This window comes from Malurus melanocephalus, unplaced genomic scaffold (assembly GCF_030028575.1).
Source record: "Malurus melanocephalus ecotype Western Australia unplaced genomic scaffold, MMel_1.1 scaffold_36, whole genome shotgun sequence".
NCBI lineage: Eukaryota > Metazoa > Chordata > Aves > Passeriformes > Maluridae > Malurus > Malurus melanocephalus.
The window spans coordinates 935,773-1,005,943 of NW_026623268.1; the positions used below are offsets into that span (position 1 = coordinate 935,773).

The 70,171-nt window shown below is 41.1% G+C and overlaps 8 protein-coding genes across 16 annotated transcripts in view; 3 read left to right on the forward strand and 5 right to left on the reverse strand.

Moving 5' to 3' along the window:
- Window positions 1-433, reverse strand: part of NXPE3 (neurexophilin and PC-esterase domain family member 3) — a 19,575-nt gene extending 19,142 nt beyond the window's left edge. For all 3 annotated transcript variants that reach the window (XM_057364136.1, XM_057364137.1, XM_057364135.1), the window contains exon 1: window positions 352-433. The gene's annotated coding sequence lies outside the window, so the exon portion shown is untranslated. The remainder of the gene's footprint in view (window positions 1-351) is intronic.
- A 9,208-nt stretch (window positions 434-9,641) lies between these two features.
- On the reverse strand, window positions 9,642-22,720 carry CEP97 (centrosomal protein 97). Its single transcript, XM_057364139.1, has 11 exons — window positions 22,495-22,720; window positions 20,221-20,363; window positions 19,145-19,303; window positions 18,605-18,706; window positions 17,999-18,112; window positions 16,715-16,881; window positions 15,660-15,824; window positions 13,794-13,927; window positions 12,524-13,280; window positions 11,454-11,529; window positions 9,642-10,712 (listed from the first exon to the last, which is right to left on the reverse strand). Exons 1-11 carry the CDS (start codon window positions 22,565-22,567, stop codon window positions 9,996-9,998), a joined length of 2,607 nt encoding a protein of 868 aa, XP_057220122.1. The 5' UTR covers window positions 22,568-22,720; the 3' UTR covers window positions 9,642-9,995.
- Window positions 22,686-26,619, forward strand: RPL24 (ribosomal protein L24). The gene is made up of 6 exons (XM_057364140.1): window positions 22,686-22,906; window positions 23,022-23,097; window positions 24,161-24,271; window positions 25,360-25,496; window positions 25,892-25,955; window positions 26,494-26,619. Exons 1-6 carry the CDS (start codon window positions 22,902-22,904, stop codon window positions 26,572-26,574), a joined length of 474 nt encoding a protein of 157 aa, XP_057220123.1. The 5' UTR covers window positions 22,686-22,901; the 3' UTR covers window positions 26,575-26,619.
- A 2,598-nt stretch (window positions 26,620-29,217) lies between these two features.
- ZBTB11 (zinc finger and BTB domain containing 11) lies at window positions 29,218-47,414 on the forward strand. The gene is made up of 11 exons (XM_057364141.1): window positions 29,218-29,739; window positions 32,766-33,001; window positions 33,637-33,868; window positions 35,016-35,818; window positions 36,939-37,118; window positions 37,613-37,849; window positions 38,257-38,401; window positions 39,453-39,570; window positions 42,129-42,287; window positions 42,751-42,926; window positions 44,213-47,414. The coding sequence occupies exons 1-11, from the start codon at window positions 29,430-29,432 to the stop codon at window positions 44,743-44,745; spliced, it is 3,129 nt and encodes a 1,042-aa protein (XP_057220124.1). The 5' UTR covers window positions 29,218-29,429; the 3' UTR covers window positions 44,746-47,414.
- Window positions 47,415-51,650: 4,236 nt separating this feature from the next.
- Window positions 51,651-60,583, reverse strand: PCNP (PEST proteolytic signal containing nuclear protein). 4 transcript variants are annotated; one of them, XM_057364146.1, is made up of 5 exons: window positions 60,462-60,583; window positions 56,811-57,031; window positions 54,945-55,019; window positions 54,402-54,457; window positions 51,651-53,424 (listed from the first exon to the last, which is right to left on the reverse strand). In XM_057364146.1, the coding sequence occupies exons 1-5, from the start codon at window positions 60,550-60,552 to the stop codon at window positions 53,295-53,297; spliced, it is 573 nt and encodes a 190-aa protein (XP_057220129.1). In that variant the 5' UTR covers window positions 60,553-60,583; the 3' UTR covers window positions 51,651-53,294. The 4 variants fall into 4 exon arrangements, with proteins under 4 accessions (XP_057220129.1, XP_057220130.1, XP_057220131.1 ...); XM_057364147.1 differs by having other exon boundaries at window positions 60,498-60,582; XM_057364148.1 differs by having other exon boundaries at window positions 56,811-56,979; window positions 60,462-60,481.
- A 1,394-nt stretch (window positions 60,584-61,977) lies between these two features.
- TRMT10C (tRNA methyltransferase 10C, mitochondrial RNase P subunit) lies at window positions 61,978-66,128 on the reverse strand. Of its 2 annotated transcripts, none has more exons than XM_057364144.1 (3): window positions 66,052-66,128; window positions 64,302-64,430; window positions 61,978-64,114 (listed from the first exon to the last, which is right to left on the reverse strand). In XM_057364144.1, the coding sequence occupies exon 3, from the start codon at window positions 64,081-64,083 to the stop codon at window positions 62,791-62,793; it is 1,293 nt and encodes a 430-aa protein (XP_057220127.1). In that variant the 5' UTR covers window positions 64,084-64,114; window positions 64,302-64,430; window positions 66,052-66,128; the 3' UTR covers window positions 61,978-62,790. The 2 variants fall into 2 exon arrangements, with proteins under 2 accessions (XP_057220127.1, XP_057220126.1); XM_057364143.1 differs by lacking the exon at window positions 66,052-66,128 and adding an exon at window positions 65,934-66,036.
- Window positions 66,072-67,962, forward strand: TXNL4B (thioredoxin like 4B). Of its 3 annotated transcripts, none has more exons than XM_057364151.1 (4): window positions 66,072-66,252; window positions 66,517-66,669; window positions 67,009-67,160; window positions 67,602-67,962. In XM_057364151.1, exons 2-4 carry the CDS (start codon window positions 66,538-66,540, stop codon window positions 67,765-67,767), a joined length of 450 nt encoding a protein of 149 aa, XP_057220134.1. In that variant the 5' UTR covers window positions 66,072-66,252; window positions 66,517-66,537; the 3' UTR covers window positions 67,768-67,962. The 3 variants fall into 3 exon arrangements, with proteins under 3 accessions (XP_057220134.1, XP_057220133.1, XP_057220135.1); XM_057364150.1 differs by having other exon boundaries at window positions 66,073-66,248; window positions 66,504-66,669; XM_057364152.1 differs by having other exon boundaries at window positions 66,073-66,248; window positions 66,508-66,669.
- Window positions 67,963-69,249: 1,287 nt separating this feature from the next.
- Window positions 69,250-70,171, reverse strand: part of LOC130572444 (putative protein FAM172B) — a 1,237-nt gene continuing 315 nt past the window's right edge. The window contains exon 1 of the mRNA XM_057364145.1: window positions 69,250-70,171. This exon is cut by the window's right edge and continues 315 nt beyond it. Coding sequence (XP_057220128.1) covers window positions 69,252-70,171 — 920 coding nt within the window. The 3' untranslated portion in view covers window positions 69,250-69,251.

Consider the following 70,171-nt stretch of genomic DNA (forward strand, 5'->3'; position numbering starts at 1 on the left):
AGCATCGCCGCCGGTAATGCAAACCGCACAGTTGGGTTTTATCACCGCAAAGGTAGTTTTTAGCGTGCCGCGAGGAAGCATCCCCGGGGAGCGGCACCAGCGGCAGGAAGCCCCCTCAGCCCCGCCGCGCTGAAACCCGAGCGGCGCGGCCCTGCGGGTGGGCGGGCCCTGCCCCGGGGACGGGGATCCGAGCAAGGGATCCGAGCAGCGCACCCGCCACCCCCGAGACCCCTCACCCGCCCCGGGCCTCCCTCAGCGGATCCAGCCCCCTTGCCGTCCCGGCTGCCCCGCCAGGCTCTCCCCGCGTTCCCCAGCCGAGTCGCGCAGGCCGCGCCGCCCGCGCCCCCTCACCGCAGCCCCCGGCGCTCCCCCGGGCCAGGCGGCGGCCTCGCCCCCGGCCCGGAGGCGCTCGCTGTAAATGCTCGGCTGCCGCCGCCCCTCCCTCCTCCCGCCCCCGGTACGGCGGCGGCCGCCGCGCCACCTCCCGCCCCGCCCCGGCACCGCCTCCGGCCCCGCCGCTGCTGCTGCCGCATCCTCTGTGCASAGAAGGGACAGCGACGAGAAAAACAGACGCAAAACCCAACACAACAGACACCACCGTCTCTCTAATTTCTGAGCCACCGCATGTGAAGCCAAAGAAAGGCGGATGTGGGGAGGGCGGCGCGGAGCCGGGGCCTGTGGCCTGGGTGGCATTGCCGTGGATCCGCGGCACGGCCCCGGTCAGGAGAGAAGGGTCTGACACGGGCATAGCACAAAACGCTGTGCAGCCTGAAGCGAGGCGGCGTTTTGGACAGCGAGAAGGTTGTGAAAGGAGAGCCTGGCCACAAGAGCAGCTGCAGGGGCTGAGCGGGGCGACAGGCACAGCCCAGCACGGCAGAACCGGCCAGACGCAGCTGCAGTGAAGGCAGCAGCCCGGGTTGAGCTTTCTGCCCGCACCAGAGCCGGGTGGCACTTTCAATCTGCAGGACAGCTGCAGCTCGCTTCGTAAACACTTGTAAACATTGCATGCATTTGGAAATGCCAAAACACTCACCAGTGCCACCACTTCTTTGTATGAGTACAGGCTGAGGGCTTGAGCTTATTTTTACTAAGGAATAGGTGGGTTGCTTAAAACCAGAAACAAGACAAAGCAGCTGAAATATTCCTGTGAACACAATATTTTGGACATTATAAATACTGATTGCCTACTCTTGTCTTGTGCTGCCACCCTCATAAGCCACAGCTGTATTGAAGAAGTGAGCTTACCTCTATTTTTCTCTTCCTTTCTGCATCTTACAAGAGTGGTTACCTGGTAGAGTTAGAAAGCAAAATGTCAACAGGCATCTGCTTTTATTTGTRCTACACACTGCAGGGCAAGAATTCAAAACCATCTGGCTGTATAAGCAGAACACTTTAAGAAGACAGTATTTATTTTGAAAGATAGTTGGTTTTCTTTCTTTCCTCTCAGTATACAAAGTCTATCAGTTCTATAGCAGTTTCATTTCTCTTCACCATTCATGAGCCATGTAGTGCATCAAATTCCCCTATAAACTCTCCAGCTCAAAGGCAAATGTAAGGCAAAACTATCTAATTACTGTGCCAAATGCCAAGCATTATCCCATCTCTTAATAKATCTGAAGTCATGTTGGGGGTGAAGGTGCAGAATGTGACAACAGTGAGAAAACCTGTCACTTCTAAGAAAATAGGTACTATTATGCTATCTTCTGCCACACTTTACATTTCACCACCTCTCAGAGATAGGAAGGGATCCCCACACTACTTTTCTCCATAAATTCTTCAGTTATCACTGTAGTYAGCCTTGATGAAGGCCTAATAATGAATCAGTATGCTTTTCTAATCTCTAACATAATAAGTCCTTTTTGCATAAAGAGGCCATAAACTGATTACTGATTTTTTGCCCCCATGCTGTATAGAAAGCACCATGTAAAAGGCTATTTGACTGTAAGTTGAGTGTCAATGGCATTGGTGAAGTCTGTTCCATATGCAACATCTAAATGTCATTAGTCCCAAAAAAACTACAGCTTCAGCAGCTGTTGCTCACTTTACATCCCTCCTTGTTTATCACACCCAAAGCACTTGGCAATTATTTTGAGATGAGTACAGCAAACTAGACAATGAAAAAGAATCAGTCCTTCCTTATTTCTTTTTCCAGAATTATATGCAGTAAGATGAAGTCATGCTGGGCCCTTGGCCCCATTGCCCTTCTCTCCCTTGTCTGCAAAGGATAATCAATAAAACACAGTATATTTGATAATACATATGGGACTACTGAACCCCTTCCTGATTATAGGCAAGTGTTGGGGAATGTTTTGGTTTGCTCCTTAGACAAACKAAAATATGCTTTTGTTGAGAGCATGTATGATGAGATTTAACAAATAATGCATTGCAGTCTGCAAAGAGGACAACCTGCACTGTTCTCTTTCTATAGACATCTTTGATCTGGCTCCTTTTGCTACATTACCCTCATATCACTTTCCCAGTCTTTTTTCACTTCACAAAATCATCTGGTTTTGTCCTTCTGCAGCCTTTAGAACACTGAGTTTCACTCTCATCTTGCACACAAGTTCAGCATATCCCCTGGTTTCAGGCATAGCAGCAATTAAGGTCTATTTAACTGTTGGGAAAAGTCTTTTGCTGACCTGGTGCCACCCAGATGGTTTTCCCATCATCTAATGCTTGTAAAGGAATAAAACCTTTGCAGAAGAATCTTCTTCCAACTTCCTCAAGCCCTTWTCCAAAAGGTTACAGAGAAGCTTACCTACAGGCACCAAGCAGCCTTTCCACAAACCTCCATCAAGCAGCTGTGCTGCACTCCCACTCCAGGGACAAACTCCAGGAACACAACTTCCATTGGAGGTTAGGATTTGTCCTTTGGTTTTCTTTCTCTTAGGGAACTTAAGACACCAAAGACACTAAGCTAAGGTGGAGGGCAGGGTGCAGCTGGCTCCTGTCTTACCTGAGAGATCTGCCCAGAGTAGATCCTGCCAGTTKAACACTGACACTGCAACACCAAAGGAAGGGACCCATCAGGCAGCGAGGAATATGAGAAAGCAGGTGAGAAAGGTAGCTTACCTGTCCTGCTAGTAAAATAATACCTATTTCATGTGCTTAAAAATTTCAGTATCTGTGAGCAAAGCCAAAGAATCRGGGACCAAAAGGAAAGTCACTCTGCTGTAAAAGTACTGAGTTTGGGAACGAGCAAGCTGCAATGAGGAGAGGACAAGTGGATGCACTCCATCCTGGAGAGCTGAGCAGTACACGACAGCTGGAGAGCCAGTGTTGAAAACATTGGYTCCAATACCCCATCCACTCACCCTAAACTTCAAGTTGAGGGGGCTGTAGGAGCTACTGATCGAAAGAAGAAAAGTCAGTTCTGATTCTAGAATTTCTCAGTGTCTCCTTTTTCTCCCCAGGTCCCACAGACTCTAAGACATAAGCAGTGGAAACCTGCTCAAGCACATCTTCCATTCACTCCCACATCAGAAAACACGCTGCAAACGCTCAAGGGACTGGATAACTTCAGCTGGTGTAACAATGGATGGGGAGAGATTTCCCAAAGGCTGCTGCTTGAGTGCAGTTTAGCACAAGGCTAAGCCCTGACTGTTAAACTGCTGCTTCTCACATTGTCTGAGAAGTGTGTAGGCTTTTCCAATGGCTTATTGCTTTCAGTCCAACACATGAATTTAAACACAATGCGTCAAATTTTACGCTTTCCAGAGCATCATTTATGAGCATGGGCTTCTCAGTTTTCACAATTTAAAGCATCTTAAAAGTCAAGAGGCCATGACTTKTTTGACTTGGGCATCCTATGAACAACTTTCTGATATTCCTTCCCTTGGTTAATATCATCCTGCACATATCAGAAAGAGCAGCTATACYGATTTTGGATGGAATAGAGATAATTTTTGTCACAGTGGCTATGGTGGGTCTGTGTTTGATTTGTGCTGGAAATAGTGTTGATAACACAGGGCTGTYTTAGCTAYTRCTGAGCAGTGCTTACACAGAACCTMGGGCTTKTCTGCTTCTAACACTACCCCACAAACAAGTGGGCTGGAGGTGCACCACAAGTCCCAGCACAAGCATGGATTTCAACCCTTAAAATTGAAAGTAACTATTTCCATTTGAACAAAATGGGCCAATCCACTAGCCATCCCTTTATATTCCAAATCTAGCCAAAGATTTTAATGTCTGGTCTTATTACAAATATGAAGGCAGGGACCTTCAACCTGAGCTCCTGAGGTTGCTATGGTTATYATCCTTACAACACAGAGCATTTAAACTAAGTAGTACAGCTTTAAGGTCTTTAACAGAAAAGGGCACTGCTCTCCTCTTTTCAGACCTGAAGTGGAATTACTTTAATTATGCCTATATCTGTCTTTTAAACAGTCCTAGAATAAGGTGAAAGGGAGCTTAAAGATCACCTAGTTCCAACCCCRTTGCCATGGGCAGGRGACATTCCTTCCTATGGCAGGAAACCAGACCAGATGGCTCAATGCCCCATCCAACCTGACYTTGAACACTTCCAGGGATGGGGTGTCCATTTCTCTGGGCAGCCTGTTCAGTGCCTCACCACCCTCACAGTTAATACCTTCACAGAAGAGAAAGGACAATCCCCCTTAGAAATATTTTCTTTGGTGTAATGAAGTAGAAACAGATAGCAAGGAGTTTAAAAATGTCCACTAATCTCCGTGTGCTACGAGTCACACAAAATGAAGTTAGCTTTGCTGTTTTGGTTTTTGTTATTGCTGGAGGTTTTTTACCTTTCAGAGAACTGTGTTACAGTAAAACATGACTTTCTTATATGTCTGAGCTCGTTGACTGCTTTTTTTTCATTAAAGCCTGAAAGATGTTTAATTAGTCTTCATTTGCTTAAGGRCAGAGCAGGTATCTGACCAAACCAAAATAGCAGGAGAGGCAACACCGCACGTGTCAATTGTGTTTCTCTCTATAAGTTCTTAGTCTTAATTCTCTGCCTACAAAAAAACTGTACAGAACACTACCACATCTTTTCATTCAAATATAACAGGTTATTAAGAACACAAAAGAGGGGGTCGGCAATAGAAACAAATGACTGCAAATCACAAAAACCAATTTTAGTGTCATTGGTGAACACATTTCAAGTACTCTACTGCACACTTACTGTTCTAGGCACTGAAACAGGGGCCATCAGATACCTCAGCTGTACCAGGTAAAGAAGGCTAATGTTTACCTTGTCATCACTTGCTTTCTACTCCTGAGCTTCCCAKCTCCAGAAGAGCCCTCCAATTTTAAGATTATGGCTATAGCCATAAGAGTCAATATAAAGTACACTTGAAAACTTTCAATAAATGTACAAATCATTTATTTAAAATTCAAAACTCAGAGATACAAACAAAATACTTAAGAAACAATAAATCCAAAATGGAAACACTTATAGAAAATATATGAACTGTACCAATTTAACCACCCACCATTCTTCACAGAAAAACAGCAAGAGATAGAAAGACAAATCAATACCCAATTGTTCTTTTTTTCTCAAATTCTAGTTTAGAGGTAGAGTACTCCTGTGAAAGTCTCAAAAAATTTAATTCAGCAGAATTATGCTACAAATGAATTTGGCCCATATACTTACAAACGTAATGAAGCCAGAAAAAAAGATACTTACTGAGAGTTTATACAATAAAATTTGGCATGGCACTTTCCAAGAGATAAAGCACCTTTGCTGATAAATACTGGCTTATGTTTTTGCAAGAAAGGGATCATGTGCATTTTCCATTACTGAYAAAGAAAACATTTAAAAATAGGCAGAGTCCCAACCTTTTGGTAGGCATACAGAAAGCAAGTGTTTATCAGTAACTTGTCCTATAAAGCCAATCTTGGGGAATGTGTAACTATTAAAGAAGGCATTTTGAAAGACTTTATGAATACTTGATGCATACTTATTTGGGTGGCACAGTCCTCAAGGGGGAAAAGAGGGGAATTAATTTAACAGTGGAGAAAAAAAGTGAATTTTCCTTTAGCAGGTGAACTGACCAGTTTTTACATTTTATTGTCATTCATTCAGTCTCCACTAACTGCTACAATTCTATCCTCTCAGGAAAAAGTGTATCTGTGTGAGACACACTAGAACATAAAGTTCAGTAAAGATTACCCAGGTAGCCTCAAAGGAACATATATTCCATTTTTGTTCATCAAATAACCTGCAACAAGCAGAAATTAAAATTGGAATTCTTCAGACAATATATACAAATTTATTTAAAAAACAGGAACTATTTGCAACCTCAAATATAAACATTATTCGTTAAAAAAAAAAAAAACAAACTTTTATACAGAGACTGGCTGCTAAGCGCATTATTTAAACTGCTGCATGCAAATAGTAGAACCTATGGTTATTTAAGAAAYGTAACTATCAACAACTGTTAGGCTTCTGCAATTTAGTTTAGAAAGGACTTTCTCAAATATTTGCTGAAGATTCAGAAGCAGCAAAATAAAATTTGCAATCTTAATGTCTTCTTGCTTTATGGGAAATAGAACCACTTGTCCCAGCCTTCAGAAAAAGACAAAAGAGTAATTTCTGTCACAGACTGGCTGAAAATAGACTTGCATGTGCCAACAATCTCATTTGGGGCAAAACTACTTGTGTGGTATAGTTTAAATAGTCTGAGCTATATTATCTGATTTTTCTGAAGCAAATTAAAGAAGCATTCAAACTGTATTCACAACAGAGCTGGCAACATTACCTGGCAAATAACCAAGTTATCTTTCCCACTAACACTGCAGGATCATTTCAGGACAAAATACAAGAGATAAGCTTTTCTTCTACAAAGTACATTCTTCTGCTGAATATGAAGCCTTGCAAAAGGAAAAGAATACAGTATTAACTCGTGAAAGTTTCAGACATATTTTAGGCCTTCTAATTCCTTCATGAAATTTCCATCATATCCAAAGGAAACTGTGCATCCCTATCCAGGTAAAAGAATATTACATACCTAGATTAAGGAAACTTATCTAAGATGAGTARATGCTAAGCCATATATTAAACTATGATACTTCCACATCATGATTCTTTGAGTGCTCAAAACAGACTGAAAGAAGACAATGTTAAGTATACATCCAGTTTTATTCCTTATTTTTCTACTGTATCCTTCATTATGTTTTTCCCTGTATGTATTTCAATGGTCAGGATGAAAATATTTTCTGTATATACAAACTAATTACATTTAACCCTGCAAAAACTAATCCAAAACTTCACCATTCTTTGATTTCTCTRTATTTAGGCAACTCATCTTCTACACATGCAAGATACTTTTCAGAACATCAGAAAAAAATTTTCTATATTTCAGTTTCCCCAAGAAAATAAGATAAAGYTGATTATTTGCTGGTACATGCTATGCTGTACCTGCATAAACCCACTTTTGGATATACACRTTACACATTAATAAGGACAACAGCTAACCAAGGCATTAGTCAAAATAAGTTGCCTTGCCTTTGTGCTTACAAGTCCTAACAAAGGAAATGTCAAGAAACATCTAGGGCTTCCATGAAAAATYTGCTTGCAGCAAGTTTTCCCTCTTTGACACCTCCAAAATTAAAGGCRTTTCACCTCTAACTGTGCAGGAAAAGTGAAAATACAAAACAGCAACAGCTATATGCTCCCTTAGTGTTTTCAGTAAGTGAAACATTGTTATCCAGGCAGTGSTCTAGTTTCTCCCAGGTCTTGCATTGAAGCACTCTGCCATGAAAGAGACCTTACTRCTTCATTATACCTAACCACTGCCTCCAGAATGTAAAATCCAACAACTGTTTCACAGATTGAAACAATTCCTCCYTCATAATCCAAAGAAAGTCTCTTTGAATTCTGGGGGTTTTTATATAACTTACTGGCATTCAAAGAGCTATGTCGTATGAACTGCAGATCCCCCAAGCATGGCAGATTTCAAACCAAGTTCAGAACCTTCAGAGGACAAGGATATGATCATGTGGACTACACACTGCTTTGCCCAGGTAAACTGCTGTTGTGAAACATTAATACACCTGTGCCATTTTAAATAAACAAGCACAAGTGTGCTCTAAGATCTAATTATTAATCTGGTCCTGCTACAAACGTGCTGTAACTACATGCAGTTTTAAAAAGACAGCACATTAAGAACCCACTACCTCAGTTGTTTGGGGTTTTCTTTAWTGTTCCCATATATGCAAGGCACAGTCAAAGGTCAGCCTGACTGCACTGACAGCTCTTTGGAGAAGTTGGTGCCCTAGAWCTTTATTGGGGTGGGAGAAAAAGAGATGATGGCTACTCTATACACAGAGGCAAGCTTTATTCTTCCAAGGTGAACTTCACCACGGGGAATGTGGCTGGTAAAAGTCCATTACACCATTCATGYTCTAAATAAAAGCTATTTTGAGRCCTCAAGCAGATACTGGCTTCATACCAAATTCCTGAGTAGTGGTAAATTTCAGCTTGGAACCTAAAGCAGACATGCAACCAAAGCTTTCACAAAAACTAAATTATTTTACAYGGTAACATGGCCTTAAGAGTCACATTAAAAGAGCTCTAGCTGGTTTTAGTGACACCATAGCACCAGAAGTTAACCTGTGGATYCAGAGAATTACAATAAGCATGTGTCTTTTTAACTGAGAAATAAACATTAGCAAACAATTCCCACACTGGCCTTCCAGGACACATTGCAAAATGCAGCATCARCAAATGCAACTGATCCCTGTAAATCACAACATCAACTTGTATTTCACTACTGTCCATTACAAATCACATAGCAAAACAGATTTCCCTTGTCACTGTTGAAATATACCAAGATACCTGATCCTTTTCCATTAAAAAACAGAGCACAGCAATGGCTGGGCAAGATACAACCCTGTTGCTTTCCCAGTGTTTAAGTGGAAAGCATAGCCTAGGTATCTCAGCACATTTGCTAACAGGGAAGAAATACAACCTTTTATCCACATCTAATTAAAATGTMAWWWAMYKGRMMWWMMRGGGRRAAAAMMAMCMAAAAAAACCCAAGAGAGATATCAGGAAATAGTTTTAAGTCATGGCTTTTTTTAGTATTTATACCTGTAGATAGAAGTAGTTGTGATCCACCAAGTTCACTAATGTCTTGAAAGCCATGCAAATCCAAATCCCACAAGGACATGAGTATCCTTGTAGAGCAAAACACATGCCACCAAGTCTGCTGCTGGAACCCAGCAGTGCAGTCTTGAAAATGATGTTCCCAAATCACATGCCCTTCTGAAACTCTTACTTAGTTCTGGCTGCTACTGGTTCATTTTGAGTCTTACCTGAGAAAGCAGGAAAATTCAACCCCAGGGYGAACAAAGGTCAAGGCTTGTTTAATGCTCCTTGAGGTCTCTTTCCTGTAAGTCCTTGTTTCAGTATGTAAATGACCTAATTCCTTGCCAGAAGCTTCAAGTTATTTACAAAAAAAGTCACTGACTTGGACACTGTTTTTCTGGAATGTATCTTTGATACACTGACCAAGCTACTCTTGTAAGTCAAAACAAATCAGAAAAGCAACTTTCCACCTTTCTCAGCAGGCTGTATCCTGCCTTTGACAGGATACACTGCCTGCATTGACTCAGTTTCTTCCAATATTGTTTGCTTCTCTTTGCAAAATAAGAACTTAATTATTCTTTGTAGGAAAAAAAGCAAACAGTTACTAACACATTCAGCAAAGTGAATTTACAGCAAACATTACCACCACCGCCATCCAYCCCCCCCAATCTTCAGCATTAATTTAATGGAGGCCAATTGTTAGGGTAAGAGTTTTATGTTTGAAAATAAAGTGCATAATGGTTGTCACTGAGAACTTTGCTGATTTCAGGTTAGCATAGTTAGTGTCAATTCTCAGCAACATYAATAAAATACTAATTACAACATAAATTTTTAACATGAGTCAAAATCTGAAACAGCACACATGAAAAATAAGATTGGTATAAATAGGAAAAAGAGAGAAAGGAAAGTAAAATGGAATCCCTAATCCTTTGTGGAACTGAACCTATTATACAGCTACCCCAACATGCCGCATCTGAAATGAAGAATCACAGTCTGTTTGCTTCCCTTCCACCATTCTTGAATTCAATGTGTAGCTTTCTGGTGGTATCTGACAGATTTCACCTCGAACAGGGGAAGATGTATCTTGAGGGAGCTCTACAGAGACAGAGTCAGAAGAAGAATCTTGGCTTTTTGGTGACACAGCGATTTGTAGACAGCTGCCCTCCATTTCCTCATTGCAATCTGTGTCWTCATCAGCCTCYTCCAGCTGCTGAACAGATTTCAAATACTGTTGTATCAGTCCGCTGTCCTGTTCATTACTAGAGCTCTCTTTACTTTGCTCACACTCCCCAGGGCCATCCTCTACATCTGAAGAACAKGCTGAAACACAATTGCCACACTCTTTGATGGTTTCCATTGAAAGGGAGCTCTCTGTTCCTTCAGCTAAACTTTTTTCAGAGTTACACAGGTCATTGGCATGAGTCTGATCAGCTGCAGAAGAATGAAAACCAGAATCTGGGAACTGCAACAAAGACTTTTCCTGAAGATCATCCTCACTAGCTGCAACTAACAAAGCAGAACTARTATCTGGTGGGGTTTCTTGTTCCACTGTGGATGACTGATTAGGTGGTTTGGATGAACAAAAAGCACTGGCTGAAGGGATCATCCCAGCACCACCTAAACTTTGTGTCACTGAAAGCTGCCATTGTTGAAGGGATTTAACCTGTAAAGTATAGAGAAAAATTCATTATGAAATGCAACTAAGAAAGTATTTTGATTTCTAGAGGATCTCTTGCACTCAGCAACCAAGCTCTAGTATGGAACCTAAGACCTAGTAACAAATAAGAGGTTTGCTATATCTTTAGAGAAATTTTATTCTTCCCACTGTGAAATCATGGCTTTTAAACTTCATGCCAAATACTGACAGAACACACAAGCTCCCAATTCAAGTAYCTGAAGAAAAAGAAATCTATTCTTAAAACCAGAAAGGATTCATCCATTTCAAAAAAACAAGCTTATTTTTGGAAGAACARCTTATTAAAAGATGCATTAATACAAGTTTCCTACTTCAAAAACGAGTTGCTCCCAAGCAACACAGCTTGACATAATTTGATTTGCTATGGGCAAATGGCAGTCACATCATTCTTCACACTTCTGTTTATGTTTATTAAGCTTTTCCTGGATTTTGTCCTCCTTCTCACACCAGCCCAAAATTTCGTCTATAGTAATAAAACCAGTGCTCTTGCACCAATGCTTTGAAGGTTATTTTCTCCCACAATACCAGTATAGCAAACAACACAGCAATTGGATTCTATTAAACCACTCAAATCATCATTGGAAAAACTGAACCATATTGAATGTCTCTTCAGGATCTATAGTATGAAATAATGCAAATTTACATATAAGCAGATTCAAATTCAAATTCACACATAAGCAGAATAACAAGAGGACTAAAATTATTTACCTGGTTCCAAAGAAATTTGACAGCTTCCTCCTGTACAAGYCTCTGCATTTTCTCTTCCTCTCTTTCTTTTCTTAGTCTGCAAGAACACGCATCCAACGCAAATTTATGCAGCTTAAATAAGCAACACTTGGGTAACAAGAGCAACAAGAATACATAAAAATGCCTACTTATATAACAGCACTCTTGAAGGACACAACAGAGCCTAACATTAAGAAATTACTGCAGTCTGGCTTGCCATAAATACCCAGCTGCTGACTTCAAGTTTCTCTTTCAGTTACATTTAGATTCTGCATCCTTTTACTGTAGCACATTTGTTRGCTTGCCAATAATGTGTCTTTTTGTAAATGAAACCTAAATTCTTATTTTTTTCCTGCACAACTATCACCCCACCCACACAAAATAGTGCTTCTTCATTTCAAATTATGCTGTCCTCACTGAAACATGGATGGAATATGACGTGTAAGAATTGGGAGTTTATAGAGGTTCACTGAGCACTCAGCTTGATTCACAGAACTTTTGTCACTTGTGACAGTGAAGAAAAAGAGCCTGTCAGCTCCAGGCTGATCCAGAAAGATATTCACTAAATTCAGAATTTTGTCTTACAAATTGAGGAATTTCGATCATGATCTTGTCCAAACATGGATTCACAGGATCAAAAATTAAAACAGAACCCAACACAGAGTCACATTTTAAAAATGTATTATACAAGGTAGAGGACATTCTTTTCACCAGCAAGAAGAAGAACAGCTTTCAGTATGGACACTTGATTTACAGACTCTATAATTGCATGAAGACAAGCAAAATAAATCCCACTCAGCAATTTCTATTTTGAAATATGCAAGTCCTGCTAACAGAGGAATAGAAAAATGTGTTCTAACCCAATCCACTTTGGCACTTTGAGAGTATGAACAGTATTTGAACAGTGCAAAACTGTGCTCACCTTACAGGAAGAGATCCTCTAATGTAATCACAGTTTTATATCAAGGCCCATTTATRTATGTTCTGAAATACTCTGGAACCATGGTTATATCCATACAGACTTGAAAATACACAGCATGACCTCAACTTACTTTTCTATTTCAGCAGTTAAGCAAATGATGTGCTCCTGCATTCTCTTCAATCGAATTTCATTCCGCACTTCCTTGGCTTGAGGATGGTAGTTCCTCGTGTAAAATCCTCTCCAAGAAGCTTGAAGCTTGGTAGCTGCTTCAGTCATCCTTTGCACCACAGCTGCACCTTGATCAGATGGTGCTGCACATTGCACAGCCAATGAACCAGAACTTTCTCCTGTCATCTGGTCAGGACAAAGAGCTTTTACTCCTGATTCAGCACTTAATGAGGCGCTGGAGTGATTGTGCAGAACKTGGCCTTCAGAGGTCCCCAGAGAGCTGCCAGTCTTAGCAGCCAGGCCAGCTGTCACTGATCCCAACTGCGGGATCTCTTTGATATTCTCTTGCGTTTCCACACTTCCTGCTGCACTGTTCAAGTGCTCCCCTGTAMCAGCCAAAGCTTCTTGCTTGTTAGTTTTTTCCCTACTATTAACATCTCTCACACATTCAATCACTTTATCATCATCATCTTCTAAGCCCAAACTGATTCYATGTAGCTTCAGGTCTGAAGCAGGAGACACTGGAGACAATCCTGAAGCAACTGGCATGAAAGTTGACTCTGAGGATAAAAGGCTGCTGTTTAGTTTGTCTTCATCTGTCTGAACATCTTCAAGGTATAGCTCCTTGGGAGAGCTTCTTTGAACAAGACAAGTGTTCTTTACTGCATAGGAATGATCACCATTTTGTCCAACCCAAGAATTCCTCTTGATGACAGGTTCTAGACAGGCAGAAAGCCACATTCTAGTGTTAGAATATTTCAATAATAATAATAAYAGCTTATTTAATCCATACAGATTCCCAATTTGGTTTTGACAGTTAGCACCTGGGTGGGTAAGATGATCTAGCATGCTAGCAACGACGAGCATTATTTCTGTGTCAGGACAACACTTACCACAGTAACATCCAAACTTGGCAAATATTAGGCACAGGAAACAACATGAAATGCACTTCCTCAGACAATAGACTCATATAAAATGGAAAAGTCAAAGTAGTAACTCTTTAGTTTATTGGATTGGGATTTTCACCTAACCAACCTACRCACATTTCAAGACTCAAATAAGCATGGACTGGATTTTTTCAGAAAATAAAGTATGACTTCAGTTKAGAAAACTAAAGAATAGAATAAAAWAATAGGGCCTTGTTCTGAAATTCTCTCCACAAAGTTACCTATGTTCAAAAGAAAAATATTTACTTCCACAGGTTAGATCACAGGTATAGATAATCTACTTACCCTTTTCAAGAACCATCTGTGATGGCTGGGCCAGACCACTGTGTTCATGAGCAACTGGCACTGTTTTACTGGGAGCAGAARGTGTAGGTGGTTCCTCATTTTGGTTTTCATGCATCAACTGCCTCTGATGGAGTCTAAGCACAGAGTGCCAACAACAGATTTTATGTTTCTTTTTAAACTTTCTTTTGTAAAAGAAAACACCTAAAAGAACTATTAACTACTTCTAAGGAAACAAGTGATCAAAACATTCTAAACAGGAGGCTAGTTAGGCAGTTATACAGACTCCTATACTTACAAGACACTAAAACAGGACTACTCACAAAGCAGGGGATTGCAGTCTTTTCCTGCTCCCCTTCCTCCTGCCCCTCTTTCTTCATTACATGTATGAAAAAAAAAGCCCAACATGCAATTCTGACTATAGACTGAAAGCCATGAGGTATTTCTATACACAAGGAAGGCATGCAGATATTTTAATGTCTAATGTGGAATACATTCTGTGTGTAGGTATAGAAGAGTTCAAGGAATGATGGGAGTATCTTTTTCATTTGAAAGTGAATGAATCAAGGACTAAGTGTCCCTGTTACTAAAGGCACAAAATCCTAGTACAAATTAACAAATCTTGCCACGAACAAATTCATCCTTCAAAACCCAGACAACACTGTTGTTTAAGCCCAGCTAAATTAGAAGATCATGGTACAGAGGTCAAACTGTCCTATAAATCATATATACATGTGCATGTATATGGGTGAGGATTTGGGGGATTGCTTTTTCTGGTAAGGTTTTTTTGGCTTGGCTATTGAGAATTTTTTAATTTTTGAAGAGTTATATTTAGCAGACCAATGTCCTGAATTTTGCCCAGAAACATTATGTGAATGCCAGAGCACTTAGTTAGAGATTCCAAGGTCAAGATGCTTTGACTGCACCTTTTCCTCAGAAACAGTTACAACATTTCCATAATTTCCTCCTGGAGACCAATCTACATTGACAAAGTGTGCAGTAATTCCTTCCAGTTGCTCCCAAATTTATGGCCCTTTTGATGGGAGATCCTTSTGCTAACCACAACACTTTTGTTGCTCAACTCTTTAACCACATTATGCCACTTAAGTAGTCTGCTCCTGGGAGCTGAATTTTCTGCTCTTTCTGGAAAAATAAATTTGTCCATAGGTCCTGGGGAATAGAACAACGTGTATTGTTATATTTTCTGGCTTCTACCAAAATTAGTTTGCCTTTACATGGATGAAAAATGCACCATGAAAAATCTACTCATCTACTTGCACAGACCTTAGTAATACAGCTACTGATGGCAGAACCAGCAGGCTCTCYAGAGGCCTCTGCTGACAGACCTCAGATGCCAAATAAAGAGATGGACAAATGCATCACTGGGAACAGTGTCCCTGAAAGGACAACCTTAACTTTCAAACCAAGAAATAACATGCCAGCAATAAAGACAGTGGATAATACACCAGCATACCATAAYAATTGTAACTTGTTTACAATCAGAAGTAAAGTTAAACTAAGCTTCTTTTTGAAGTTTTCATCATTTTTTCTGTGGCAAAAAGAATCCCAGCACATAGTTTGTTAATCATAGTTCTAACACAAATTACCTTCAGTGTCCTACAGAGCACAGATTCAAAAATACAGGAACTTTCTCCTAGATGGCCCAGAAAGCAGGAAAACAGTCCTGCTGCTGCTGCCTTGCCTCCCATTCCYATCTAGGACACATCCCATACCCCATTATGCTTGGCATCTCCAGCCCTCATTGTTGCTTTGAATTACTTACACGGAAATCTTACTAGATCAAACACATAAGATACATAATTATGTTCTCAATTACATTCACTAAGAAAAGAAACAAGAAATTCTCACCTTTGCTTACTTAGTATTTTTTCCAGTTTGGCATCCTCTTCAGTCTGGAGTCCATATGCAGATATGAGAGGACAAACAGTAGCCAAGTACTGAACTAGCTGAACATGCTGCCCAGGTCGATATGATCTTCCTTTCCCTTGACTATAGAGCCATTCTGCTTTCAAACTGTTAGGAAGGGGGAAACGGTCACCTTCAATGAATGGCAYAAAACCAGTAACTACTGTTCTGCTRGTGGGTACCCARGAGCTAACCTATAAACCTAATCAAAACTTAGAACATGTGCAGTGCCCAGAGGAACTGGGAATGTCATTACCAGAACAAAGAATACAGTATTCATTCACTTAAGTATCAATGAAATAAACAAACAAACAAAAAAAMCCCTCTTGTTTAAAACTGGGCAGTCTCTGCTTTGTGTGCAGTCTCTGCTTTTGTGGACTCTTTGAGCACTGAAAACACACTTGTGTCAATGAACTTCTCAGCAAAGCTTTCACAGAAACAGAGAAGTTCACACAAACATGCAAAAAGACACAAAGAACAAATCTTGCCAAAAGTATTCAACACCAGAAATCTGTTTTTGAACTAAATGCACTTCAGTCTGAGAATATTTAATATGATACATCTACGTGTACAGTATTAACAATACGGCTAATACAGAAAATCCCATTAGTCAGGAAAAAAGTCTAGAATTCTAACAGGCAACTTTTCAGGGAAGTCATGTTATGGTGAAACAAAAATAAAATTGGCTTACCTTTAACCAAAAAAAGGGGTACCTTTTTATTTTAGCAACAGGGAAAAAAAACTAAATAAACGTCCGAGAATATGTTCACGTCCTGGACTAAAATGTGCTTATACTGCATAATATTAATGCTTGGACTGTTCTGATGTCAAGAACTTTATCATGAAGATATCATAGTGATATAATGACCACAATGATACAGTAACAAGTGATTTGAGCAAAATAATATTTAACTAATAGATAACAAAAAATTTAGCTACAGCAATTTTAGCTTAACCAAACTTCATTTAATAGACATTTAATAATACTATTATGTCACCTTTCCTTCTGAGAAATTAAATATCCATCGAGAACTTTAAGGTTCAGACACCAGCTGACAACATAAGGCCTGTAGTCAAAGCCAGGGACAGAGGGTGTGGCCATCACACAAGGATTGTTCATAATGGACAGCTGCTCCAATTGGCGAAGAGAGGCCAGGAAAGAAACCTTGAGAGAACAAGGTACATTTGTTAACTGAACAGAACATACAACATTTCTGCTAGATACAGCTGGAAATCTCATGCAAAAAAACAGAATGACAAATACATCAAAAATTACATTTGATTTTTGAACATAAGGGACTACAAAGGACTTTCTGTCAACTACTGCGATTCGCCATTAATTCTTCTCTAAGTGCTATTAGTCCTTGGAAAGTATTAGCTTTTCTCAAAATTTGGGAGTGGTGCTTTATGTATAGAGAGGTATAGTACTACTATGATTCCAGTTTACTACAACAACTGTTGGATTTTGAAAAAAAAAAAAAAAAAAAAAAGCAAGCAAGCCAAAAAGCTGGAGAAACACAGTCCTGTTTTGAAGAGAAATTATTACCAAAATAATTTCCTCTGACATGAAATCCCAACCAAGAGTTTTGGCTGCTACTTATAATAAATCAAACAAAGACGAAAGTCACAGGCAGATTATTTGTTTCTCTTACACAGTATTTGANAAAAACTGTTGGATTTTGAAAACCAATTGAAAAAAAAAGAATAAAGCAAGCCAAAAAACTGGAGAAACGCAGTCCTGTTTTGAAGAGAAATTACCAAAATAATTTCTTCTGACATGAAATCCCAACCAAGAGTTTTGGCTGCTACTTATAATAAATMAAACAAAGACGAAAGTCACAGGCAGATTATTTGTTTCTCTTACACAGTATTTGAMAAATAGGTCAGTGGCAACAAGTGCAATTCAAACCTCTGTTCTAAACACAGCAGCTGCAGAAGCTCTCTGCAGCAGTTAATCAGCTCAGCTTTCAACTTTCAGACAACCACAAAAGGTATGAATTTAGGCCTAAAAGTAACATCCTTGAATAGTATAAAAAACATAACAGAAAAAAGGCAAAGTTTCTTTCCAGACTAAATTTTAAAATATATCATCTAGCTTGTGCAGCTAATGCAAACATGGTTATTACATATAAACAATTAACTTATTAGAAGTTGGGTTGTTTCAAAGAAGAGAGCCTATTTTCAGTTACAACCTCAAAAAATTTCTTCAACTTCCTTCTTTCAGTCTACTAAAAACTACCTAAGGTGTTCYACCTAAAGGTGATCTATGTTCTATATCTTACCTCATTTAAGTCTCTGATTTCATTTTCTGACAAAGAAAAAATAGTCAAACTCTGAGGTAGGCAAACAGGAGCAGTGCGAAGTGAAGTTATAATATTTCCATGTAGCAACAGAGTCTACAAAATAAAAACACGGTGATGAAATGAATGCTTGATCAAAACCCCAGMTTTCTTTTTCAGACAACACCTGAGAAAAATAAATGCAAAAGAACTATAATTAAGGCGTTCTGGTCACAGTTACCAAAAAAGGCATTTGGAAATATTTTTTGCTACCTTACACATGGCAGAAGAATTAATGGTAAGTTTTATCTTGATTCATGATAGGAAAGACGAGAACAAAGAGCTACGAAGAACATATCACCAGCATATCTTTATCAAAATCATTAGAGTGATTATAGAAAAGTCACTGACTCRGTTCTGCAACTTGAAAACAAGGAAGAGAGTTGATGCTTCCCTCTGGAAATTACAATTAATTAATTAAAATGTTCTAAGAGCTAGTGTTCAAATAGTGAATTTCTAAAGGCAGCAATTTKCAAAGCAAATTTCTTTGTTTCCTCAAGGTTTCTTTGTGTGAARAATGCAATAAAAACAGAGAGAGATAACACCTACCTTCAGCGAGGTAAGCTTGGAGAGATCGCCTAACTGAGCTATGTTATTGTCTGACAAATCAAGGTGCTGAAGAGACAGACAGGAATTGATTTGTTCAATGACCTACAAAAATAAAGAAGCCAATTACAGTAACTCTTTTTTAGCCACTACATAAAACCAGATATCAATAATTGTATATTATTTTGAAAGCTAAAAAAAAAAAAAAAAAAAAAATAAAATAAAAAAAAAAAAAAAAAAAAAAAAAAAAAAGCTAAGTAAACAAAAGTAAAAAACATGTTTTAATACAGTTTTATTTTAAAGATAATTCATTTTCCTATTTTGGAGAGTATTTCCTTATTTTCATTTCATTTTGAAACCAAACCTTTCACTTTTTTCCTAGAMAACTGTGCTCCAATAGCTGCATTCTTTTATTTCAAAAGCCAGTAGACATAAAACATTAAAACTGTTGTTCCAATCACAACATACTGAGATTTCTTTGCAGCATTTTCCAAATTTCTGTTACACAAGATTCTGGCAAATGCAACAGACTAAATAYTTTACCTTAAGGTTATTTCCTGCTAAATTCAGCCATTCCAGGTGTACCAAATCCTTCAGCCCTTCCACATACCCAATACTATTATGAGGCAAGTTGAGCACTCGAAGCTGGGTCAGTTTTGCTACACCCATCATTCGCACCAAACGATTGTTGGCTACAGAGAGCTGCAGATGGACACACAAAAGAAACAGTTTTAACTACACATAGAATAAGCTTTTACTTTTAGTAGTTAAAAATCTACCACCAGATACTTATTCAATCTATGTATTTACTTTTTGAGTAAATACCACAAACAAAAAATCTGAAAGAGACAGGAAATAAATTGCTGATCAAATAATATAAGTCTTCACAACTCACTCCACAAAACTAGGAGGAAATTATCCTAGCAATAGCTAAATAAAGGAAAAAGAATAAGAAATTGTGTCATATGAAAATAAGGTTTTAATATAAGAATTGCCAATTCATTTTGCAATTTGTTGCCCTGTCCCTGGTGTAAAATCGCACTTATGTCAATATGGTAAAGGACAAAATACATTTCACACAATTCTCAAACAGGTTCTGTGCTAACAGGACCAGAAATCACAAACTTTTTAAAGGGTAAATCCTTTARAAAGGATTAGACATACACTTCAGTAACAGGATCACCAAGCTGGCAGTTGGTGAAGGTTTGTTGTAGCAACAAACCCCACCTCTGCCAACTCAGTGTAGCTTGACTGTAGAAGTTATCAGGCAGAGTCTGTGGGATAATACAAAGTTATTTTGAAGGTCACAAAGCTCAAGCACTCAAAAGCTAATCAAAATTTGAACTATCACTGACTTTTCTAAGTATTCTGATGATGCTCCTCCTCCATTAGGATTTATTTAGTTTGTTTTTAGTTACCCGGGTAATTCTCAAAACAGCCTMCTCCACTTTCAGTTGTAGACCTCGACTGAAAACAAACTTTTCTRTTTCAGTTAGCCATCTTTTATTTTCCTCTGAAGAAAGGAACTTACTTCAATTACCTAATACAGCACTATGGCAGAAAATGCTAACATCATAGCACCATCATTTGATAGCAATTTCAAATCAAGTAACACTGACCTGCATGAGATTCTTGCATTTCTCCAAGTGTTCCAACTTAATTATCTGGTTTTTGTCCAGAATCAGAGTCTGAGTTTCAGCATCAAAGGGCAAGGTTGGAGTCAGTTTTTGCAATCCTTGACCTGAGCAGTTGACTACCAGGCCTTAGAATGAAAAGAAGAGAAAACAAAACAAAACAAAAAAAANAAAAAAAAAAAAAGCATCACAAGGCTTATATATGAAAACATGTACTCAAAAAGCAATGCAACGTAAACAGATTTGTTTTACAACACATGCAGATAATTTGGAAATACAAATTAACTTTCTTTTCCATGTAAAACTGAAGCAAATTACTTCAGCTTGAACACSTTAAGAGTAACTGATCCAGTTACTGGAAGATAGACATACCAGACCCTGTCCCAGTTAAGAACTCTGGCAGGATTCTGGAAAAGTCACAACATATCCTCTGAAGTGAGATGCAGAGCAAAATTCTGGTAACTAAATTTAAACGTGTGATCCTCAAAACCTCAAACGAGCCTAAATTTTRAAGTTCTTCAGAGATTTTGAGTTTTGAGCAGTTTGACAACTAATTACGTGTAAGTATTCTATCTAAACTAAGAAGCCATTCATGCAGCCATACTCCAGTACTGGGGTCATTGGAGGGAACAAACTGTAAATAGGCTAGCATACCATTTACCTAATGCAGCATACAAATTAAAATGCAAAATGGTTACTATATAAGGTTAAAAGGCAAACATTTGCCATCTTCAGGGAGCTTGAATCACTGGGTACCCATAGTGACACCTGATAATAATAATTTTCATACATGAAACCTCTGCTGCATATTTAATGTACAAACATCATTGTACTGCTTGTTCTTCTCTATGAGTTCAGTAAATAATGCTGCCTTTTTTAGCAGCATATAGCAAATAGTGCTCTCACCCTAACATGCTGTACATATTAATATTCTTACAGTTGACAGGTTTTTAGAGTTTAGTTACGCTATGGATGGAGACAAACATTTTTAATGCACCATTTTGTCAACTAGAGAACATGCATTTCTAAGAAAAATGTTGATGACATTTATTGTATTTCCATTGTTTTTTCAAATCCATGGCCACCCCAAGAGCTTTGGAAAGCACCAAGGCAGAGCCAGCAACAGTCACACTCCTGTCTTTGCACATTCAGGGACAAAGTACTGTTTGTTTCTCATTCAAGTAGTCACTTCTATAACCACTTGGTCACTTGAACTGAACAGAGAAACTTTGCATCTTTTGCCCATTTATCCAAGGGTTTGTTACAAAAGTTCACAACTGACCTAGGAGAGAGGCAAGGACCCACAGAACTGAATTGCAAGAGTAATCCTTCACTTCATGCACAAGGCATCCCATTCAAACTGAGGCACTCGGAATGTGGCTTTACACATGGCTCTCATAGCTTTCCAGCATTCAAGTATAACCTGATCCAATACACACAACCATTTGCAAAGAACCTCTATTCCTATGGCGACATCATCCTGCTTCTCTATTGATCTAGACATCTCTGCAGTCAGACTTGCTATAATCACTTCTCCATGAAGCCAGACAAAGGGAGGTTTTTTTCAGAGGTGTTAAAAGAGCAAGGACGCTGGCATTATCTCCCTTGTCTGGGGCTACCCTTTATGAGCACCTTCAAGATTTAGAGAAGCATAGGACCCTGTTTCAAAATGGTCTGTCCCTCTCCTCCTTGCAACAAGCTGGCGTCCTTTAGTTTGCTTCCTTAAGAAATTCCGTGCTATAAAAACTCATYGACATAACACCTAGAGAACGAGATCTTCCTAATAGTCTTTCAGGACCCAGGATAACATTTCAGAATTGCTTATTTCTCGTTTGGCAGGAAGCAAGGGACTGCATCCTCAGAAGTGACGCTGTCTCCAAGACATGTCAGCCCTYCCCTCTAGACAAAAACGGGCCCTATTTCGTTCAAACCCTGGCCTACAAAGGTTCTACAATTCGGCAGGATCCTCCAGCACGACGGACAGCCGCCCCGTCCTGCCCCGAGCCTGACGCGCTCCTCAGGGCGGGAAGCGGTGCCCKCGCCCCGGCCCGTCCCGTCCCGGCCGCTTCCAGGCCCCGCGGGGCCCTCAGGTGAGGGCTGGGGCAGCGGAGGGGCCGAGCCGGGAGAGGAGGGGACGCCGCCRCCCCCACAGCGCCGAGCCCCCCGCGCCCCTCCGAGCGCCACAGCGCCTTTCGGGACTCGCAGCCCTCAACAACACGGCCCCGCCGGCCCCCGGCACCTGCCCGGGGCTGCCCTTACCCGCTCCGGACACCTCATCCCCCGCCCCGATCGCAGCATCCCCCGCCCTGGCCGCAACGCCGGTGGCCGCCATGCCCGGCGCTTGACAACAGCGCCAGGCAACSGAGCGCCAGGCGCCGACGGGCCGGACCGCCCCGCCGCGGGGGCACCGCGCCTTTTATCCTGGGTAGAGCGGCCGGTCCCCTGTCCGGAGCTGTGCCGAGGGAGCCGTGCCGGGTGAGCGCTCGGCGAACCCCCGCGGTACAGCCGGGGCTGGGCGGTGCTGCCGGGCCCGGCCCTGCCCTGCCCTGCCCTGCCCTGCCCGCCCCTTCCCGCTCCGCTCCGCTCCCGTCGGGCCCCGCGCGCCGCTCCCAACCCCGCCTCCCGGCGTCCTCTCCGCCTCTCCGGCCCTCGGAGCCGCCGCCATCATGAAGTGAGTGCCCCGTCCGCCGCTATCCGGGCCCATCCGCCGCGGGGAGGCCGCTGCGGGGCCCCGGCTGCCTCCCCCGGCCACCCTCGCCCTCCCCTAACTCTTCTCTCCCGCGCAGGGTCGAGCTGTGCAGCTTCAGCGGGTACAAGATCTACCCGGGCCATGGCCGCCGCTACGCCCGCACTGACGGGAAGGTGAGGCGGGAGCGGGCCCTGCGCTGTGCCCGGGAGAGGGACCGGGCCGGGCCGGGTGGGAGTGCAGGCCTCGCGTTTGGGCTTGGCCGGAGACTCCGGTAGCATTGATGTGGCGTGTGCCCGAGTCACTCGTATTGAGCCGTGTGACAACAGCATCGGTGTCCAGGTGCCGTCAGAGCTGCTCCGCAGGAGATCCATGCCGTGCTGTAACTTGGGGCTGGGTTTTTGGATGCGGTTTGCACAGGGTGTTTTAGAGCAGCTGGTGTAAAGTACCAAAGTTGTGTAGAAAATGTTGCTAAGACATCCTGCATCTAATGCTGAGATTCGCTGGAGGCAACAGCTGGTCTTCCAAATGAATTGAGTAGAAACCTTTGCGGTAAAATAGGGTGGAGAAGCCTTTCAAGCTATCATGTCATAYGCAGACAGGAGTGTCTACCTGCCAAACGAGTGCTTGGCTTTTGAGTATCCCAGTACAGCTGTCTTGTTCTSTGGAATCTCATGCAAAATGACCAGGACATAGACTGGTTGAATCCTTGTGAGTGCTCCTGGGAATTAGGTTGTACTTCAAATTGAATTATATAGCTAATAACAAACCAGCCTGCTCATTCTGCCTGTTGTTTTATTGAAGTAGGATAACGTCATTAGGCAAGAAGGAATCGGGTGGAGCACTGGTCTCCCTGTGTTCCCTAAGCCAAGTTTTGAGTCACTCCCACATACAGGAAGTACATTGTTGCTTGAGGACAGACACTTGGAAAGTAGGATGCTGGACACAGCTGGTTATGCTGTGCCTGAAATACACAGCAGCATTGAATTCAAGTTTGAACTTTTTTCARGAAAATTAAGCTGCTTCAGAATGCCTTGCAAGATTATCAGTTTGACCAATGTAACAAAATTCAAAACTTTAAACTTCTTAAATTATCTTCTAAAACTTGTAATAATCAGAGCTGTGTTAAAGTAGTACAGAAGYATCACTGTTGGAAAACACTGACTCAGAGAATACTTAATGCAAACTGTCATGTCTTTAATAGAGACAAAGCTTACACAAAACRTTTTGCTTTCCCAGGTTTTCCAGTTCTTGAATGCAAAATGTGAGTCTGCATTCCTTTCCAAGAGAAACCCCCGTCAGATCAACTGGACAGTTCTGTACAGGCGTAAGCACAAGAAGGGACAGTCAGTAAGTACCTGCCAGCTAATGGCACTGTAAGTTGGTGACCAAAATATGCATTCACTGGTCTGTTAGAGGACACTTGAGCATGGCAGCATTCAGCAGAAGCATGACCCAGGTCATCGGGATGAAGGCTGGTCAGTAATGGTGAAAATGTGAGTGCGGTTACATAAGTTCATACAGCTCTTCAACAAAAGCATTGTATTGTAGCACTTCTTTGAGGGACTGCTCAGAGCCACATTAGGTTTAGTAAATTTTAATAATTACAGGAATTGCATATGTTTTTAAGAGTCAGTTTTAGAGAAGGTGGGTAATGCCGTTTAATGCGCAGACTTCCTAAAAGTTTGGTCTTACGAAGTTCCTGAATGGTGACAGCATAGGGAGCTGATTTAGGGGTTAGTGGGGCGGAAATGACACTCTCAATATACTCTTGTTGGAAACTTTGGGCTGTAGCTTAGCAGGCTTTTCTTGTATAGCTGTCATTTCATGAAAAGGATAAACTGCAAAGGCACAATGCTCTTGTTTAAACTTGCACAGCAGAAGAGCTTTGAGAAAGGGTTACATCAGTGCAATAAGTCAGTTTTCTTGCCAGTTTGGTTGAAGAAAGTTGATGCATAATGGCTTACATTGCTCCCCAGCACCTGATCCCACTTTAATAGGTGTGGAGTGTCTTCCTTTCAGAAGATACCATCAAAGCTGTATCCTTCCCCCTGTTTTCTTCTGGGAGTTACAGATGGCTGAAATTCTGACATTCGTTCAAAGTAATTTTTTTCATACTTTGCTGTAGAGGCCTAGAACATACCAGGGYTAATGTGTGGGTCTCCAACAGTGATAGCTGTGGAGACAACCAAGGATTGTTGGTAATAATGCAGTATGAAAAGTACAGGATGTGGCTGGAGAAGGGTCCATAGGGAGGTAGAGCAGCACTTCTCTATACCCAACAGAAGGAGTCTTTCAAGAGAGGAGTAGAATTCTACTTCGGTGTAAAATTTTAAATAGCTTCAATCTCAATAGCAGCTTGTTTCTGTGGTTGTCTTTAGCTTTTTATTTAATGTCTGGTGATGCTGATTGTATGTGTTTGTCTCCTACCCTTTTAGGAAGAGGTCCAAAAGAAGCGCACACGCCGTGCTGTGAAGTTYCAGAGAGCCATCACTGGTGCATCTCTAGCTGAGATTATGGCCAAACGAAACCAGAAGCCCGAAGTACGAAAGGCGCAGAGGGAACAAGCTATTAGGTGAGAAGTCAGACATAAGTKGAGCTATCCCAAGCTTTTTTGAACGATTACAGTACTTTTCATACAAAAGCTTAAACTCTAGGTGGGCTCCTTTTTTTTTGTGGGTTTTTTTGTTTGCTTTCAATCTGTATATTTTAATGTAATACTGAGTAATCTTGATAAGAGAAAGTAGCAGCACAGAAGGGTCTCTTCTTGCCCTCTCCCTTTGTGCTTTTGTCACACATAGTTCTGTCTCTGTATAAATCTCCTCCGGGGATAGTGAATRCAGAGGAARAATCTGCAGTAATGCATTCCATTCCAGATCTTCGGGAGCTCTTACAGTGCTGAGACAAGGAAACAGTGAAWGACAGATAACTATGAATAACACAGATAACTTTCTTTCTGTGAATTAACAGGGCTGCAAAGGAAGCCAAGAAGGCTAAGCAGGCAACCAAGAAAACAGCTGTTTCTGCTGCAAAGGTGAGATGCAACAGGCAAATAGAAATTATGAAATTGAATACACCATGKTGTAACACAACACAGAATATTCTGCTGTAGCCCTTCATTAGAAATTCCCATTTCTTTTTTGAGGAAGTATTTACGCATATTTTTTAATGTGAAAGCTCCTTGACTAGACTTTAGCGCTGAAGTTAAGCATACTCAAACAGCTGCACAGAWTGAATMTTTTTTATASAATAAGTAAATGTTACAGTAAAACRATTTCCTGACCTAATGTCAGAGATAATTAATACATARAAACTTGTCTGAATGTGACATACTCGTTATSTAGGAACTTGATAACAATATATTGATGAATGTGTTTCATTATAACTAATGAATTAATACCATGTGTTGGCTTAGTGTTCTGTATATAAACATCTGTTAGCATGACCTTAATATTAGAGATTGCAATTCTAGTCTGATCTGATCTGATTTTTGTCAAGAGTGTATACAGGGACACTTTTAGGACTGCAGATAAATAGTTTCTTTTTGCTCATACTTCATTATTTCTCTACAGGCTCCTACAAAGGCAGCACCAAAGCAGAAGATTGTGAAACCAGTCAAGGTTTCTGCTCCCCGTGTTGGTGGAAAGCGCTAACTTCCCAAACTCGCTCATGCTGAATAAACATCTGATGGAATTCCATTACTTGTGGTCTGCTTAGCTTTGTGAAATTACTGAAGGGAATGAATCTGTCAAATAACTGTGTCTGGTTTTTGCAGGCTGAAAAGCATCTTCCTGCCATAAAATACTTGGTTTCTCAATCTGTTGTATTAGCACACATTTCCCCAGTGCTTGCTGAGTGGCTCAGGTGGCAGGGAAGATAGAGTTGATGTCTGAGGAGTGTTCTTGTTCTTCTGTCCCTGCCTGAGGGACAGAACAGCACCTAAGATTATTCTGCATCTGACTGGTGACGTGAAAAGGAGGTTTCTGAGCTCAGACATTCAAGCTAAAGGGGGTGTGAAGCAGTGTTTCTGTAAGTCACTGACAAAGGGATTGGATGGTTTCACAGACTGCATGGCTCTTACACACAGAGGTTCAGATGCAACTCGTGGGGCAGGGAGTTAAAAAATGATTGCTGGAAGCTGTTGTCAGGAAAAGGATGCCTGTAAAGACTGAATCGGTTTCAAATGCAGTTGATGGTATACAGTTAAAGCTCACTTAGGTTCATATTTAACTTGCTGAATGCTAATTTCTAGATTACTAAATTCCCATAGTAACTCCCTCCCACCACTAGAGGGATGGGAGTTCCTCTGCCTAAGCAACTGTCCTGTAGGGACAGCATGCCCAAACTTTGCCATAGTTTTGCTGAACAGCAATAGCCTTTGCAAAGTAATGTCCTGACTTACAAAAACCATAACAAAAACCAAACTGTTACTATTTTCTGGTCTGTTGATTCCACATCTCGATGCCTGTTAGCATTGAGGGATTGTTTTTTTTTGTTTTAGCACAGCAGTCAAAAAGGCAGCTGTGTTCTTATGCTTCCTGCAGTCCTTTGGGGCTTCAGAAACACCATGGCTGCAACAGGCACTGTGGGTTATGTTGTGTACTTTGRGTTATACTTCGTTTGGGCTTCAATGAAATAGATATGAATCTGGATGAAGGCTGCAACCCATCTGAAAAAGATTTGGCTTGATAATATTGATGGAATTTGCACTGTGATCTTCCAAACAATTCTACTTTTTGCTGTTAGAAAAAGAGTGCTACCCATGTTCAAAATGAAATTGAAGGTTTTTTAACTGGTTAACAGACTTGGAAGTGAAGGAGCCAGAAACTGGAAGGGGAATGAGAGGTAGAAAAAATGCCTGTAGTTAGCAAGGAAAGGAATATTTAATTATTTAAAACTGAAGGCTGAAAACGCCACTGAAAATTACCTGTGCTAGTTGTGATTATATAAATCCTGCTCACGTCAGTGTCTTGTAGAAAGCACCCGGTACCCTGAATGTGTCTTTGAGACTGTTTTCAGCTAAGAAGCTGACAAAATGAGCTTCTGCCATCTGCTTGAAATACCATTAATSATATATATAGAAATTGATTGTCAGATATGAGTAATTAATAAGTTAGTATTTGTTAATGCTTTGCAGGCTTTGGCTGCCTGGTGTCATTGCAGTGGTGCACAGAAGTGTTTCACAACTGCTCTTCCTTGATGTTTATTCCTGGATTCTGACTGCTCTGATGAAAAGGAGTAAAGAATAACAGCCCATCAGGTTACTCCTCTCACAAGCTATACATGCAATGAGTCAGGCTGTTCAGAGCAGGGCCTTTAACAGMACATTATTCAATTCAAACATCATGTAACAGAATGAACTAGCATCGAAATGAATATAAATCCTTATATTTACCTAATACAATGTAATTGAGCTATCAAGTATTTATCATAAGAAATGAAGTACCTAAATTTGTTACAGACCCACAAAATAATTCAGGCTAAAAAGGATCTCCAGAGGGCATCTAGTCCAATGCCTTCTTCAAAGCATGTTTATTTACATCAGGTTGCTTAGTATCCAGCTGAGTTTTGAATGCAACTCCCAAGGACAACTGGCAACTGCCCTCCAACRTAGGGCAACCTGTTCCGCTATTTGACCACCGCCATTGTTAGAGAAAATAAGTACCAAAAAAACCCCTAAATACAGAACCCCTTTTCTATATGAACAGCGCCAGTGGCCATTGTCGCTGCAGCCGGTCGGGATCTCTGTGTGGATCATTGCTGCAGGTGCAATGCCGGTACCGAGCACCAGCACAGGGTCACTGCTGCTGCYTTTGCCTGGGCGCGACACTCCGCGGCTCCTGCCTCTCATGGCTCTGCTGCACGTGTAAAACCCAGCGCAGAACTCGGACATCTAAAGGATTTTCCTTCTTGCCTCTTACAAATAAACCAGCGCGCACTGAGCGCTCCAAGGCGCGGCTGCGGCACCGCCCCACCCGCGCTGGTGCTGCTCCCGGTCGGCACGAATGACACTGCTAATCTGCTCACAGCGCTTGTCCCCGAGGCAGTTGTGGAGCAGAAGCCGCTCGTTTCGGAGCAAGGGCTGCACAGGGATTTGCTCGGCACCGTCACCGGCTCCCGCCGCCATGCCCGCAAACCCCGCCGCAGGCTCTGCCCGGCTCCAACATGGCCGCTCCGTCCTTCCGCCCGGGCTCTGCTCTGCCCGGTTCCAAGATGGCGGACCCGTTCCCCCTGGTGCAGCCGCCCCTTCCCGGCCCCTCCTGCGCGCGCGCGGCACCAACGACACTTCCGCTTGTGCAGCAGCCATTTTGTCTTTCCGCCGCCGCTGCTGCCCGCGCTTCTTCCTCCCTCCTGCCGCCGCGGGCCGCGACACTCCAGTTCCCCCCCGGGCGCGGCTCCCGCCGGGCCGGGGCCGATCCCGACCCCCCTTCCCTTATCTCGGGAGGCTCCTCCGCAGCCCCCGCACGGCTCYGGGGGAGCGGGGGCGGCTCCCGTGCCTCGCCGCGCCATGTCCAGCGAGGAGAGCTACCTGGCCATCCTGCGGTACCTGACGAACGAGCGGGAGCCGTACGCGCCGGGCACTGAGGGCAACGCCAAGCGGAAGATCCGCAAGGCCGCCGCCTGCTACGTGGTGCGCGGGGGCACGCTGTACTACCAGCGGCGGCAGCGCGACCAGCAGCGCTTCGCCGAGCTGGAGGTGGTGCTGCAGGCCGAGCGCCGCGCCCGCCTCATCCGCGCCGCGCACCTGGCGCCCGACGGCGCGCACCGCACCCGCCTGCAGACCTGGCAGGGGCTCTCGCAGAAATACTGGTGGAGAGGTGAGCAGCGGGGACACTGGGGAATGCAGTCCTGCGGCGCTGGGTCACCGAGACACAGAGTCACAGACCGGGCGAGGTTGGAAGGGATTGCATGGGTTATCTGGTTCGGTCACCCCGCTCAAGCAGGGCTATCCCAGAGCACATGGTACAGGATTGCATCCTGACGGGTATTGAATATCTCCAGTGAGGGAAACTCCACAACCTGTCTGAGCAACTTGTTCCAGTGCACTGTTACCTTTACAATTCTCAGTCACATTCACAGGGAACTTTCTGTGCATCAGTTTCTGGCCCTTGTCCCATTGCTTGGCACCACCAGGAAGAGCCTGGCGCCATCCTCCTGACACTCTCTGCTTGGATATATATATATATATATATATATATATATATATACACATACTAGTGCGGTCCCTTCTCAGCTCATTTGTCTCAAGACTGATGAGGCTCAGCTTTTTCTCGTAAAAGAGATGATTCAGTCTCTTAATTATCCTTGTTGCTCTCCGCTGGACCTGCCGCAGGAGCTCCCTGCCTCTCTTGCACTGAAGGAATGTCCGTGTGCCATTCCCGGTGGGACCAGGAGGGGACTGTCACTTGCTGAGTGACCACCAGTGCCTGTAAACGCCACCTCGAGGCACATGGGCAGTGACATTGTGTCACAGGCCGAGAGGCAGGGCTCACTCTGTACAGTATACCTTGGTCAGCAAATTGTGCCGGGCTTCTTATCCAGTAGTGGTACCTTGAATATATGGAAACACGGAGCACGGCCATCCCCTCCAATCTTGCACTCAGCCTGCTTAAGGCAGTGCCATGTTGACCTGTGCCCTTGTATAGGGTGATAATCCATTCCACGTGACCCGGGTTAGCTTTAGACCTCATCCATGCATGGTAAGTACTGCAGCTGCTGGTGGTGGTTGGCAGCCCTGGCATTCATTGTTATATTTGTCTCTTTCTTGCAATGAGAAGCTGAAAAGACCGGACTCATTCTCAGCTGGGTCCTGGGTGATAGCACAGTTGTTACAAATGATCAYGCATGAACAGCAGTAATTCCCATGTGGGAACTGCTTTTGGCTGAGGCAGTGATTTAATCTTGTTCCCTTTGGATTTGGTGTTCTACTTTCAGTCCTAGGTATCCATTAAATACTCTACTTTTCACTTGGCATGGGCCCAGTGTGTGTATGTATTGCTTCCTTTGTTTTACTTTCTTCCATCCATCAGCGAGTCTGTCATTTCAGCTTTAGTTTTCCCTATCTTCAGCTGGAGGGGTTTTGCTCTAGGTGCAGCCCATCCCTCCAGTCCAGATCTCATTGACTTGGAGATCCTTCCATGTGAAAAAAGGATTTGGTATCTCAGAGCTGATATATCCATTCGGGATGGTGGTTTCCTTGCCTGTATCTGCATTCTGATTGTCTGCCCAACATTGGACTGTTCTGGCATCTACTCTCATCCAATGCTGGAAACTTCTTCCCTGGGCCTCACTGTAGCTTCTGTTTGCCAGGAGAGGGTATTCTGTATTCTTTTGATCTTACTGGTCACCTTTATTTACATACTCTATATTCTGTTATTTTTCTTGCACTGAGAATACTAAAATTAATTCCATGCTTTCAGTCCAGCTATGATGTTTCTTGCCTGTGACTCCTTTAAAACAGTGTTTTCCCTGCCATTGCAGTATTCTTTGGCTACTAGTGGACAGCAGCTTTGGCCCAGGTGTCATCCTGAGATGGGCATCAGCCTGGTGTGTGTCTGTTCTGTTACTGGGAGGCAGTGGCCTGGAGTATGGCCCAGGACGAGGTTAGAAATGTGATCTCAAGGCCAGAGACCTTCTGTCCTGCCTAGCTCTGATGGCAGATGAAATTTAAAGAAATTACAAGTTTGAAATCCGCATGAATGTCTTGGGTTGGAATGTCTTTAAGTTGCCTTAAGTCTGTGTCCTCCTGATCCTTAGAGATACATAGGTAATGACAAGGTGTGAGCAAGCAAGTCTAAGACGGTGTCAGCAAAGCTTTTGAGCTGTGCTGGATTTTGAACTATAGAGGTCCAGGTGCTGTGTGTGCTGTTACATTGTCCTAGTGAAGAAAATGAACTTGGATTGAAAGCCATGCAAGGAAAATGCTTTGGTATCTAGAAGAGGACCCTGGGCTTAGGATTTGTTGAGTATCTAAAATTATTTATAGAATCAGRGAATCACAKAATGTGCTGAATTAGAAGGGACCCACAAAGATCATCAAGTCCAACTCCTGGCCCTGCACAGGATCATCCCCAGGAGTCRCCCCCGGTGCCTGAGAGCGCTGTCCAAAGGCTTCTTGAGCTCTGTCAGGTTTGGTGCTGTGACTGCTTTCCTGGGGAGCCTGTTCCAGTGCCCAGCCAACTTCTGGGGGAAGAACCATTCCCTGATAYCCAAACCAAACCTCCCCTGAKAAATTTGGGSCAGTTCCTTCCGTCCTRTATWTGTATTTGGTTCCACTAGTTAAAGTACTGGTGGGAAATTGATTTATTTAAATTCCAGAGTCATAAGCAAGTGATTTAAATCMGTGTTAATAATATATATCAGTGTCATTGCATATAACACAGTTGATCTCAATTTTGCAAAAGCCCTTAAGTGAGCCTTCCAATTTTCATCCTCTTCAGTAAGAACAAGCCATTTGTTTGGGCTAAATATGGGATTATGTTACAGTTTTCATTTTTTTGGGATTATTAGGTTAAATGTCTAAAAACCAATATTTTTTGCAGCTTTTTAAGTCTTTCTTAGGAGGGTTTGCTTGATGTAGTGACATTCTAAATGTTCTGTCTCAAACTGACACTAGTTACATACAGTATCATGCAATGGTGTGAAAGATTCAGAACTGGTAATGATGAGTCAGAGAGGGAAAGTGTAGGTGACTGACTTCATTTTTCTTGGTTAGTATGTAATATTTTTGATTATTAATCATCAATGCTTTGCTAATCACCTACAGACTTGGTTATGTATATAAGGTAAGTTGACTTAAGATAGAAGATTAGAAGCCTAATCAAGCTCCATTCATTTTTCTTAGGTATTCTTAAGCAGGTTAAAGATTACATTAAAGAATGCAGCAAATGCCAGGAAAAGCTAGATCGCTCTAGATCTCTCTCAGATCCTTCTGATATGCTGGAGGAACTAGGACTGGATGCAAAATCTCAYGAAGACAGTAATGAAACAGATGATGAATTGAGTAACACAGCATCAATCCCAGCTGCATCCCCAAAGTCTGTGAAGAAGAAGCCAATAGCAAAGCACGARCTTGTATTTGTAAGTGCCATTGTTTACCTCTGAATGGATTTGCATTCTTAGTCATATACTTATTTTCCATTGTTGTGATAATCTTGTAATGATAGGACAATATAAATTTTGCCAAAGATATTGAATATGTGGAAATGGGTTACTGGTATAGATGTAATGAAATTAATTATAGTACATCATTGCTGGGAAATAAAATCACCCTACATATTATGCATACAGAATCTAAGATAAAATGAATGGCAAAATTGCCAGTAGTAAAACATCACATACAAGATTGTTATGGGCTCTATATCTGTTCCTTAATAAATGATACTATATTGATATATAAAATTGATGTTCATAACTGTAGTCTCACATGCATGTAAAGACACCTGAATCTAGAAACTGTTTTAGACTGTAGCATAGAAAAATACAGTCAAAGAACTGTTTGAATGGGTCTTCCCATTTTTCCAGTTGTCAGTTTTAACTGTGTTTGGAGGGAGGGTGAAACTTCAAGAARTGGATAGTAAAGTTAAGCTCTATATTCTACAGGCTTGAACTGATTGTATGGGTGCAGAAAATAATAATTTTTTGTGTTTCAATATGAATGCTTAAAAAGGCACAATCTAAAAGTAATGAAGTTCTTATAATGTTGTTTATGACAGGTTGACAGTAAGGGCCTTGTGAAGCAGTCATCTTCCAAACATTGTCTGTCAGTCTTAAACCAACTGAATCAGCAGAGGCTTTCCAATCAGTTCTGTGATGTGACTTTGCTGATTGAAGGAGAGGAATACAAAGCTCACAAATCTGTCTTGGCAGCCAACAGCGAGTACTTCCGAGAGCTCTTCATTGAAAAGGGAGCTGTCTCTAGTCATGAAGCTGTAGTGGATCTGTCAGGTGAATTGCTATGGGTTTTAAATTTAGAAATCATAATGTCCTAAGTAAGGTGTACAGYATTTAATTCAATCTTTTTTTGATTGTTGAAGACAACCAAATTTTTTTTATCTTGCTTTTTTCTCTCTTTTAACATAGAAGTATTTTGTGTGGATCTTAATGCAAAAGTGATCACTCTGATTTTGCCTAATCTGATTTTCCATGGACTGTGGTATTTAATTTTAAAATTTCTGAGAAACTATTGATGGATTTTTACCTTGCTTAGGTGTGTTTCCTCCTTGTATTAGTCAAAAACATTGAAAAGAGAATAAAATYGAATGTCTAAATACATCAAGTAGGGATGTTGACCAACTGCTTGGAGAGATGTTTAGTTTAACAAATGGTAAATTGTTTCTTAGTTCTGTGAAGCAGAATTACACGTTTGCTTGTTTCTCAGACCTGATGCATTAAAGATAGGAGACAATTCTAAAAGAAATGTTCTTAAAATAGCTTTGTAGTGATGAAGAATACTGTACAGAACATATGCCTTCTGCAATGCTTTCTCATTTATTAACTGTCTTTCTGTGCATGAACAGTAGACATGCATGAAGAATAAATTTCTATTAGGTTGGTCCAGAAGGTTTTCCAGATTAAATACTTGATTTATGATTTATGCAACTGTGGAAAATTATACCAAATTCTTATGTTTAGGCATTGCGATCTGTATATCCCTATCTTTATTGTTTTCAAAAGCTACTTTACTGTCTTATTTTYTTGCCACATCACTTGTTGCTTAAGACCTGAGTACTTCCTGAATATAGCCAGACTTCAGTTATATTAATCTGTTCCAAAGATTAATTATGTGGCTCTCCCAGCATCTTGAAACATTCCTCACARAATTTTATTGTGAAACTATCTAAGTTCTCCTTATTTCTTGGAAAAGTGGTCTGAGCTTGCTTACACATAGAAACTACATGAGGAGGAAGCTTTAGTGTAAATGACAATTACTTGAGTCTCAGCAATGGGGCTTCAGTGTTATTTCCAAGTGTGTTTTGCTCTAAATTTCAGACTTAAATGTATCAAAAGTGAACTGTTGTATTCATCATGKGATATTTTGGTGTAATTCTAGGTTGTCAGTGTTTGCTCTAATAYCTTGTTTTATTCCTGGTAGGTTTCTGCAAGTCCAGTTTCCTGCCTTTAYTGGAATTTGCTTACACTTCAGAATTAACATTTGACTTCTGTAGTATGGCAGAAGTGGCCATGCTCGCCCGGCATCTCTTCATGTCAGAGGTCCTTGAAATCTGTGAGAATGTGCACAAACAGATGGAAGAGAAACAAATTACAGTGTACCAAAAGGGAGATATTCAGACAGTAGAGTCAACACAAAACTTAGCAGAGCAGGCTGAAGTTGAGATGCAGCCTGTGGATGGTGTTGGCCAACCTAAGCTCACAGTCTGTGAAATACCTGTAGCTGTGAATGGAGCTCCTTCCTCTGCTGGGACAGAAGAGGCAGCAGCAGCCCAGCCTGACCAGCACCCAGAGTCTCTGGAAGCCACTTCAGGTGATCCTTCCAAGCCTGTGGAACAGTGTGAAACAACTGAAAATTACATCAAGATTGAGCTGGTGGGGAGCATTTCACACAGCCTGTGCAACAGACRCAGCACTGAGCCATTGGCTGTGGAAGCCGTGGACACACAAAGGGAAACTGAGACAGTTCAAAATGAAAATGAGACTGCACGTATGGACACTGCTTCAGAAGACTCCTCAGAGACACTCAAACAGACAATTAATGAAAGTAATGACCAGAGCAACTCGGTTTCACAGCCAGAAAGCCTCACCTCCAGCCAGGATGATACTTACAAAAGCAAGCTTCGCCAGCGTTCTGTCAGTGAAGGGGGATACATCAGACTGCATAAAGGAATTGAAAAAAAACTGCAGAATAGAAAGACAAACCCTAAATCTGCAGTACAGCAGGTATTTCATCTGTCATTAGGTGATCAAAGTAACTTGTAAGTTGTAACAGTTGAGTAAAGAAAACCCCAAAAACGTTGACTTGGCATCAGTATTCCTCACATATTGAAGGTCTTTAGACTGCTCAGTGACCACAGCCTAGCTTGAGTATCTTATCACAGCTTCTTATGGGTGGACAGAAGTTGAGGTGTCTCCCCAAAATTTTTAATGATCTGTTAATTTAATTCTTAGCTAGCTCATGTGTATGTCAGTCATAAACCCATATATTAATCTATTAGGGAAGTAAGATCCTACTTTTGTTCAGACTTGAAAACAGCACTGGGAGTGAAAAATTTGACATCCTATGTGGATCTTAAGATGTAGTCAGTCACGAGACACCATAACGAAGTCCCGCTACCTTCAGATTGGCGTCAGTTAAGAGAAAGGTTCAAAGAGCACTGATGTTAGAAACAGAAAGTTTKCTCAGTGTTGAGTTTCAGCTCGGTTTTCAGAGTCATGGAAGGATTGGCATGTTTTCAAAAACTGCTAGATACCTCACTGTTGGGAGAACAGGATGAAGAAATGGGAATGCTTGTACTTGTTTCCCTTACCTTATTCTCAGAAATCCGAAGTGGAGACACCTGGTACAGGACATTTCAACCTGATTGTTTAAAATTTCACTTTCAAAGAATTTGGCATAAAGTTTCTACAAAGGAAGGTGCCAGGTCCAGGTAGCACTGCCCATACTGCCTGACAAAAAACCATTAGTGCCTGACATAATCTCTAGGAAAGCTGGAATGCTCTTAACTTGATGGAAATTGTGTGATTCTTCTGTAACTATTCCTTAGTTCTGACTTAGGCAGTTATTCGGGCTGAAGAATTTGTTGTCCCTGAACTTGTAAGTCACTGTGTGACCTTCATCATAATCAGTTTATGGTTTTAAAACAAGACTGATTTTTCACTCACAGTGTTATCTGTAGTTTTGTAATGAACTGAAACAAGGTAACTTTCCAGCAGCTAAGTCAGGTGAGCAGAAGAAGTATTACAGTAACATACAAACATCAGCTTTTAATGCAAACTTTCAGATGAGGTATGAAATACAGTGCAGTAAAATTSATTACAGGGTTCTGTTTTTCCAATTTAGGTTGCCATGAAGCTGGTACAAAGAGGGAARAAAATGAAACAGCCCAAAAGAGAGACCACGGAAAATAATGAAGTGGAAGCTCAACACAAATGCAGTGAGTGTGGAATGGTGTTCCAGCGGCGCTATGCACTTATAATGCACACACTGAAACATGAACGATCTAAAGAATATAAATGCCCTGTAAGTTGAGTGGTTGGTTGGGGTTTTTTTGGCTGTAAACCTTCCTCTTTATGAAAATTAATTSATWAWTWKMWTWRKWAWTWWTTTTTYYTKSCWTTTTTKGYACATATATTTATTTTCMTTACKGATTTCAGAKKTGGATWCAGTCTTYATCTGRATGGGGTGAGGTAGAATGAGGTGCMRCCATTTGGCCTGACATTACAGTGTGACTTGGTGCTCAGGGCAGTGATTGCATGGGATTTGCTTTTAGCCCTACYAGTAAATTTGTGTTTAGATGAGATTGGAAGTTGTCTCACTGGGAAGTGATCTTTGATTCTGTCACTAGCCATAAAATAAAACCTTACAACTATTAATTAATCTGAGGCAAAATGGCTGTTGAAGCCAGGTTATAGATTTAACCAATCGTATTACTGTATTTATATGCTTTTTTTTTCCTAAAAAAAATAATTCTGAGTGTTACATGCAAAGTAAAGTTGTAATATTTTCCTTCCCAGTTGTGTAAGAAAGAATTYCAGTACGGTGCCTCCCTGCGAGCCCATCTTGTGCGGCACATGCGGAAGACAGAACCCACCTCTGTAGCTCCTGGTGCTGAGGGGACAGGAGTGTCCTCAGTGAAAGGGAGAACCAAAAGRGAATTCGTGTGTGACATATGTGGGAGAACTCTGCCTAAGCTTTATTCTCTCAGAATACATATGCTTAAACATACAGGTGTCAAACCCCATGCATGCAAGGTAAAGTCCTTTTGCTCTCTAATCAGATTAGTAATGTTCTCTGTTGCTGCTCTAATTATTCTCTATTATGTTTTGGTATTGATGTTCTGATGCTCTGCCCTAAAATTTATGTTAATCTTGGTCACTTCAGAATAGGGAAAACTGCAACTTTCATGATGAAATCACTTGCACTCCAAGAGTGAAAAACTAGAATGAATTTGAGTTGTGCAAGTTTATGTTCTTGTGTCTAGAAGAATGTCTTCCCTCCAATACTATTTTTTTAATAGACCAGTTCTGTCACTGGTGCAAAATCACAGGTTTAGCCATCCTAGTTCCCAAGAAATRCAGGTTTTGTTCTGTTTGAAATTAAACACCTATAACATAATGAGTTTTATTTGTCCTATTCCACCACATATGGATTTTTTTAGGTTTGTGGAAAGACCTTTACGTATAAGCATGGATTAAARATGCACTTAGCTCTCCATGAAGTACAGAAACAGTTCAAGTGTGACTTGTGTGAAAAGTCTTTTGTCACAAAAAGAAGCCTTCAGGAGCACATGAGCATCCATACAGGTAAGTGAAGAGAAAGGGAATSCTTTTCTTTTGCCTGGCTGTTGTATGCTGCTGAACTTTAACATTGTTCTTTAGTGTCAGAGAAGCAATTAAAAAATAAGTGGTAGTTTCTTCTTCTGGTCAGGCAGCTGAGACAGARGTAGTCATTCTCTAGGGCTGTTTTACCTTAGTTTAATGTTATTATGCAAATGTTCAGAGCAGGGAATTGTGGTTGGTCTGTTCTTGTGGCTTTATGTACGTATTTAACGCCTGTATCATGTCAATTAAACAAAAAATAGGTAATGGGCTGGGATCTTCTAGAGCACTTACACTTCCAGCCTGTCCATTTAGAGGAAAACATGGTATGTTAAATCTCTCAGAATCTCCATATACATTCTACAAGATTTCTTGTAGGAATGCTGCCTTTTATAAGGCCCAGTGTCTTGAAAGACCTTAATATGTGAAAGATAACAATATAATAATTTATTACAAGCAGAGTTTAAAAATTGTAATGGATAAAAGTTGTYTGTGTTTCATGTTATCTGGGTGGGCAGAATCAAGAGAGATAGATAYTTCAGTTAGGACAATTTCTTCCTGAATTTAAGGAATTTATATTTGTAGTCATCATTTCTACATCGATGAATTGGAGCAGAAACTTATTTTAAGGTGTTTTTCTACAAGTGCAAGATATAAGCAATGATCCATAAGCAATGCTGTGTTGCTGAAGAAGTTGCATATTACAATAGCACAGGCAGTTGTGGGGTTTTTTCTACACAAGAGGGCAGTGTTTTAGGCTGCTCACTTTTCATTATTAATTTGTAGCTGCAGTACCTGTGTTTAAAAGCATGAAATAAAGTAGCTTAGAGTTGCTACTTCCCCCTTTGTGTATTTTTACCTGAGCACATACAAAATACACTTAAAAATTCCACCATTCTAATTAAAGCAACTTTCCTCTGTCATACTGCTTTGATTACTTAAGATCAATTATATATTAATTAAAAACTTACCTCACAAAGTGCTCCAGAGAAATAGAGGCCTGGCTTGGTAACATACTTTGTTTTGTTTTTGTCAGGAGAATCCAAGTATCTTTGCTCCATCTGCGGAAAATCTTTCCACAGGGCATCAGGACTCAGTAAACACATCAAGAARCATCAGCCAAAGCCTGAAGTTCGTGGATATCAGTGCACTCAGTAAGTCAGGTGATGGGTGGTTTTGATGGGCTTCTGCTCTTAGGATTAGTGATCCTAGTAATTTTCAATATTTAAAGCAGCTTCYTGTTGTAGTGTAAAACTTTTCCACTGGCCTGGGATAAGACTTGTTAAACATGAGAATAAAATGCATTTTTTGTAAATACATGTGCTGGAGAGCAAAAGTTTGGTTTTAAACTGTTACTTAGCTCTAATTTCATACAGCTGTTCTCTAACACGTGCTTGCACTCAGTGACTMTGTGGGTTTGCAGCTTTTTTGTAGGACAGATAAGATAAGGTTTTCAGAGGCCAAGGACCTTCAGCCCAGTTTTGCCCTGTTTTAGTGCAATACCTGATTTCAGTTTGATTTGAAGATGTCCTGTACAGTCTGCAATATCCTGAACATGTGTGCAGTTCAGTACACTCTGGGTTTAGCAAACAGCTGTGCAGGAGCATTGCAAACTTGAGACTGACTGCTGCAATTGTCTTGATTATAAAATATATATGACCACTTGAATATTCCAATATTTTATTACTAATAGTATTTATTTTTATTACTAATAGCATTTATTATTATTTAAATAATAGCATTGTGGACTTCAGTTAAGCAGAAGCTATAACTGGAAAGTGTGTTCTTAGGGCATTAGCAAAGCATGAAGCAGTCTGTAAAGAACCTTTCAAGAGACCTGCAGAAGGACAAATAATGTTTAATTTTGGAGCTCAAAATGAGGTCACTTGGAAGCTCTGTCAGGTGTTAAGAGGAGTTGTACAATTTATGTGACTGCCTTTAACAGCTCAAGGTTCTAAAGAAAGCAGTAATCTTTAAGAATTGTTCAAATGCTGCTGTGTGCCAGCAAAAATAATRCTTTCTATATTATGAAAATTTAATTCTTTCAGCAATGTTTTTATTTAGTGATTTTTAATTCTAAAATTATTAATTTTAGAAATACAAAGAACAGAGCTAATAGGGTGCACAGACACTTTCATGAAATGTACTAGGGAAGGCAGTTTTGGATTTGAAGGTGAAATATATCTGGAAAATAWWTTTTTTTTTATTTGAGGAAGTAGAGCCATGTATGCAAGAGATCACCTTGACAGAGAAGATATTTTCATTCCCTAGCTCCTTCAAAAACAGACACAGTACTTGMTGCTTCTATAGCGAAAATCTCTTCTAAGGATAAAAATCATGTTGTCACKAATAGTTTAGAGAGCTTCACTAGGCAATAACCAGACTTCAGTTTTTTCATTTTGGTGGCTTGGAATGGAAACCTCCCTGTCAGGCTTCASTTTGAACTTCTGGCCCATTTGAGCAAAGCTGAACATGAATTATTTTCCTATAGTGTTCATGGAAGTTTCCCAGTGAAGTATATGTTTGATTAAATTGCAGTAATGCATGACAGTGTTAGAGGGTGGTGGTTGCTTGAGTTTTTTACTTCTCTGATGGCTTTTCCWAATATACAATCCTTGAGGAGAGAGCACCAAGTGCCAGCCCCATTCAAGCCCCTGAGGGGTCTTTGTGATACTTTTTGATGTGGATGTGCAAAATTGAGGATCCCTGAGAGCCCCATTTGAGCTGGAGTGGTCAGATTTTCCAGCCTAGGAGGAGAAGATTGGGTGGCTCAAGGATTGTTACCTTTTTTTTTTTTTTCTTTTCTCCCTTAAAAACAAAGAAATTTTTTTTTCCTCTCCAGAATGCCCATTTTTCAGGCAATATAATATTGAATCTTTTGTTCTTGTATGGAAGCTTTTTTTATTTTCAGACTCTACTGGATGTTGTGAATTATGAAATCCCTTCATTCCAGTGGCTGATCATCTGTAGAAGTTGAATCCTCCACCTTTGCTTGCTGGCATTGCTCTGCCTCTGTCCTTTCTTGAGTCATACAGCAGTATGTTGTTACATGAGGAAGAGAGAGAGAGATGAGCAGCAGAATTTCTTTCAAAGGGAAAAATCATATTTTTGACTAGACCAAACTCTATAGTTTTCATACCARGAGGAGCTGTATAGTCAGTCATACATGGCAAAGTATAAGTGAATGAAAACCATAAGTTTTCCTGGGTTTAGATGTGTACAAGCAGCTAGCTAAAGAATGAGTGTCACTACTTTCAGATGCTTTCTTGCAGGATTATGATTTTTTTTTCCTTTCTAAAAAAAACCCCTACATTTGAGCATTAAAAACAACAGATTTCAGTTATCTTTGTGTCAGTCCTTTTTGGTTAAGGGAAGAGGCAGCTGTTACTGTCTTCATATGTTCATATGGTACAATAAAAATTTCTGATCTCCCCCAGATGGTTTGCCTTTCATTGTTCTCTAAAATATGACAAATAATGTAGTTACTCATAACAGACAAAAGTGTTTCAGTGGTCCTCAAGTTTTATTCCAGGCTTTCAAATAAGCTGCCGCTCTTTTTAATTTTTCTTTAGAATAGGATTGTGCTTTAAATAAATAGTGATGATGTAATAGGTGTTCTTTAATGGCAACAGAAGACTTTAAAAAGAGGGTTCCAGTGCCCTCAAAATCAGTGCCTTTCTTGTATAGGATGCTAAAACATTCACTGTTACAGGTGTGACAAGAGTTTCTATGAAGCTCGGGATCTTCGGCAGCATATGAATAAACATTTAGGTGTGAAGCCATTTCAGTGTCAGTTCTGTGGAAAGTGTTACAGCTGGAAAAAAGACTGGTATTCTCATGTAAAATCACATTCTGTCACAGACCCTTACAGGTAAGAGGAAATTAATTTAACAGCTGAAATGTACTAATCAAAGTGAGGTTACAGAGATCCACAGCCAGTCAACAAAGAACTGCATAGTCCACCTTAAAAGTACCAGTGGATTGATGGGGTCTTGACTACTTGAGAATGGGTGGGTGACTTTAAATAATGTGGGTTAGCTGCTAACCTGGGATATAGTCCCAGAACTAAGACATATGAAGTCAGAGGATAAATATAATCAGTGAAGTTAAAAATGTATGTGATTTCATTTCTCTAGAAGGTTAAGTGGAAGCTTGTGGCTGTGGATGATAGAAAACATAGTTCAGTCCAACAGTTACTTCTAATTATGGAAAGACTTCCATATAAGACAGTATTCCCATTAAACTTTGCTTACTCTAATTAAAGTGCGTTTTGGTTTAAAAAACATAAGCGTACAATAATGGTTTTAATAGATTTCTCACTTAACACATTTTAGGTGTAATGTATGTGGAAAAGAATTTTATGAGAAAGCTTTGTACAGAAGACAYGTAAAGAAAGCCACACATGGTAAAAAAGGAAGAGCAAAACAGAATCTGGAACGAGTTTGTGAGCATTGTGGAAGAAAATTCACGCAGCTYCGGGAATATAGGAGACACATGAACAATCATGAAGGTAGGTAGAATACAGCTAGTCATGACATCACCCAACCCGTAAAAACACAATAGACAAAACAGTAATTGTTTCTTTGAGTCTGTGTGTGTCCTGTCTGGCACGACCTGGACGAGTTTTTACAGATTCTCCACTTAGTTTCATAYGAGTCCTGGTTTGGTGACTTGCTACCAGTGATTGTCAGAAGTTGCTGTTGGGGTCTTCCCAAAACTCCAGTCACGCACAGGGACTGTGCCAGTTTGTCCTCAGAACCTAAATAGAAGAGGAACTTTTTTAATGAGTGATTAAGAAGGGTAAATCTGGCGAAGAATTTGATGCACTCAAATATTCTCCATTTTTAAAGGTGCACACAGTTAACAAAATAGTCTTCAGACAGGGCAATGATTAACCTAAATTTGGAAAAAAATAAAAACAGGACCAATGTTGGAAATTGATGAACTTCTTGATTTATSACAAGTGATAAACTATATGATGTTTGGGGAAAATACACAAAGTTTTTTTTATCTTTTGTTAAAGAAGTGTGTGCATTTTTACTTCAGATGTAAAGTATGAAATTGATTTTTGAGCATTTGTGTTTTTCAGCTGTGTTGGGAGTCTGTATAGTCTCCTTTCCTGGGGGCAAAACCCACCGTTTTTTGAAGCATATCTTCTTTTAAAGAGCTCTTATGAGTTAATCTGACTGCCATCTAACTATTGATTTTGAGATGTTTTGTTTGTTTCTGAAAACAGAAGGTGTCCTGTGGTAGGTACCTAGCTTAAATCTACAGTAACTGTCACAGAGGAAAAGCCAGTATTTAGATGGTGTTTGCCACCACCCACATGCCCTATTAGACATTACAGACCATAGAACTCAGATGTTATGAGGGAAAATAAGATCATACAAACATCACGTGGTGTATTTGAATATGTGCAGTGTGGAAGAGAAGGGGTAAATTTGTAGGTGTACAGAAGGATTTACAGAAGCAAAGGGTGACTAGAAATRTGGCAAATTGTGTGAAGTGAAACACAGCTTCAGAAAGGCATTGCCAGCAAAAAAAATTACTGGAATTCCATTAAGCATAAGGAAGAAACRCCATTAAAAGGAATCTTGGAAAGTTTTTAGAAGTAAAGTGTTGGTTTGGGAGATAATCTCACCATTGAATGCTAGACAGAAATGGTTAACAGGATCTCTTTCACATGGCAGAAGTCACAGTATTGCTTCTGTCCTTTCATACTGCTGCTCTCCCCATGCTGGCTGATGGATCTTCATGGACTCTGGGTGATATTTACCTTTGTCCCTTTTCGAGCAGGTGTGAAGCCCTTCGAGTGCCTGACGTGTGGCGTGGCCTGGGCGGACGCGCGTTCCCTGAAGCGCCACGTGCGGACGCACACCGGGGAGCGGCCCTACGTGTGCCCCGTGTGCAACGAGGCCTACATCGACGCACGCACCCTGCGGAAACACATGACCAAGTTCCACAGGGACTACATACCCTGCAAAATCATGCTGGAAAAAGATACTCTGCAGTTTCACAACCAGGGGACACAGGTGGAACATGCYATCAGCATTTTAGCGTCAGACATGCAGGAGCAGGAAACCGAGATTAGCTTTGGTGCTGGTGAGGCTGAGACTGTGGTGGTGACAGGAGAGACACTCGAAGCCATCGAAGCGGTTGCAGCTACWGAGGAATGTACATCAGTCTCTACCCTTTCTGATCAAAGCATCATGCAGGTGGTAAATTACGTGTTGGCACAACAGCAAGGACAGAAAGTGGCTGAAGTGACACAGGCCATTGAAACTGTAGAAGTAGAAGTGGCCCACGTAACAACGACAGAGTCAATTTAGTATTTGAGAGAGCAAGAAGGGTAAGGTTCTATTAGCTGTGAGAGTCAACTATTTACCAGGTTATCTGAGGCTTTCAATGATGCCTGCTTTCGAATGGTTAATCCTCAGTACTGAATGTTGTGATGACAGAATACTGCACCAAACATTAGAGGGAAAAAGTTCCAATACTCCAGTGTGGGCCAAGGCTTTGAAAGCTAAGATTTCTATACTGGCTATAACTTTAAAAGGTTAAAATAATGTTTTTGTGTCATTGAGTAAGTATCATAATGTAACTTTGAAAAATCAAAAGGAAAACAACATATGAAAAGACTGCACTGAAAACTAGAAATGCACAGCTTTTGGTAGCTTTTTGTTTGTTTTGATGTGCATTTCAACAAGTTTGTGAGCAAATTACCTGTATTGGATTCTGTCTGTTTACTCCCAAGAAAAGGGAGGTGGTAGTATGCTTTGTGTAGCATGTGCTTTATGTAACATGCAGAAAAACTGAAGCTTTTTCCTCTGGGCRAATGCACCATTGGCAGTTAGTGAATCCCAGTTCTGAAGAACTTACTTAAATTGCAGGTGTATGAGTGGCTGGTCCAAGGTTCAGCAAAATGCTGTAAAGTGTTTGATAGATAATGGGCARAGATCTGCTGAAGTGTGAGGAAGTGGTTCTCCAAGATGGTTGTGAATTAAAGTTGACCAGAGGACTGCCCACCCCAGCGAGACTTCRTTTCAATTGTAAGGGAGGAGCTTACACTGCAGCCTCTGTGCACAGCTMCGTTTAGCTCAGTGATGTTTGTTTGGAAGCTGTTGCCAGCACTGATGTRTGTACCCAAAGCAGGCAGCCCGATGATGGATGCTTCTAATTTTGCTGTACTTTTGATGTAGAAATTGTCAATTGAAAAGGGTCTAATGGTGCACTTCTTTGGGAACTGAGGAAGTACAGCTGGTTACTGACTGATCGTGTCTTGTATAGTATAGGAAGAGGGAGSCCTGCTTATTCCCAAGCAGGACACATGACAATATCAGGGTAGAGAATGATGAAAATTTATTATGGAGTAAAAATCAGATTTGTCTCAAAATTAACAGAATCTCTAGATTTAAGAACTGCTGCTTTAAGAAAAATTCTCCTAGGGCCAATTGATATTGTCGTGTTACACCACATAGTTGGGAAAAATCCTTGCTAGGTGTTTCTGCAAGTAAATGTGAATTACAGCCATGCTCGGCCTAAGTTTCCATGTCCCTGGTTTAATATCACGAACAGGGCACATCTTCATCTGTATAAGGTGTGTATTCCTTCGTGCTGCCTGTTTTTTTAAGCAAGCAGCATGTCTGTCAAGGAAACCGAAAATGCTTTGCATGTGAACAATCAGAGCTGTAGTCTTTAAATTCTTCTCAGTCTATAGGGGTATCATATATTTCCTAACTTGGATAGCAGCAAGATACCCAAGCCGCCAGAAACCTGTAATATTGCAGGGTAAACTTTATAAATAAAGTGATGTGCATATAACTCTGTGCTACCTGTGAAACAGATCCACGGAACAAAATTTAAGTAAATCCTGTGCAAAGTAACCACCTCATTTGAATTAGTATTTCTACTTTTGATCTTCCTCAACTATGTGGATATCTGTCYACTAAGCTACAGAATGGACTGTTCTTTTTATACTTTGCAATTCTGTAGATAAGCAGTTGTTGAAAAATTTTTGAGTTGCTGTCTTGGATACATGTTAATTTGTAGATGCCTATTTCAAAAGTCAGGGTCTTATTTCAGAGACATAATGTAGTTATTTATATATCCTGCAGCCCTTTACAATTGTATTATTTTCTAATTACCAAGTGGAGTAAAACKAAAATGAATATTTAAAAAAATTACTACTAGCTATAACTTGAGTTTTTGTATGGTAAAGAATTTGGAGATAGCCATCCTGCTTAAAATTAAAATACTGCCATTATGATGGAAAAAGATTTAAAAGAGCACTAGGCAAACTTGAAAATTTGCTTCCATGTTTGTATCCTACAAATAATTATGTATTACTAAAGTGAAGAAGTGTTCAAAAAAAAACAGCTGTAAATAGTGTTAGAACATTATTTGTATATTTAGTGTGTTACCTTACAAAAAGAATATTACCAGCACCTTAGTTTAATCTTTGGTGCATTTATTTATTTGCCCAACCTATGGAAGAGAAAGTGAATCTGAATTTCAGAGCCTTTGTATCCACTGTCAAAATGCTTTTACTGACTCAATGATCTGTTTAAAAACAACCACCAACCAACCAAATCACAAAAGGTTRTTTTCTAAACAAGATTCAACCAGGAATGTCAAAGCTGAATGTTGTGGCACCCTTTTCCTAACATGCTGTGCCTTACCTTTTCAGAACAGCGTGTGGTAAGTGGGGAGTGTCACTCTTGGCTTTGCTGTTTCTGTATGTGTGGAGTTGCCTTATGTTTTTCWTTAGACTTCAGCACTTAAGACATTCACTACCACTCTGCAAAAGTCAGACTGCAAATATGCAGTTGGTGTGTGATTTTTTAAAAATAAAGTTCATGAGAAGTGTCCATTCATTAAGTATTCCTGGTGAGTTCCTGTACATAACGAATTCGATTTGTACATTCTGCTTTTTATTTTGTGTTAGATGTATAAAGTTATGGTTATTTCTGTCATCAAATAAACTGAGCTCTGCCATGAATTACTCTTTCAAGGAACTTTTTTTTTTCCAGGGAAAGAACGTGTTGCAGAATTATTTATTCCTCTTCAGGATTTCACTTTCCATTTGCAGACAGATGTCTGGCTTCAATAGTTCTAGTAATGCCTACTTTTTAATTTTTGCTTAGGGTTAAAGAACTATCTTGTATGAGGAAACACACRGCCTTCCTGAATTGTATCAGACCATGGCTGCACAAGTGCACAGTGCAAACGAAACACTGTATATTGAGACTGCAGTTGCTTTGGCTGCAAGTCCTCTGGGTGGGTGAGGCCCCCTGGTACCAGCTATAAAACCATTTTGGTTTGTTTCAGATATTATTTCTCTTGACCTTGGTGTCCACAATACTGCCRCCCCAGAGCAAGCACCAGCCAGCACTTGCATCTTGGCCTCTGCCCTGGGATGAATATTTAAAGCAGGCATTGTGGTGGCAAAGTCCTCCAGTGTCACTGTCCTGGCTGWAGGATGAGCTGTACAGCTGCCTCCAGGTCTGGGAAGGAGCAGTGTCCTGGGCCTTTCCCTTTGCTGTTACAGGAGCTTCAAGGCAGCACCAATGTTGCAGAGAGCCTGATTACTTTTTGTGGTTCATCCTGACTCCTAAGGGAACAGCAGGAGCTTTTTAGCATATTAACTCCTCTGTGAGCCCCTGTAAGTAACCAAGCTAGGCTATAATTAAATAAAAATGGGTGTTTCAAAAGGCTGAGTGCTACAGAAGTAAGGCAGGCTTCTATTGAGTAACTGCTCCTCCGCAGGGACGCAACTACAGATGCACAGCAGCCAAGTGATGCGTGGATAATTTTTACCCCGCTTACTGAAGCAACAACCACATCATTCCTCGCTGTTAAAGGAAGCCCTGTGAACTTTCTACAGCACCAGTGTGTAATGGTAACATGCAGGAGGCAGTCTTACAGCTGCTGCTGGCGYGGTGGAACCCCCAGCATCTCCCAAGCAGCTCTTAACCAAGGTCTATTCTTTGCAGCARAATTCCAGCTGCTGCAGGCAAGAGGCCCCTGGTCAGTCTGCTGTCACCCTCAGGTGCAGGGCTGTTGGGGAGCACAATTACAAGTCTCGTGTGACCTTTAAAGGACYTTGCAGAAAGTAAGCTTTTCTTGCTCCCCTGGGAAAAGTTTTGTTCTTCGAGCAGCATTTCCCCTCATGGGTCAAGTGCCTTGCCTGCCTGACAGCATTGCTGAGTTACTTGGTCCTTTTAAATGTGGAGTAGTCTAAGCTCTTATCATGGCTTTAAATTTTACATGTGAACAGGATAAAGAAGCACCTGAGTAACAAAATTGAAGCACCCCCTTAGGCCCTTGTTTCACAATTACCTGTTCAGTGCCTGCAGCTGCAGAGATGGCAGCTGGYGTGAGTGGGGAGGGCTCCCATGGTTACACTTCTGTCACCCAGGAACTGCTGTGATTCTGTAAGGAGCTACTGAGCATCAGTCAACACTTTATATGCAACTACCATGTTTACAAATTGGGGGAAGCTGGGGGAGAAAAGGAAACATAACTGCATTTTTATTATAATGTGCATTAACTTTAGATTAAGAACTTGTTCTGCCAGAAAAAATCAATATGGCTCACTACTTCAAGTGTCAGTGGAGCTCTTGCTACACACTTTTTGTGTATCTATCTCATCAGGAAGTCCAAACCCAAGAACTAAATGTAAGAACTGAGCTCCAGGCTGAGGTTCTCAAGACCTTGCTCCATGTCAGTGCATCAGGAAGTTCATGCTCCAATTATCAGCCAGGACATTGCTGCCACTCCTCCCTCCTCCTTACAGAGCCTAAGGGGAGGCTGCCTTTGGAGTGTCCAGACCTCAAAAAGCTGCTCTGCAGAGTTCAAAGGTTTRGCAAGTAAATCTTGGACTCCCACTTCAGCCTGCTAAATGCAAGTTCACAAACACAAACTGAACATGCTGTACCCAGAGTCCAAGTGTAAGAATTCATGTTTCATGCTTTTAATTCTATGGACACCTATCCCCAGGCTATGGCTCCATATTTTTAGACACAAGCAACTCTCCTAGGTAAGCATTATGTAAGAAGTCAATGTTTYAGAATTGGAGAACAGTAAGAGATCTTTTCATTACTGAAACCAGAAGAAATAACAGATGTGTTAATAAGATAAAGTAAWAAGCAAATTCTTAATTGTCCAAAATTTGTGGTTTTCCAGTGTCTCATGCCAGAGAAACTAGACAACAAATTCTGGTGAGTTTACAACATAACCTTCCCCTTTATAGCTTAAGGGCAGGACTACTCAGCATTCCTCAATTTGTAGTTTTATAAGGAATTCAAAAAACCCCAACCTCTTTGCAGAACACCCTTTAAGACTACAAACTACAAACTAAAAACCTTCTTGAAAYTCCATTGCTTCTCCAAACAGATTTACCTTCTCTTACAGCAGCYTAGAGTTCTGGTTGCACCAGTTAATGCCAATAGTTTAAAACCCATTTGCCTCTTGAGGAAACAGAAGTCTCCATTTTTTCAAAAGCTGAATTTTCCTCCAAGTTTCTTCAGAAAGCCAATTTTGGTAAAGTCACTGCCAGCACATGGAACTCAGCACAGTCCTGTGAGTTCCTGCAAAGGGATGCTCTACACACCYGACAGCTGTGGAGAAGCTCACCAGGCCTGACAGCAGCCGTGGCTGCTGCTCTGGTGCTCCCAAGGGAACCACAGTTGGTTCTGCCAAAGCTTAATGCATCCCATGGTTGGGGCATCTCTGATGGGGCACAAGGTGTGAAATGGCATCCCTCAGTTACCTTAGATAGGCTGGGGAACCTTCCTCTGACAAAAGCTTAATTCTGAGAATCTCGACGATGCACCTCCCACGCTTTTAAAGAAATGAATTCAGGTAAGGGGCTATAGCCAGCACTGCCTGAAACACTGCCACCAGTAGTTCACCATACTGTTCAGTGGGGCTGTTTTGGGTTTTTTTGAGGGCTTTTGTTGCCTTTTGTGTCCTTTCGCTTTTTTTTTTCTTTGGGGGCAGGGGGGTGTTGGGCTTTTTTATTTTAATAATATTAATTTAATTAATACATAGATGAGTTTGGATCCCTTTACAAGGCATCACAGCCCAGCTGCAGGGTAGCACAGAGAAGGTTACCGGGTAAGTATTCACATCTTCACCTCATGTCATCAATGTTCTGCAGGCTGCTCAGGTGCCAATTCCTGCTAAGMAAAGCATGAACCCCCTGGGACAAAACTACACAAATTACATGGGCTGGCATTTCAACCTCTGACAGGCACACACACTTTGCAATATTAAGCAGTTCAAGGCCTCAGCATACTTCCTGGAAGCACTTCAACATTGCTAAATCAGATTGTTTATCATGACTTCCAGGATTCTTGAATGTTCTTAGTAAAAAGCCAAACCAACCAACCAAGCAAAAAAATCACACCAAGAACAACAACAACAAAAAAAGGGTCTCGCATGCAAAGACCATGACTATTCTAACACAAGCCTACAGCTTCAAGTTAGTCCCAGCTCATGTTTGCCCAGATGACACCTTCCAGGTCAGTCACTTTGTTCTTGCAASTATCAGACATTAAACACCAGCAGACAACTCACAGCAACACGATCCAGCTTGTTTGGTGCTCAGGCCTTAGGGGACTGAGGCCATCCTCATCAATTTGTTTCCATGAAGCTCAGAGAAGTAAGAGAACACTGGCATGGGGTGAGGCAGGATCACTGCTCACCTTCAGCTGAGATTTCAGAAGCTTCCGCAGTCTCACGMAAGGTCTGGGATTATTTATCAACCRTGGAAGAAGATAAATAGAACTTTTGCTCTCTCAGTTGCATGGAAGGTGTTTCATAGTGGATCTGCTCTTCTGCCTAGCAATTTCCTAAATGATTTTGAAGTACAAGGAAATTCTGGGTATGAATATCTACTTGAGCCAAAGATGTGGAAGACAGTGGTGGTAGGTTTACTAAACCAAGGAATAGATCTGCAAATCATTCTCGTTTGAAGTTTTGTTTTGCTTTGTTCCTATASAAGTGTTTGATACAGTATGAACCAATTTCTGAGGAGCACGAGAAAATAGCTATTCACTATGAATTACCACTATCTTAAAGGGATTTATTTAGACAAACATAACCACATGTGATGAAAATAACGGAAAAGTTTGTCTTGCCTAGTTCCAGTAATGCCCGAATGGGTTTTGGAAGTCCTGAAAGTCAGTTTTGAAAGTGTGTTTTGTCTTAAATAAACCAAGTATTTCTGCTATGGAAAAAAATAATGTATACATTTTTATGTTAAGTTTATAACAAAGCTTTTAAAAGAAAACAGTTACAGGTATTCAACTGCATCAGACTTCAAAAGAAAAAAAGATTACACATACAATACAAAAATACAAAAAAATATTTTTAGAACTTACAAACTCAAAAGTCTAAGTGGTCAGAGCTTTCCTAAAATAATAATAAAAAAATACATTTCAAGATGCACTTTCCTTTCTGCGCTTCCAAGTTCAACTTTAGCAAGACAGTTTTAGAAGCAGCATGAAAGCAATTAATGTATTGAATTCTACAACCACTTCCCAGCTGCAATTAATTTAGTAGTTGACACTATCAGGTATTTGGGGGAGGGGAGGYGCTGTTGTTGGGCAGGTGGTGGTGKTGCTGTTGATAAATGTTCTAYTTAATCAGTTCTGTTAGTAAAATGTTTTACAAATGTAAAATCTAAATTAGACTGAATTTAGATGGTCAGTACTAGCACTGAAATTCTACAGCACTGTTCTGCAGCAGGAAACTAAGAAACAAACTGACCCGATTCAGGTCACTGCTGAAAATCACTGCAAAAGGAAGACAGGCAGGAAAAGGTCAAGTTTTATTTCTGAAGCTGACAATTGTTAAAAACATCAGGACTGCAGATACAGCATTCTTTGACCTGATAGTGTCCACTGAGGTCATAGGCATCAAGGCATTTTGTCTTAAATGGCAAGACAGGGAAAGTGCATCTTAGGTTTTTCATACTTAAGCAGTGAGTTACTGATTTTTGGTGTGGCTTTTATTCCTTCTAGGCATAGTAAAGAAAAACATTTCAACCAAAGGTGAAGCTTAATGTACATTAGCTTGTATTTTTTGGTGGTGGCTTTTGTGTACCACTAGGAAATGCTAACAAGCACTACTCAAGGCTAATGATTTAAAAGGAGCACACTAAAAATACTGATTTACCTTTGTAGTGAATATTCTTTACAGACTGTATCTAATATACAGACAAGGCCCATTTCCTTAAGACAGAACAGGCCACTGAAGGTTACACATCCTACATGAAGTTTTAAACAAAATTAGAGCTAAGTTACCAAAGCCACTCAGAGCAACATGATTCCTAGTTTGCTGAGACTTAACAAAAGGTGACTGCAGGGAGAAAAAAAATCCAGGTTCTTATTATTTCCTGTGTAAGATTATATTCGAATTAATAGTCCAGTAACACTTCTAGCACAAGACAATGCTCACTCTCTTTCGCAGAATTCCTAGGAGTCAACTGTTTTTCCTGTTATCAAGAGGGAGCCAGAAGTAAGAATGCAAGAGCATTCAATTTTAACCTGATTAAAGAGACAGTAACCTTTTTCATCCACCTTATTTAATCACTGACAAAAAAAAATTATCTTAAAAAGGTACCACTCCAATTTCTTTATTATCTGTAACCTTTTGAAACTAATCACATGAACTACAAAATTAGCAAATGCCTTGAAATCTGTATACAAAACATAAATTACCTCTAATTTCAAACTCATTTATTAGTGAACCACTCAAAATCTTAAAAAAGTGGCTCCAAAGATAGTCTCACACCATTCTTAAAAAAGGAAACTGTTCCTTTAATGTTACACCCTCCCCTCCCCCCAAACACCCAACTTGTAATCCACTTCATTTAGTTATTTTCTTGGTCATGGACATTTCCAAGATGAGATTTTATATTTCGTTCCCATAGCTTCTGGTTGTCAGAAAATCCATGCTTTCCTTTATTGAAGGAATTTGGTCCTGCTGAGGTTGGTGTATCCCTATGAAAAATAAAACAAGTGGTTGAGAAAATCAGCTCAACTATAGTAGTTTATGCCACCTGACACTGAAAATGCCCATTTCAAGTCCAACTTGCCCCAGAAAATACTACACATTTCCTTCTATTACATCAGGAGCCCTCACTATTAGCAACTGTAACCTGCCCACAGAACTGATCTCTCCACAACATGTCAAAATACAATGATGACATGTCAAAAATACAATGATGGAGCAGGAAAGCAGGTGGGAGTGGCAATAACTGCTGCCAGCTGCAAAGAATTTGTTGCAAGGATTAAGAAACTGAGGATACAAATTTGCTACTGGAGAAAAAGGAAAAGCCACCAAACTACAGAACATCCAGATCTCTCTGGAAGTTAAAAGCAGTGAAAACCAATGTTAAAAGCAGGCTATCATGATAAACACCTCTAAAATACAATTTCTCAAAATTCATCCCTAATTTAAGTGAAGCCTCCTCTGAAAAGGTCCCTATATATTTTAGGACTGGTCCTCTACCATCTCAAATCCGTGGCAAGCAAAAGAATTACATATTTTAGAAGTCAAAAAGCAATTCTTTGTCATTCTGAGAGATGATTCTTACCTTCCCCTTGCATGTGAGTTTAAAAACCTGACCAAACCACCTACTTTAAGGCAATTTATAAAATGRTGAACCARAAAMAWACAATGTTTAGAGACAAGCAGGAATTCCTACCTATTACCTTTACAAGAAGAGAACGAGCTTCTGTTTTATGCAGACTTAATTTCTTCCTCAGAAAGAAGGTACATAAAATTCTAAGTTCAAATGCAAATGTACTACTTTTAACCTGGAGATGAAACATTTCAAAATCTTGTTTCTRGAGAAATATTTCTTTAACCTATCCTATCTCCTTGTGTTCTTAAACCATCTGCAAGATCTGACCTGAGCTGAGAAGGTATTTCACACAGTCACCCTTCTCCAAAGCGCAGTTAAAAGCTGTCCTACCTTCCGATGTTCTTCATGCGCATCTTGGCTTCTGGGGGCATTTCCTCTGGTTCACTCTGCAGGGACAAAGGAGGTCAGTGCAGGCTGGGTGCTTGCTTTTGAACACTTCAAATGCCTCACATGATAAAGGGTGGACAACAGCCCTACAGGACAGCAAAGTGCCTTTGGACACAATGGAGGTCCTACAAGGCTATAGAACAAATTCCTTTGCTCACCTCTGTGTAAGAAGGAGCAGTAAAATGACAACAAAATATTTAGCAAACCAGAAGCATAACTTTCCTTTGYCTCTCCTTAATTAAGCCTAGAGAAAGCAACCATTAATTCGACTTATGTTGTGCATCTTATTTTAAGTGAGAAGTTGTCAGCATCTTAATGATTTCTTGAACCAACACAAAGCTATTAAATCGTACATTCTTAATTGGAATCACAAGAAATGCTTCTAGGTTGAAAATTCCTGATATTTATGTAAAGAACCATAAATAACCCACTCTGTTGCTTATCACACCAATGGTGTTTTGTTTTGATCACTGGCTTATTACTCACATCTTCATCTTCRTTGAAAGCTGCTGCTACAGAAAGGGTTTTTGGAGCCAGGGTTGGAACAGGCTCTTTAGGTTTCTGAAAAAGACCAAATGCACAAGAAAAGTAAGTCTACTAACTCAAAAAAGCTATCCTTGACTTTTAAAGTATTTTGGTAATAATTAAGTAAAGCATCTCCCCTGAAATGGGCAACCAGAGGGAAAAGTTTTTTGTCTGAATCAAGCACATAAAAGTTTCTCTCATGAAAAAGGAAAATGACTGCTCATTTACGAGTGATCACTGAGCAGCAAGCTGAGCCCTCTTATATTACAACTCCCCACATGCAGGTCTTAACTTTCTAGCACACTGCAGGGGCACTCAGCCACTGRTGAATGACATTAACAATTAAACCAGAACCTGAATAACTTGTATTCAAAATTTTACTGTGTCATTATTTCCACTATTCTTTTGGGATAGTCTTATCCATCAATGTCAGAAAAAAGGAATATGTTTATTTTCTTCTATTTTAACAATGTGAAAGCTTTCTGGCTTAAAACAATTCAATCGTTTTAAGTAACCAAGTTACTAGTAAGTTAAGTAACTAAGTTACTAGTAACAGTTTTTACTATTACCATGATCTAAATCAATCATATGCAGTGCTTTCTCCATTTTGCCTAYATTGGCAATTCTTTAATACACATTCCTAGAAGATGGTACTGCAGCAGAGCTCTTATGCAACTGCCTACAGCTGTCCTTCACTGATACTATGTAACATATAAATACCAAGCCATTTTTAAAGCATCTGCCTGCGCCCAAGGGATGGGTAATGTACAAACAGAGTAAAAATTACTGAAAARAAATGGTAAGTTTCAGCACTGTCCCATCTGGTGGACGGTCAGTCACCCACTAAATTCAGTAAACCAGAAATCCTGAGCAAAATTTATTGCCACTTCGGACGTGAGAAACTGAAGCATGCTAGAAGCTGAGGGAAGGCAGCCTTGTCTATTTTTCTGAAGTCTGATTTCACCTGATTGCATTTATGCCCTAGAATACTGCCAGCCCACACCTCCCATCTCAGAATWACAGAGCACCTTTTTAGTCTTTTGCAGATCTCTAAAATGCTGGCATTGCAGGTTCAAGGCTGTCATGATTACCGCTTGGATTTGGTGCAGACAACTATTCATAATGTATCCATCACAGTGATATGTGGAAAATGTAAATGAACCCTATTAAATAAGAGAGGCAGCCTCTGGCTCATCCTTGGCCAAGCCAGTAGAAGACTACTCTGGAAGTACAGAGAATCATGACATTCACATCTGAACAAGCACAAGAATACCTTGTGCTGGACAATAAAGGGGATCAGAATTCTTAGAAACCTATGTAAGGAGCCTCATCTCTTGCATTTAACACAAATAAATCACACTGACCTTGCAAAGAACAGGCAAAGTCACAGAAATACGCTATTCTTCCCCATGCTAAAATAAGATCTTTGGAGTGGAAGTTAACCTATTAAGCCATCTAGGAGATGCTTTCTTCTAGCTTTAACCATCCTCTGCAATGAAGCTCCCTGTACTCATTTCAAAGCAGTCTGAACAGCTTAACAAGTCTGCTCATTTCCCTCAGGAAATTATTGCAGACTTATCAAATCTCATTACAAAATTATTCTGTATGTTCAAAGATCTACAGTTCATTTCAATCAAGTCTTGTGCTTCCGGAGACTACTGACCTGTTATTAATCACCTTGAAGTACTTACACATGCACGACTAGCTGGTCCTGCAATGCCAAGTTACAGCCAAGGGATTCAAGGTTTCACTCTGCAAGGAAGCCTCCCCAAAATATTCCCCTTTTGCCTCAGTTTCCCTAAAATTAAAAGCCCTCAGTAAACTTACGTTTGCTCCCAGTTTGATGGATATTGCAGATGCCTTCTTTGTTGTCTGACTGCCTATGGAAAATCCAAACTTGGACATTTTGGCAGGAGCAGGTTTTGTGGTAAAGTCTTCAGCTTCTTCATTAGCTGCCCGTTTCTCTGCGCTGCGACTCGAACTTTCTCCTCCATTACTGGAAGAAACAGTCTTAGTTTTCACAGGTTTTTCTGCCTCTTCTTCAGGTCCTGGTGAAGTCGAAACAACTTACCAAGATGAGCTACTTTTACTGAGCAGATTGATGGGAGCAGCAACCTCAAAAAGCATTAAAACTTTGGGTGCAATAGGTAAGATGTTTTTAGTGACAGCAGTTTCCACCAATGTATATTTAGTGGACAGCAAAACACAAAGAGGAGAAGAACTGCAAGCACTCCACTACTTGTAAAGAACTTCTTGTATGAGCCAGGACAACAATCTTGAAGCACCATCTCTTTATTTAGTATGGAAGTCAAAGTTCATGTAGTAAATTAAATTGTAGATGACTAAATCTTTTTAGGTTTTTAAGTTGTCACAGATAAACTTTTGTAATTGGAATCCCAATTCCATATCTAGAGTAGATAATCTAAGATAGAATTTATTCTACTAAATTTCTACAAAATCATGTCCATGCCAGTCTCTAGGCTTGTCTGGCACAACTCTAAAATCATGGGAGTGACTACAGTGAGGCCGGCTGTCTCAATCATGTTTCAAGTCACTGCTTGTCCGCATCTCATCTGTAATAAATCTGCCAAGCTCTGCTTGAGGAAGAAATCAGCACTAAAAAAACATATATATAGATTTCACCTTTTCTGGTTTTGTATAATCACGGAAAACATAGCAGCTGAACAGTGATCCACAGAGAAAAAACATTCAAGTAACATTTTCATTCCTATATAACCAGCCTCTTCACCTACACCAAGAGACAAAGGCGTCCTTGGAAAACTCATACTGAACATAGTAAATGCTTCAGCAAAAAGCCAATTCCCTGCTGCTGCAAAAAGCAAAGCACTGCAGTCACAGAAGGGGGAAAAATCAACACATTAGGGAATGGACAGGAAGTGCTCACAGTAGCAGTTTAAAACAACTGAAGCTAGCAAAAGTTCCTCATCATATGGAMTGGAGAACAGCACCTTCCATGCACAGAAAATTGAGACCATCAGGGAATAAAGCTCTTTGCACTGCTAAGGCAAAAARCTACTATGTAAGATGAAGCAATGGGAGAGAATAAAGTCTGAACTGGGGGTCAACAAGATTGCAGCTCTGAGAAAAAAAAAAGTAAACATCAGCAAAGAGAAAAACTAGGGACTCAATCTATATATATATATATAGATATTTGTCTGCTATTTCCCAAATCATAAGCAGAAGAATATACCATTCCTACCCCACTCTTTCAGCTATCAAGACAATAAGTGATTGAAACCAAAATGATTTATTGTTCACCTTCAGCAATATGGCAGATCACAAAAAAATGTAACTTTAATCAGTTTCACTGTATTAAAAAATGGTCCTAGAGATTTGATCCAGAAAACATAGATATAAAAATTAAAAACAAAGGAGGAAAGAGAAACAATCAAAATTTACACAAGTGACCTTGGGCACTGGTAGCTGTCTTAGCACAGTTTACCAAACAGCAGTCTGCAGAGACTGTGAGAACATCCTTACAGCTAATCCACAAAACCCCATTAAACAGAATATTCCAAGTCCAGCCTAGCTGCACTAGAGACTGTGATTCAAGGGTAGGTAGAAGATTYACTGGCCTTAAAAAGTGCTGGAASCATAAGCCTAAGTCTTCTTTTTCATAACATACAAAATCAATASCTGCCCAAAATTCAGGGCACAGGGAACCAGTCCAGGTTCCTCAGCTAGTGCCAACTTGAAGTTTATTACACTACAGTTTACTTTTAAGTGCAAACTCTCAAATACTCTAAGCACAAGGTGAAGACTAACACAATCTACCCACATCTGTTTTYTCACCAAATCTTAAAGAGCATCTCTCCGAATTAATTCCTATCAGCACTGCATTCTGAGTGTTATTTCTACTGGGCTCACTGTAGGATGAACTGCAGACTGCTGAAAGAAACATAAGTAAGAACTTGCTAAGAGAGCTGCAAGGGGCACAGGACAATTGTGGAAGGTGGGGAGGGAGCCATTGTGCTGGTTTGATTTCTGTAGGAAACAGAAAGGCAGCCATATTAACCTTCTCTTAATATGATAGATATGGTCTCTTCCATCTCCCATGCCAATCCATACATATATTCCATGATATCAAGGCTTCTTTATTATTTCCTGGAGGTCCTACTTCACCTACAGAAAGCACCAGTACCATTTCCAAACTAGACTGACCAGTATCCTTTTCATGGATTGCAGAAATAARAAGTTGCCCTGCTTCACTGCTAAATTTTACTCATGTGTATCAACAAACCACACGAGTGGACAGCTTCCACTCTCCAAGGGGCTGAAGTGACAAGACTGACAGTGCCAGCTGCACAGCATTTCAGGATCTGTTRTCCCTGGGAGTGCAGCCACTGAGATGTGTGGGAACAAACCAGTCACAACTAAATTAATTTTAAGATAAACCCCACTATCTTGACAAAAGCTAAAGATTGCAAACTGGTTTCAAAGATCCTCAAGAAGCAACTATTCTTCCTTAGGGCCAACACACCTCGACTCATTAAGATCATGTTTCAGCACATCAAACTGTATACAAGACAGTACAAACTGCTGATGTACTGATGCTGTGTAGTTACTAACACCAAAAAAACACAATACCACCACCAAAAAATAAAACCCAAAAAGGCACCAAAGCCCAACAGAGAACCAAGAGTCAAGGAACTACTTAAAATTAAGTACTGCTGTTCAAATTTCAGTGATTATCAGAAATAACATTCACTGTTGTGGCTATCCTGATTAGTTTACAAGCCTGATTTAATTTTCCAACAAAACTAAGAAGTGCCCTCTGCCTACAGATATATTAAAAAAAAAAACAACCCTAAATACTGAAACCCAACTAAAACGAAAAAAGAAACACATCAGGAAAGAAAAGTTTTATCTTTGCAAAGCCCCTGTCCTCTCAACTTTAAGTTAAGGGAAGAAAGAAGAAAAGAAATATCCAATTAAAATTTTCGAACCAAATAGTGCAGAAATGACAGAAATGTCCAGTGACAATACAAAATACTATAAAACCAAACAGCAAACTTACAGATTGCTGCCAAGGAAAAAAAAACCCAAAAAATTAAAACGGCAATTAAAGAATATTCTCTGTACCCATTTATAAAAAAGGTACCATAACTGCTGGAAGTTAATTTTAAAGCTCTGTCTTCTTGCACACAGCAACAGTCGCATTTCTCTCAAAACACGGCATAAGTATTCCGTGTACTTTTACGAGAAATAGCGCACTTGCGTGGACAAGGAGAAGCTGGTGTATTTTTACAAAAGCGCCTGTCCTGTAAAGCTGGGGACAGCAGGCCCGACTCGGCCTCTCCTCCAGCGCAGCCCCCTCAGGCCCGGGCCGCCACCCCCTTTTCCCGCAGGGCCGGGCACCGCACGGCCCGGCCCGGCCCGGCCCGGGTTCGCCCGCTCGGGTGAGGCACACGTGGACCCCCCACACCCCTGCTGGACTRGCCCGGACCCCATTCCCACCCCATCGCTCCGCGGCGAGAGGCGCTACATGTTCACCTCCTGCGGGTTGCGGCCGCTTCGCCTTCTCCCCCTCAGCTCTGCCGTCCGCCATTTTCCCCCGCCTCCGCCGCCTCACGCGTCGCGCACGCGCACCGCTCGGGCCCGCCCCCGCCAATCCCGCTCGCGGTGGGGCCGGCCCCGCCCCTGCGGCGCGCGGGGACGGCGCGGCGGGAATGGCGGGAATAGCGGGAATGGCGGGAATGGCGGGAATAGCGGAACGGCGGGAACGGCCCGAGCGGCGCTGAACGGGTCTGACGCTTGTCCGGCGGCGCTGCACACGTGGGCCCGACTTCCCTTCGCTTCCCCGGGGAAAGCGGCGACATCAGTCACCCCCCGGCACTCCCGGCATCGCGCACTGAGCCGCTGCGTCACAGCCCTGCGGAGGAAGCACGTCCGCTGCCGCGCCCCCTTCACTGCGCGTGGTTTACCGATTACCTTCCGTGTTTCTCAAATATCATTACCTCATTGTCTCCTCGGTGTRTATAAATATCTTAAGGGTGCAGAGGGAATGCGCCAAGAAGATGGATCCAGGCTCTTCTCCCTGGTGCCAAGCAGTGGGACTAGAGGTAACGGGAAGAAACCGATGCACAAAAGTTCCACCTGAACATGAGGATGAACTTCTTTACTGTGTGGGTGACCGAGCACTGGAATAGGTTGGTCAGAGAGGTTGTGGAGTTTCCTTCACTGGAGATATTCAGGAACCATGTGGACACAATCCATGTGTTCTGAGATTACCCTGCTCGAGTAGGGAGGTGGGACAGGTGACCCACCGAAGTCCCTTTCCAACCTGACCTATTCTGTGATTTTATAACATGAATTCAAGTGAGCAGTGACGGCACCTTCCCCCACCCCCCACAATGGAGATCAGAAGAGGCCGTTTGTATGGTAGAACAGCAGATGATGAAGGGACATGGTGCCCAGTCCATGGCAGGGGGTTGGAACTAAATAAGGCCCCTTCCAGCCCAAACCATTCCATGGTTCTATGACACTGAGCAGTGCACAGCTCCATTGTTGTCTCTTCCTCCCTTAAGGAAAAAAAGCCTGAGTGAGGCACACACACTCACAAAGCCAGTCCTTGCACTCCAGGACTTCCCCAGGAGCTGAAGGAAGCTCTCAAGCATCATCTCAAACACCACCCCAGGGTGAAGCTTTGTTCGCTTCCCAGCCACAGGCAGCTGCAAGGAAACAGGTCTTTCCCTAAACCAGAGGTTATCYGTGCCTGGAGGCCCCTGCACCTCACAACAGGCAGTGAAAGGCAGTATTTGGGTAGTGAATCTTCTGCCTTCCAACCCCCACCTTGCAACAGCCAGTTGGAAGAAGTCAGAAGGGTATAGGTCACCACCAACTCCTGACATATTTGTGTGAAATTATACTCCCTGTTCCTAGTTTTTGAATTTTCAGGACCGAACTCATCATCTGCCATCACTGACTTTAAGAATCACCCATAAAGAAAGTCCTCCTCATCCTACAGACAGCAAAACTCTGTTTAACAAGATGCCCATCAGAGCTCTGCAGCCTGAACACAGACTTTCAGAGACATCAATATATTCTGAGCTGTGAGAAATATTAAAATGCTCTCTGTTCCTCGAAGTATTTATTAATAGGACTGTTTACAATCTCAGAAGTTTCAGCACTTTGGAAAATCCCCATTATATGGCCTGAAAACACAGGCATCCTGGGATAAGTCTTACATGAAAGTGTGAAAGGTTTTTTTTTTTGGCACAGTCAAATTTGCCTTATTTCTTCCAAACAGGGACTTGATTTTGCCAGACAAAACACCCGGAAATAAATTATGCGCTCCCCAAACTCATGCAAGGTTTTAACCATTTGTTTTTAGTTCAGCTATCAAAGGTCAATTCATCTGCATAAGAAGATTCAGGAATTAATAGGGGAGGTCTCTTTACTTCATTTTAGTGATCTTTTAGAATAAAACTTGAGGTATACAATCTCCAAAGCAATGAGTTCTGAAGAACAACCTTTGCATTCAGTAACAATCATCCTTGTCCCAGGATACTTCAATTGAACAGACTGGTATTGTTTGTGTAGAGTTTGGGGATTTTTTTTTAACTGATTATCTCATTTCTCCTACATAATTTCATTAATGACTGAATAAATTTAAACAGCTGGACTACTAAAGTAATTAAAAAAGCCAAACTCTTCTTAACAATGGTCATTTCAAATGTAAGCAATAGAACATGTTTTAAGATTAAGAGCTGAACAGAGTTCCAGATGTACTGAGAAGCCTGAGTATTAAAGGGCAGTTTGTGTGTAAAAAATTCTCCCCATCACTCTACTTCTGCTTTAGTTTATACTTCTTGGGGTAGTTTGTGGCAAATTGCTTTTGTACTTCTTCCGGTCTCTTTCTAAGTTTAAGTGCGTTGATCAGGTCTAAGGTTTTTTTCAGTTCCTTTACAGGTTTGTTTACAGGTTTGTTTACAGGTTTGTTTACAGGTTTGTTTACAGGTTTTTTTACAAAGCCACTGTATTTCCTTTTTGGAACAAATTCCAGAGCCTTGTTCCAGTCAGCAGTATCTTTCAAGGTTAACAAAATATGCATCATTTGATCCAGTGTGAGATTTTTGGCACCACTACTCCAAAGCAAATACTTGTCCAGTGGAAGAGCTGCCGTCTCCAACYGTAACCGTTTTGCCCGTGCTAAAGAGACTCCTGTTTTTATGCTCTTGTCAACCATTGACCCAACAATATAGATCTTATTGTGATCAAATGTCTTCATTACTTTGGGAGAATCGGCTGTCAGATAGATGAGTTTATCTTTTGGAAAGATTTCTGTGTAGCACTGGTCTGTCGCTGTGATAAGCAGTTTGCCCCATCCCTCTCTGTACTGCTTGATGAATTCCCTGTGATAGAGGCTATCTTCTTTGAAGTTACAGAAGTGGATGTGGAAGGGATCTGCAGATCTCCGATTGCAGCTTTCACTCAGTACTATCTGTCTCACTGTATTTGCRACTTCTCGGTCAGACATTTCTTTTTCATAAGACATGTCAAATACTAGAGGCTGGCCAAAGATCATGGACTGAGCAGCCCTCCAGTTGTATGCTTTATCCATAGTACTGGTTTGCACATATATGATTGAATTCCTTTTGGTCTCATCTGTTTTTGAATCTTGATCTTGTGCTTCCAGTCTCCTTTCCATTTTCTTATCCATCTTTCTTTTCTTGTARAGTTCTTTGAGATGCAAAAATTTTAAATACTTCTTTTTGGCTGACTTAGAAGGACACTCCATAAAAGTTTTTAGCTGTTCTTCAGTGATATTTTCTGGAACTAATCTGCCAGATAGCCTCCACATCTCCAACATCTCACTTGCAGCAGCCAAACTGGAAGGCTCCTTAGGCTCTGAGACCRTCTCACTGACCTCTTCTTGAAACCCAGATTTCATTACCTTCTTCCACGCATCTAAATCTAGTTTTTCTGAGGGTTCACATGACTTGTCCTGCTTCAGACAGAGTGATAAACTCAGAGTTCTACTAAGTGGAAACAAATCCTTTTTCATCCCATGTTGTGCAGCAAATGGCAGGACAGAACTTCTTACAATTTTTCTCAGAAGCATATTAGCAGACTGCATATTTACACATGTGCTGTGTGACARCAGTTATCTGCAAAACACCAATATGAGGAGAAAAAAACTTGTCAGAAATCACAAAGAGAACAGAGACAGATTTTTATTCTTAGTAAGACCCACAGACAATAGGTTACTTCTTGGAGAATGCTACAAGTTCCTCCTTCCACTATTAATTTTTCACTGTTTCCTAAGTAAAACCAGCTTAAACCAGCTATACTTACTGCAATTCAAAATGAAGTCAAATAACCTTCAAGATTTGTCCAAGATATGTTTATCTGTATCATATGACAAGCCTTCACAACCAAGGTCAGTGAAATGCATGGAAACTGGAAGTGTATAATTTATCTATCCTGTGAAAAGAGAAAGAAGAGATGGAAGAGTCAATAACTAGTACAGGAAAAGACCATATTTTTCTTCTTGCTAAATTGCCTGTGAAGTTAGCATTGGCACATAAAGCTAAGATCATAAGGCCCCCCAGTTCCCATTAATTTCATATACACTTGTGTTTAAATATTAAAGGTCTTCAGAAAGAGAAACACTCAAGAATGTTTAATATTTTCCATGGCCTATGCACACTATCAAACTAGGCATCAGTAAAGTTTCAATGCTTGAGAAAAACATGATTTGGGCAAAAATAAAATTAGCTCCTAATTTTGATGGCAAAATTCATAATTTCCCTAATAACCTGAAAATAATTTGATATGCAGAACAAGAAGCTAAATCTAACATCGAGTTTGTAAATATGTACCTGCTATGATAGAGGCACAGAAGGAGTATTTAGGAATATTATATAACCTGGCATGTTTTACTATACAGTAACTGGTCAAATTGGTGACTGACCTCTCATATTCTACTGTTACTAAGATAAAAGAAACAAAAACAACCAAGTAACCTAACTGAAAATTTRTAAGTGTTACAATAGAGGTATCTCTAATTTTACATGGAAGCATTAAACCTACTGGCAAAAGTAATGATCAAAGAAGTGTGAAGAAATCAAGGGATCAGTTCCTCAACTTATATTATTGGAGCTCAAATTAACGCCAGATTTACACTATCAGAATACTTKATGATAGCTTTACATAGATCCAAGTTACCTTCCAGTGTGTCAAACATTCACACTAAAATCRTTACTGCAAGAATTGTCTTTTTGAGGAACTTAAGATTTGTAACACTGAAAGTACTTTTTTCTTTTTTTAGCATGACTTCACTGCAGCTTATTTCAATTACAGACAGGCTCTTCACTGATACTTCAGAGACTGAGTAACTTGTCTTACTTGCCCAGCACAGCTGCCCACTCAGATTAACAAAATCACAGACTAAGTTTGGAAGSGACCAGTGGGTCACCTAGTCCAATCTCCCTACTCAAGCAAGGTTATCCCAAAGCACATGGCAGAGAATTGCATCCAGACAGTTCTTGAGTATCTCCAGTGAGGAAAGACACCACAACCTCTCTGGGCAACCCATTCCAGTGCTCGGTCACCCGCACAGTAAAGAAGTTCCTCCTCATGTTCAGGTGGACCTTCTGTGCATCAGTTTCTGCCCGCTGCCTTTTGTCCCATTGCTTGGCACCACGGGGAACAGCGAGGGTCCCTCCTCCTGGCACCTCCCTTCAGACACACTCACTGTGAGCGCGGCTGTGGGGGAGCGCGCCAGACCGCGGCACTGCACGCTGTTTTCAACTTTTCCACCAGCCCACGACTATCCGAGCCGCTGAGAGCCAGSTCACACCCCACAGCCCCGCGCTGTGCCCCACAGCCCCCCCAGGGACACCGGCGCGCCCCCTCCCCACGCTGCGGCGGCGCCTGCGAGAACCGCGGCCTCCGGGACCCCGCGTCACGGGTGGGGAGAAGCACCTGCCCGATCTCCGGCCGCGCTCCCGCCCGTCAGGGCTCGGTAGGGGCAGGGCCGGTCGGAGCCCGAGCCACGCCGCGGTCACGGCCGCCCCTCCACGCCATCGCCGCCGCCGCTCACCTCAGGGGCCGCTGCGCCTGCGCGGGGAGGGCGCTCCGGGCGCGGTGCCGTCCCCTCSGCTGTCCCCGGCGCTCCGCGGCTGCACCGCCACCGTTCCGGGCTCTCTGTACGCGCACGGCGGCACCTGAAGCGGACGGTGATCGGAGCTCTTCCAAATCCCATTCCCGGGGAACCCCCGGGCACTGAGGGGGCTGCCGGTGGGTCCTGCTACCGCTCCTGGTGCGGGGCAGGGTCTGGCCCCGCCGCCGCATTGGGCTGGGGCGTGGCGAGCGCTGGGGGCCCCGGCCTGGTGATCTACGCTTTTCTTTCCGCGTCCCTCTCTTCTTTCCTCGCTCTTTATTACCAAAATTTAATAGCACAGAGAAGTTTAGTTTATTTTTGTCATGCAGGTTGTTGTTGTTGTTTGATGGTGCGTTGTTGTGTTGTTTTTTGGTTTTTTTTCCTTACTGTAGGTAGGGATTTTAGTGGAGACCGTGATCTGTCGCGATGAGTTTTCTGCTGCCCAAACTGACCTGTAAGAGGGAAGTGGATCAGGCAATAAAAAGCGTGGCTGAGAAGGTTTTGGTTCTCCGTTTTGGAAGGGATAATGATGCTGTTTGTCTGCAGCTCGATGATATTGTAAGACCATTTTTTTCTGGTTTTTTTTTTGGTTTTTTTTTTTTGTTGTTGTTGTTGGTTTTGGGTTTTTTAATGAACTGTACAAGTATACTTTTTGCATAGAAGAGAAGAGAATGTTGCTTTTGGCTAATATGGGGACTCATGAAAAATGTGACAAATATAGAATGAAATGATACTATATTGATTAAAAGTGGCTGAACAAAGTACTTGAGGTAGACAAGATGTGATATTCTAGYCCTGCTTAAGGTGATAACACAAAAGAGAAACAGATTTTATAAAGCTTGCCACACTCTTTTCTGTCTCAGTCTAATTGTCATCCCCCTTTSTCACTCTTTCCAGCTTGCAAAAACAGCCCATGACCTAAGTAAAATGGCAGTCATTTACTTGGTGGATGTGAACAATGTCCCAGTGTACACCCAGTATTTTGACATCAGTTATATTCCATCTACTGTATTTTTCTTCAATGGACAACAYATGAAGGTTGATTATGGGTAAGTCACCCTACCATTGTCTATTGTGTCTGTAGGGATTATCAGTCTTTATGTTATTGTGTCTGGGGAAGGTAACATTTGAAAACTATARTGTTGTTACCAGCATCAGCATTGAGAACTCTGTAGCAAGCCAGAAGGATGTAAAATAGAGAAGTAATTGAATTGAAATATGCTCTGATGCAGAAAATAGGTGAAATATGACTGGTTCTGAAAAAATGGTAAGAAATGGTTAAAATCTTCAACATGACACTGCATYTGTTTGACCTTTGGAGGTCACAGCATATTCCTGACTTGGCAATGCCATKACAAAGTTAGTTAATTCTTTCAGAATGACCAGATCAGAACTCATCATGGCATTGTTGATCTTCTCATCTCTTTAGGTGGTTTTGCTCTGAATACTTTAACATCACAACTCTGCCTTTGTCTTATGCTTATATTTAGGTCTCCAGATCACACCAAATTTGTAGGAAGCTTCAAAACAAAGCAAGACTTTATAGATCTGATTGAAGTGATCTACCGCGGAGCAATGCGGGGAAAGCTSATTGTGAGAAGTCCAATTGATCCCAAAAACATTCCTAAATATGACCTTCTCTACCAAGGAATTTAGTGGGATGACCTGTGAAAAGAATGACACAAATGGACAATGTTCTAGATMTCTTTTTTCCTTTGGGCACTTTTAGCCACCTCTGACACCATGGGACAGTTTGAGCATTTATCCTGAAGGATCATATTGGTCTCCTTCTGAAGACAGACATTCTGTCACCTCATGCTTCTCTCATAAATAAAGCTACATGTTCATGCACAGAGTTCACMCAAGTGACTGTTCTTTGAGTTGTGTGCTGACCAGCCCCTACAAAACAGACTGTGTGCATCCTCTACTATGGCATCTCCAGTGCAACCTTCTTCAGGGAACCAAGGCGTGGGATTGTCTATTAGTTGTCTATGTAGTAYCCTTTTCATTCAGATATAATAACAGGAAACCTGACCATAAAAAAGCTATGCTTGCTTTCAAGAGCATTCAACTGAATGTGCCTTTCCAATAGAATTTTACACTTTTAGCCATTGCTGTGTAACATGACAGAAGTTTCTTCTGAGAGAGATTATGACTGAAACCTGAAATGGATATAAACACAAAGGAAAGTTCATGTTCTTTTCTGTCTGATACCCATTATCTACWCCTTTTTTGACTGAGATTGGAATGTTCTACACTTGTAGGAGAAGGTTTTGTCATCCTTCAAAGGATCCTTTTTCATGGCCATTGAACACTACTAATTCCTGTGGGCTTGAACTGGAAATTAAGAAAAATTCTTTTGTTTATATTCACTTTAAAAATTATTTGAACATCTGCTTGTATACATTCCAAGTCTTGAAAGGGTACATTTAAAAACTGGGTTTCCCACCTCTGTCTAAAGTTTTAACAACTGAGAGGAAAGAGCAATGTCATTGCTTTACATCAGTTTGGTACCTGCAGATTGCTAGACTAATGTATTTCTGTGTATTCTCACTGCCTTAGTTGGCTTTAAAATGGAAATTATTTTACCTCTATGTGTCATGTTTGGGTTACACCAACTCTGACTGGTAGGAAGGGCAGTAGTATGTACTTCCCTGAAGCATTGTTCAGCTCTAACAGTAAATATTTCTGGGAAGAAGGTGGATGTTCCAGCTCTTGAAAGATTTTAAACAATATATGGCACACAAATTGTTTATATCCTTTTTCTGTTCCAGATTTGGCCTTCTAATGAAGCTAAGCACTTACACAAATGATTTCCTGATTGTTTAGTATGAATATAGAGCCATAACTATAGAATGTTTATTATAGAAAATGATACAGCTGAGAGTTGGTGCACCTTACCATCTTTAATTCAACTTTAAATTTCACARCTAGCCAAAGGGTTGTGGCTTAAGGCTTTTAACAATGCACTTCTTTCATAATAGTTAACGTTTGTTGTTTTTTCTCAAAATCAAACAAATTTGTTTCAAACTTAGAACTGTAAATTGCTCCTCAGTGAGATGAAGGTTCACAGGCGATGGAAAGGTGCAGAGGCAGTTATGAAAGGAAGAGACCACTATCAAGAACAAACCAGTGTACCTTTATTTGGTGCTTCTCTTCTTTCTTGTCCTGCTTCTGGTTACAACAGGTGAATTCCTAAAGGCTGTTCTCATCTTGGCTTTCAGCATGCTCTTCAGATACTTAAAGATGGCTTGTAAGCAGCAGGAGGGTGCTAAATCATACTTTTCTGTTCCAGCAGAGAAAATAGGACAACTTACTCTCATGAGAAAGCTCACAGTTTTATTTAAAGGTTTACTGTTTGACACCCATTCCCGGCAGTGTTGCTGTATCCATTCCTGTATTTCCGGATCGTGCCTGCTCTGGTGCTGCATGTTGTGCGTGGAGTCGATGAAYGCCACAGAGTACACTTTGTTCATCACCTCACATTTCCTCTGCACCAGCAGGTCAACAAACACCAACCCACCATAGCCATGGGCAATGAAGGCCACGTTCCTGGCTGCACTCTTTGCAATGAAATGATCCCATACATACATGGTATGCTCCTCAGGGCTGCTGCTGCCCCTCTTGGGGATCTGCCAGACAGACTGTGTAAATGTAAGTCCTTCTTCCCTGCCAGAAAACCTCTCCTTTTCAGTCTTCAGATTGACAAAATTGTCATTGGGGTTCAGTACAATCACTTCCCAGTGGCTCTTCAGAGCCATTTTGATGAATGGTATTTGTGTTCCATGTCTCAGGCCTTCATTGACAATTGTCCTTCGCCCCCACTGTCCAGCACAGAAAACTCCCTTGTCTTGAAGAAGAATAATTAGGCTAGAAGAACTTGTTAGTGCATTCTTGCTCATGAAAAAGAAAGTTYGTGGTTCATCCTCTGTAGCATCAGTAGGAATATAAACCTTCTGCAGCATGCAGACTCTTTCCAGGAGCTCATAAACATACTGGGTAATAAAATGTCCCAGAACTTCATAGCGTTTATGATTCTGCTCAAGTCCATTCTTGTAGT